The following is a 66636-nucleotide window of genomic DNA, read 5'->3' as shown; positions in this document are numbered from 1 at the left end:
AGACCAAACAAAGTAAAAATCTGCTTCACGTATACAAATGGCACATTAACATTACAATTACAATCATGGGCATAAGAAACCTAAAAGTCTTGTGGTCTCGCCCGCAAATGTGTTTAAGTCTAGTCTATCATCTGATTGTGGAAGGTCTTCTAGTAGACTACTTGGTCTCTCTGACGAAGATTTCGTCCAGAAATCTAAACAGTGCGAAGAATACATAGCCTATGTCCGGACAGTCCTAATGGTCTGCTTTGGATTATTGCAATTAATGTTGTTATGAATTTCCTGATATACTCGTATGGGATGTGTATTTCTTGAGGAGCAATAATTTTCTTCAAAATAATGATGTACTGTATTTATGAAACCAACGCAGTGCGATTTAAATTGCATGCATACATACATACATACATACATACATACATACATACATACATACAGTCGCCCTCGGTAGTGTAGTTGGTATAGCGCTGGCCTTTTATGCTCGAGGTTGCGGATTCGATCCCAGCCGAGGTCGATGGTATTTAGAACTCCTGCGGGACAAAATTCCGACACACCGGCGACGCTAATATAATCTCTGCAGTTGCAAGCTTCGTTAAATAAACATAATTTAAATTTCTTATATACATACATACATACACACATACGCACGCACGCACACACACAGACACACACACAGTGTTTCGAAAGTAATACGTAATTGAAATTAAAATTGGTTGGGAAATTTTGGACAAAAAACTCAGACTCATCAAACCTTACATTTAGAAAGGAATATTTTAATTGAAACAAAATAATTTTGAGACTATTACCGCAGTAACTACGAGTATAACCAAATACTCTCCAACGATAATACTGGAAAGTTCACGGTAAAAGTGGCAAATGACTCACCACTGCTATCTAGCGGCAGGGATTGTAAGCAGCGAAGATGACGTGACGATTATCGCGATGAACTGTGATATGAGTTTTGTTCCTCAACAAACACGTGATGTCATAAGGATTATTCTTATTATAGTTGCACACAATGTCAGTTAGATGTCGAATTGTTTCTTTTAGAAACTACGCTCAGCAAAAGCTGCTAGTTCTTTCATCAGATTTCCAAAAGATAGAGATAGGGATTAGTCATGTAAATACCAGCAGATTGTTACTTTTCTATTACAAGATTATTATTACTATTATTATTATTACTATCATTATTATTATTATTATTATTATTATTATTATTATTATTATTATTATTATTATTATTATTATTATTATTGCTTCTACTACTACAGTTAGCCTATTTGTTTTTGTTCTTTAGGTATGCCATGCCCATATAGGTAAATAAACGCAAAGGATAAGGCCTGAAGTCCTAGACGTTAGTTAGTGAGGTTTAATAGGGCGCGTAGCTACTATCGCTATTTGCGGCATTATCTAAAATTCTTTAAAAAACAAAACACAAGCAACATCATAAGCAAAATGCTAACACTAATTAAAAACATTGTCAACAGTTCTAGATGAAACGTTTAGATTAGAGGGACAGAATATTTGTACAAAAATCACAGAATATATTCAGATCACTTTAGATTATCGGACTTCAATAACTAATACTTTGGAACATCAGGGGTAAGTAAAAATAAAGTGTAATAAATTGGAAAATTATACTGAAGTTTCACATCAGTCGTTGGACTGTTAATTTTTAATATTTTGTTTTTAATAACAGAATGAAGGTAACAATAAAATTATTCCTTCACTAAATTTAACAAATCCATTTTCCGAAAATATGGATCAAAATCAAAACACAATGAAAAAACCGCGAAGATCCCAGAGAAACGTATTAGATCTTGCATGGAGGAGGCAGTGAGTTCTCTGATATCAGACAAAAACGACGGACGATATTTCTCTACCACGTAATTAGTTAGTACATTAGCAATTACATAATATTCTCTATGCTAACTGAATCTGTTATTAAACTGCATAAATCTACTTTACTTTCTTCATAGAATATACAATTTCTTTATAGTTTCTCCGTAATCAAAAATTGAAAGTCTTGACTTTTTTAACCAAATAGTGTGCGTTGGGATGCGTAACGTAAAAATGTGAATTGTTGATTTTGTGAATAAAGTGGACTCATGTTTTTTCATAATAAGTGATTCAGGTAGTTATTCGGAGAAAATAATTTACCTAGCCCTATGCTTATTAATATTTCATTAAATAAAGTTATTTTTTTACGATGCAAGAATTCCTAAAAGATGAAAATTTTCTCAAGTATAAATGACAGCTCCGAACACAGCAAATTCAAACGCCCATTTAATTAAAATTGTTTAAGATGGTGAATTCATTAGCCCCAAGTGCGCTTGAAAAGAAGGAAATGTGGAGGCGGTATTCCAGTTACGACAAAACGTTTGCCGCAACATTCCATTATTGCTCACCTCAAGGCTAAAGATTTTCAAGAAGAAAATTATGTTTATCAACAGATCTCTCCAAAATTGACTTCGTGAATTTGGTATAGGCCCCGGTATAAATCCCACCATTTTACAATTCATTATTAAAAATAAAATCGGATATTCTATCATTGAATGAATGATTCTAACTGTTATTGTTGTAGATGAAATGACTTTGAAGGAAAATATAACTTATAAAGCTAAAACAAGTACTTCGAGGGATTCATTGAATTAGGTATAAATAGACCTAATCAACAAACTTCAACCGACGTAAAAATTTTAGAAGTACCACTTGCAATGGTTTTCATTATTCGAGGAATGTGCAAATATTTAAAGCAAACCATAGGTTATTTTCTTCGAAAGGTACCATGCCTGCAGAGATTTTAAAATCACATCTGCTTGATGTAATAAATAACATACAAGATACATGCTTTATCCCTAAAGCAGCAACTGTGCCAGTATCTTCACTGACAAATATTTCAGTGGACTAATAAATTGTTACATCAAAAATAAAATGGTTAGCCATTGGCTAAGAAACGAAATAGGCGAAGTATGAAAGTTTCTAAAGACATGCACAACTAAATCGTAATTACATTTGAAGATTCGAGAATTGTGTCATTTCATTTCTATTCCAATAACTTTGTAACTTCTTATTAATTAAAAATGTTGTGAACATTGTGACTCTAAAGGTGGAATCACATTATTGCCACGGCATGTGTACTCCTGTGAGATCATATAAATTGGAAAGCACATGCTGTGCCGCGTTGTGTGCACATTATCGCCACGCCATGTCACTTAACACTTACAATCTGTTCAGTCGCTCTTTTATTCGATAGCCTTTCTGTAGTAGAGATGAAAGGTGAATGAATTAGTAGTTCAGCAGTTCTTCAGAGTTTGAAGAAGACATCGAAAATGCGGCTTCGGCTATTATCATTTAGGAAAAAAAGTGTTGGAAGTAGGTGCATGACAAACTTGAAACCGGAGGAATTTGGTGAATTTCACACCTTGTTTAAACATCTGGAACAATGTTTTTATATGCACTTTAGAATGAATAAAGAATTTGAATGTATTTACAATCTAATAAAAATAGAAAATATAGAAACAGAACACTCAATTTCGAACAGCAGTGAACACTGGAGAAAAAATTAGTCGTATGTTTAAACTGAATACATGCTACAAATTTAAATGATAATATGGTGACAGGATTTTTTCACGTTGCCAAACTTTCAGAACGGCCCCGAGGTTCACTCAGCCTACTATAAAATTGAGTACCGGGTCTTTCCCGGGGGTAAAAGGCGGTCAGAGCGTGATGCCGACCACACCACCTCATTCTAGTGCCGAGGTCATGGAAAGCATGGGGTTCTACCTCTATGTCCCCCAAGTGCCTTCATGGCATGTTACGGGGATACCTTTACCTTTTTATACTGTTTAATTACCTCTGATTGAGGTTCTGTCTGATATATACACCTATTATCAGGTGGTTACATCTCACTTGATATGTTTCAGAGGAAGAACAATTGTTTGTATGCATCTCAAGTCTGACTAGTGTAATATATAGCAAGTCGCCGATGTATGCAGTGGAGGGGGAAAGGAACTGGCCACCCTACCCCATTATCTCCTGGCCTAATTGCCTCATAAGTAGTGTCTTGTTGGTATCATTTGTGAGGTTCAGACCCGTCTTCGGACAGTTGACTAAACTAAACAACTCTTTATTATAATATTTCAATGAAGTTTCACACCTACGTGAAGTGGCTTCTTGAATAATATCCATTGTCATACAACTGAACGAACCCTGATAATGGACAGTTTAACGATAATAATCATTGTCCATTATTGGCTCACAATTTGTGAGCGTACCTGTACTTACGTCTTGTGCTGTTGATGGGGATGGTCCTGCATTTCGTAGAGCATCATCCTGTGGTGGAAATATATAGCAACTTGATGGCGCAGATAAAGGACGCGATAATTTTATTGCAACTGCTGCTGTGTTTTCATTGTCTTCTTCTTGCTCTGTCATTAAATGTTGTTCGTCGAAGTAGATCGCAGAATTAAGATACATGTTTTGTTGTAGTTAATATGTATGGTCACATCTACTCTGCTGTACCAATAATAATACTTACTTACTTACAAATGGCTTTTATGGAACCCGAAGGTTCATTGCCGTCCTCACATAAGCCCGCCATCGGTCCCTATCCTGTGCAAGATTAATCCAGTCTCTATCATCATACCCCACCTCCCTCAAATCCATTTTGATATTATCCTCCCATCTACGTCTCGGCCTCCCTAAAGGTCTTTTTCCCTCCGGTCTCCCAACTAACACTCTATATGCATTTCTGGATTCGCCCATACGTGCTACATGCCCTGCCCATCTCAAACGTCTGGATTTTAAGTTCCTAATTATGTTAGGTGAAGAATACAATGCGTGCAGTTCTGTGTTGTGTAACTTTCTCCATTCTCCTGTAACTTCATCCCGCTTAGCCCCAAATATTTTCCTAAGCACCTTATTCTCAAACACCCTTAACCTATGTTCCTCTCTCAAAGTGAGAGTCCAAGTTTCACAACCATACAGAACAACCGGTAATATAACTGTTTTATAAATTCTAACTTTCAGATTTTTGGACAGCAGACTGGATGATAAGAGCTTCTCAACCGAATAATAACACGCATTTCCCATATTTATTCTGCGTTTAATTTCCTCCCGAGTGTCATTTATATTTGTTACTGTTGCTCCAAGATATTTGAATTTTTCCACCTCTTCGAAGGATAAATCTCCAATTTTTATATTTCCATTTCGTACAATATTCTGGTCACGAGACATAATCATATACTTTGTCTTTTCGGGATTTAATAATAATAATAATAATAATAATAATAATAATAATAATAATAATAATAATAACAATAATAATAATAATGGAGATAAAAAGGTTAGTTCAGTCGATAGTCACCAATGCTGGATAAATTGACATAATTATAGTATTCATCGCTCATATTCAAATCTCCTCCTATTTCTTCACATCCTAAGTTTCTCATGTTCAAGTCTCTGTAATTAGAGCACATAAAATTCTACAAAAATTCATGTTGATTTACTTTTTCAGTCATTTATTACTCCATAATGAATCTGCACGTGCTCTCCACTATCCACCGATGTCCGGTGCAACGTGATGGCACGAGTGCTACACTGGAGAGGACGTGGCGTGGGAACAGTGTGATTCTAAGCAACGTAAATAAATGGAGAAAACGAATACCACACATTGAATGCAAAACGTGACAGCACAGGAAATCACATTCTGTGCCGTGCCGTGTCAATAATGTGTTTCTACCTTAAATAATGCTATTGCTTTACATTTTCTTATTGACATCAAATGCACACCACACCTCTCCACATTTCCTCATGTAACCCAGCACGCCGCACGGAGTGTATCAACAATCCCAGCCGCTATATAGTAGCACAGTCACTTTTCGCCGCCGCTTGCAATGCTAAACAAGGAAGCTTTCCAGTATTATTTTTAGAGAGTATTTGCTATAACCATAGTGCTTCTGCACAAATGAAGTTAAATGTTTAATAAAAAATACGTTATTTCAGATGATACAATAAAACTATACGGTGTCATTTAACAATCTTCTCGATGAAGTCATAACTCGTACAATAATACTTTCAAGAATATTTTGTTTGCTTAAAAATATTTATTTCTAAATATAAGGTTAGACGTGTCTGAACTTTTGTCCAAAATCCTCTAATTCAATTTTAATTGCAGTTATGAGTTACATTTGAAAAAACTGTATTTTTTATTTTTTTTTTCATTGTTCATTTGTACAGTTACTTATTTATTTAAACACAAAACTATACTTGTATACTGTATATTTTTGTTGAAAAATAACAAATACAACTGAAATAAATAAAAAGGAAAAATTTGTGGAAGATTGTCTTTACTAAAATTCTCCTTAGTAGAGAAATATGAAGCGTGTAATTGAGTTAAATAAGTAAACTTCTGTGTATTCATTTGTAAGCTTTTTGTTTTGATTTCGTTCGAGTATGATCATGTAAATGAATTCTGTTTTGTTGTTTTATTAATCTTTAATTAAATATATTTCACTACCAATATTTACTTTCTTAGAGCCTGAAAAATATAAATGGAACACTATTTTGGTGATATGGTACTCAAATATTTTTGGACGTACTTTTTTTTTTGCATGCTTATAGCTATGGAAACTACATTGAGAACTAGTGTATCTTAACTGCAAAATTGACTTTAATTCTCTGCCCTTGTTCTGTTTGAAATATCACGCCAGCTATTTTATAAAAGGGTGCGTCAGAAAGAACGGATGGATTTAAAACTATCGATACTCAGCGAGGGGAGGGATAGAGTGGACGGGACCGCGATTGTTAGGTCAGCAAGAGAATGCAGTTTCAGTTGAGAACATGGTGTGGACATGCGTATGACATGCGTTCATCCCAGAGACATTTTTTTTTTTTAATGAAGAGTCTGTGACCGCCACTCAGAACTCATTTCGAGATTGGACATCACGCTAGGATTTCAACTCGGAATACAATTTTGAAGTGAGCGCCTTCATTTCGTCCTACAAGTTCAACATTAAAGAATAAATCACCTGGACGACCACGGAGCGCGTGTACATCTGCAAATGTGGAGACAGACATTCGGTTGTCCGGACACCTCAACGATCAGCCAGCAAACATGCTATTGCACTGAGATTGTTCGATACTACGGTGAGACGCATTTTGCATTTAGACCTTAATTTTCACAGTTTTTAAAGATGACAACTGTGCAACAATTTAATGCAGGAGATTGGAAGAACCGTGTTGATTATTGTTGGCGTATTATCGCGAACGTGACTCTTATCACAGTTCTGTTGACTAGTGACGAAACCCATTTTCACCCGTCCTCTCCTTCTGTGTCAATAAACAGAATTTCCGTTATTGGGCAGGAACCAATCCTAATGAATTGCACGACAAATCTCTTCACAGTGAGAGACTTACGTTTTGGTGTGCTGCAGCAGAATTTAGTGTTTGGGGGCCTTACTTTTTAGGATGACGACGGCCGTACAGTAACCATTACAGGTGCTCGTTACATTAAAATTTTCCTGCAACCAAGTTTGAACAAGCTTACTGTTGATGCTAAGGATATTTGGTTTCAACAAGATGGGGCTACTCTTCTCACCTCGCGTCAAATAATAAATCTCCTACAAGAGCTCTTTCCGGGGCACATCTCGCATCGTGGCGACATTCCTTGGCCTGCACGTTCGCCAGATCTCGCGCCCTGGAGCCATTAGAAGGCGGAAGTTTTTAAACATCGACCACATACACTGGACGAATTAAAGACGGAGATTCCCAAAGAAATCGCGGCAATCCCACCAGCTATGACTGTGAAAGTGATGGCGAAATTCAGAAAACGCCTCGATGCCTGTATCGAAAGCCAAGGACATCATATGGATGATGTTGTATTTCATAAATTAACTGCATGTATTGGTGAGTCCGTTGATAACAATAAATTTTTGATTTCATGAATCCTTACAATTTTCTTGCCCTGTGAAATCCATCCGTTCTTTCTGTACAATACAGGCTATTATGACTTCACGCTTTGGAAAAATAGAGGTAAATGTCGACAGTGACTCTCAGCATGTGAGAAGTCTCTTCCCAGGCTCTCATTATAGATAATAGCACAGCTGGAAAGATTAGACATGTGGTTATAAAGTGTAGATTCCAGTCGAGTAATAACAGAGCTGTGTCATCTCTCATCTAACAACAAAGTGTGGATAAACAACTATGAATAAAGAACTGTGGATAAAAAACTATGGAACATATAGAGCATTACTTTGACATGTAGGTCTCTGCTGCCAAAGAAAATCACAATGAAAAGAATAGTTTTGCAATCATTGGATTGATGGATGGATGGATAGATTAAATCTCTGATCACATTATATATCAGAAAATGGCAACATACGTAAAAGAGAACAACCACCAGAGCCTCCACTGTCGAAGAACATTTTCTGGTAACGACCGCTAGATAAAGTAGGGCCTATAATTGCAAGCAATTGCACCGTGCAATTCCATAATGTGACTTATTTTGCAGTCACTAGATGGCAGCATAGTGAAATTGATAAAAGTGATTGCCTTGAAAGTCCATTAGCTAATGAATCTGTTATTGTGTGATCAGAGATTAAATTGAGGGGTTGGATGCAAGAAAGGCACTTCTCTCAAATGCAAGTTTTGAGAAAATAGATGTCGAAAATTCAAACCGTAATAATGTTACCTATGCAAGCCTTTACATTTTGGGTTCTCCTGACCTCTATGATCACAGTATTGAACTACAAGAAGGTGATCATATGCATAACAGATCAGAGAACACAATAAAGAGCGTTACTCAAAAAGGACATATCCTCTAAAATGCCCTTTTTGCACCCAGCCCCTCAATTAAGAGATAAATTGAATGGATAGATGGGGAACAGATTGAGTGACATAGTAATAGACGGGATATGTAGTTTGAATAGATTGATGATTTGGTGAACTGTTAGGTAGATACCGTACATTGTTTATTATAAACTGCTAGGCAGAGTAAGTAGGTAGGATGGATGGATGGATGGGTGTATTGGATGGTTAGATGGATGGATAGATTAATTTAATTGATTGATTTGGTCGCTTGATTAATTGATCAATTGATTGATTTGTTTATTGCGATATATCAGTACATGTCTATGGATAGACAGAGAGATAGACAGATGTAGACGTAGAGAGCTATAAAACATGTTAAAGAATTTGTTGCGCTTACTGAGCGCTTCATTGATCGACTCTGGACACCTGTTTTTGCGATTACGTCTCTTACTTTTCATCCACATTATTTATAAGTCATTGTTTCAAATAAGTTTCACTGATTCCCTTACAGCCACAAATTTCATATTTAATATTATCACCAACTTTGTATGATTTTAGATGGAAAGATAGCCATAGATACATATATGGGTAGTGTTAGACCTCAGTACTTTACCATCAATAGTCCACTGTGCCTTATCTATTGTCTAGTAGGAATTTATGAACGGACTTAATTAAATAGCCGTGACACATTTTAATCAATTTATGATAGCTTAATGTCTGATTAGGCATTTATAGCTGCACCTATGATGAAGGTCTTTATATTCTCAAGGAGTTTTATTCAGCCCATATTTTGATCTTTCTACAATAAAACATTCGGCCGGGTAACTCAGTTGGTAGGTCAACTGGCTACGGACTAGAATGTTTTGGATTTAATCCCAGGTGGTGGCAGGATTTTTCTCATTATAGAATTTCCAGATTGGCTTCGAGATCCACTCAGTCTCAGTAGGGGCGTGATGCCCACTACACTACTTCATTCCAGTGCCGAAGTCATGACAGGATAGTACTCTAATAGCTCCATGGGCCTACATTGCGTCTAAAGGAAACAATTTTAACATTTTAACTCACACTAGAATAATAAGCGATAGAACTTGTTTAATATCGTGTCAGCATGACATCGGTCTTCTCTTAAGACAACGTGAGGCGTTAATTTATTCACAACGGACACGCATGCACGTTGTAAACGGAATTCCAACCGAGATTCTGAACTCCGCATAACATTTAAGCTGCTCGTCTTAATCTTAGCATATGGTGTGGCTGGCATTTCAAGGTATTTACATGTAATAATAAATAATGGATCCGCCGTGACTCTCACGTTATTGACTTGAATCCGGTTTCTCTGCAGTGAAAACTGTGCCCGGGAGAAATTCGCAGAACTTGCTTTTTAGGCGACGACACTACTGCTTTGCGGTCCATAATCTGTTGTGAAGAAATGTTCAATTAGAACTCAAGCAGACTCGTGTAATGCGAATCAATATTTGTTAGTTATTACTTATATTATATGTTAGAGTAATTAATTCAGTTGCGAGTCTGACTGAAGTTAATACATTTGTAATATTACAATATAATATTTATTAGATATTGTGCTATTTATTTTCAAGAAGAGAGGATGGCTCGCTCCTTCTCTCTTCAGCCGCTATAGAGAATTGTATTTTAAAATCTTAAACATTATATTAAATATCAGCCGCCACTGTGGTCTAATGGCTAAAGCGTTGGACTTATAATCCTATGGACCCGAGTTCGAACTCCGGCGTACCCCTGATTTCAAACTTGTCTTGGGAAAACCCGTGGTCTAGATAACACAGGGATTTTCTCCGGGAGTTCCGGTCCCCTATGTCATCCCAAGAAATCTCAAAACTCAAATCTCATCTCATCTCATCTCATCTCATCTCATCTCATCTCATCTCATCTCATCTCATCTCATCTCATCTCATCTCATCTCATCTCATCTCATCTCATATCCCATATCTCATCTCCCATATCTCATCTCATCGCGGGTATAGCGTAGACAAGCCTCTTATGGCGCACTCTGGACAACGGCTCTGTCTATTAATTGGTCTACACAACAGGCTTTATATGGGTGAATCAAGAACAGTCAAGTAGACCTACCAACTATTAGTAAAAAAACAATGAGCTTGTTAGACGACTGAAGGAAATAACTAAAATAATTACAGATTAAGAATAATGTTGTGAACTATTCATTGAACACAGGGTTGTTTCCGATCTCTGATAACGAATTTGAATGACGTCATGTGCGTCAGGAATCACACCGACAGTTGAATTGCGGCGAGAGGTGACAGACCAGTAGTGAGTGATGTCATGATCAGAACGCACGGTGTATCACAGTAGTAATGTCCAAGAAAATCGAGACTTTTTGGGAGAGGTACATAATAAATCTTTTCGATGTCAAGTATAGTTACGTGAAAATCATAGGAGCCTGCAAAAAACGTGGTTTCGTTATTTCCAAGAAAGCCATCTTGTGTGTACGTAATAAGACTGACAAATCTCGGATGGGATTAATTCCAGAGTGGAAAAAGCAAGCAAATCCACCCCCGTCACAAGTCGCTGCACCCCACGAGATGATACAAATTAATTCCATTCGAACGTTACCAATCCTATTAAGTACATAGAAGATACATTTCTTGAAAATAACGAAACCTCGTTTATTGTAGGCTTCTTTTATTTTCACTTAACTGTACTTGACATCGGAAAGGGTTGTTATGTACCCCTTCCAGAAATGCTCGATTTTCTTGGGAATTTCTGCTGTGAGTCACCGTGCACTCTATGAGATCACCTCGCGCTACAGTTCAGCTGTCATGTGACTCCCGACGCACATGACGTCATTCAAATTCGTTATCAGAAATCGGAAACAACCCTATAATATATCAAAAAGTATTTTGTACAAAAAGTTCTATGTCGCGTAATGTTATGGATGTTGTCTCACAAAGAACAAATATTATCAAAGCTCAGAACTCTTCAACCGTTGTCAGTTGGAGTTCTTTTTAGGAGACCTTGAGAGAGAATAGGAAGACTTATCTTTCCATTGTGAATTTCGCTAGTTGAGTCAGGAGAAGATCTTCAACGTTTTCGAAGTTCTGGAGAGGTACTCTATTATTCAAGTCAGAACGTAGAGATAGGAAATGGAATTTTGATCTTGCCTTTCTGTTAGATTTAACAAATCATATATGTGTATTGTATATATTTTATCTTATAAGTAAACGATCAAGTAATTACACAATTACTTTCGGACTTAAGTTATTATAGTCTCAACTTGTGAGCTGGAATACTGAGATTGTCCGAAAATGATAGCTATGAACTCACATATTTTACAGACCAAATATTTTTCAGAATATGTAGAGATTTTTTTGAATTCTGCTTACTGAATCCAAATTAAAATTTCATGAATTGACTTGCCTTAAAACGGGTTTAAAGTGTTTCCTAAACCGTGTGTAATTCCGGTTGATGTACAAACGCGAACTGCAAATTAAATTTTTAGACTTCCAATGTGAAATGAAATTAAAGAATTCATGAACAAAGAAAGCTTGACAGAATTTTACGGAAGATTTCCCTGTTCACTTTTCTTATAAACATGTAGTGAGCATTAAAGTAACTTAGTCTAAATTTGGTTTAACATATCACGTGTGATCTACTGTTATTTTCGCTCATAAAAACGATTGAATTTGAATACAGAGAACACATCGAATTACTTTATTAAATATTCGCTAAGAATAAGGTTGGCCTGCTAATCTGGGACTGCACTTGGGCGTGGTTTCGATTCTCGCTTGGGCTGATTACCTGATTGGGTATTTTCCGAGATTTTCTCCACCAGTAAGATGAATGTCAGGTAATCTCATGACGAATTCACAGCCAAACAACGTTTCGCAATCACCAATTCTATCGAAGTTAAATGATCTATTTTTAATATAGTGTCATCCAGTAACAAACCAAATATAAAAACATTCCTCAAGGCATTACAGCTAAAATCGAGAAACTGGTGATAGAAAAATGTCAGAAAACAAAATAATCATCACAATAAACAAATATGAAGAGTCTTAGATATGTGCCAAGCGTATAGCATTAGACATAGAAAGTGACCTAGGCCTATCTTATGTAGCGAGAATTTGTGTAAGTCCATTTCGGGCAGCGCTTGGTTCACACGATTAAGGAAAGGATGTTTATTTTGCAAATGATTTAGGCCTACACATTGAATATATTTTCGTTATAGATCAGTTACAACATGTGATCTATAAACAGACGAAAAGAACAACAAACAAACAAAACAAAGGAAAAACAGAACGTAGTCGTGCAAAAGAAATTCGTTTACGAGTAAACCAAAACTCTCACGGAATCAAGCGAAGTCTTCCGAAGGTGGCTTGTCGTATGGCAGTCGATCATTTTTTGTCTAAGATTATACGTTGTACACTTATACTTTAATTGTATTATAGTTTCGTACTGATGTTTATACTTCTGGACTTACTGACAAAGAAATTGTCTTTGTAAAAATATTCCTAAAACTTATGGTTAAGATATGCTTGTTATAAGAAGTTAGGGGACAAATCTACATAATTTCTATTTTTCTTCTTTTCCACATATTGTATTTTTGCGAACAAATGCTTTTTACTTTTTGTTATTCTGTATAAAGAATTAGCACAAAAATCGGTTGGATATTGATTTAAAGAGAACAAAAGGAAATATTGAACCGAATGTAAAAGGGATTAAAAGGCGAATAAAAGACCTTATGTTTTCACGCATCACATTTAGGTTGAGCATCTGCTCGACATGTTATATTTCATTCACGTGCAATGGAAACTAGTAATTTTTTTTCTTTTTAAAAGTAACTTTGATTGCCGCTTTTTAAATCCCTTTTCTACAAATTATTAGGTTCTACTCCACATTTTAGCTAACTAAATTTTTGCATTGGTAACAAGCATAGACATTAAAAAATTTAAAAGTAGAGGGTGCATTACTTAGTTATTTTAAAAACGAGCTCTGCTGTCCTCCACTAATTGGGAATGGTATAGTAAATATGCTAAGTTATGGCTTAATGAGTCTGTTGATTACCAGATTTCTTGACGTATAAGTAGTGTGTTCTCTGTTGAAATGGACCCTTTGTAATATTATTATTGTTATTATTACTATTATTATAGGCCTATAATTATATTTGTGTACTTGGTTTAATTTCAATTTAAGGTGCCTGCTATTGCATAAAAAACATTAAATTGAAGTTAAGGTAGTTAAAATTAGAAATAAGAACTGTAAGAACAACCGTTTCGTAACAAAACTGTTATTTATTACAAAAATGACTTACAAACAGATCCACAAGTGGTTAAAAAGAACAAAATAGTAATGATTAGTTACACGTCATTGTGAATTGTATGATTGATGAGCATGTTTTTGTGCTCCTGACCCAGTCTGGAGTAGTCACTAGCCACAATGTTCCGAGGCTTCAAATGTTGTATCAGATCTTAGACTTTGTCCTAGGGAAAGTCAAAACATATTTCAGGCCTGGAGCTAAGCATCTTATGTAAGCTAAAATTCTGACCAGTTTGCATGTAGAACCGTTTCCATAATCACTTCTCATATGTGGTAAGACAGAACCCTCAGGATGACAAACGTTTGAGCATCCTAGTCATAAACAGATGAATGGTGCATGTGAATGACTAGCGCCATGCGCCACTGCTTGATCGTGCTGCTCAAGGATAGCCCTCAAAGCTGTCTCCATGATGATCATGATGATAGCTCTCCTCGTGATGATGTTCCTTGATATAAACGGGGATCTTCTTCTCGATGTAAACTGGTACCTTGACGGGGTAAGGCTTAGCCACAGGCACCTTGACTGGGTAGGGTTTGGGGATGTGCACTGTGTGGGGAACAGGCACAGGGACCTTTACTTCTACCTTGACTGGGTAAGGTACCTTCTTCTCGACAGGATAGGGTACTTTCTTCTCGATGTAGACTGGGTAGGGCTTGGGCACGTGAACTGGGTATGGTTTCTCCACCTTGACCTCCACTGGGACCTTCACAGGGTAGGGAACCTTCTTCTCTACGTGCACTGGGTATGGATGCGGCACCGGGATCTTGATCTCCTTGTGGATGGTGATGGATTTGATGTGTGCCTCGTGCTTTTCTTCGTGCTGTTCTGGTAGGCTCAGGTGTCCAAAGCTCTCCAGTCCTCCGCCGTAGCTCCCCAGTCCTCCGCCGTAGCTCCCTAGTCCTCCACCGTAGCTTCCCAGGGAGAAGCCGTGTCCTTGGTCGTGTTCCCAGCCGTGCCCGTAGCCGAAGTCGAATATTCCGCGCTTCTCCGTCTTGCTGTCTTTCTTCTCCTCCACTGGAGCCGCTTCTTTCTTTGTTTCTTCCTCCGTGGCCAGCGCTACTGTGGACACCATGATGACTAAAATAACCTGTAGGCAGAAAATCAGAAATTTAGAATGTTTTAATTGATTATTTAACATCATATGAATTGCGAGTACATCTAGTGTCGGTATCATAGGTGCTAACGAGATCACACCTAAAGAGTTTTTCATACTGCAAGATAAAAATTTAAGGATTTTGACGGATATACATGTTTTCAGCGTCTCTGCTACCGAAAGAAATTTTTTGGGCTTTCAGTCTAAGTATAGCAATTATTCTTGATTTGTTTGAACACATTTTTTAATAGATTTTCAGTATCAGCGAAAATGCATGAGAGAATGAACATGAAATATACATTGTTATATTACAGTATATATTATATTAACACAAAATTGTTAATTTAAGCTTACACAATTCACTTTCTTTATAAGTTTGTGAAAGATAGTACAGTTGTAGTTTTTTCCTCAAACTATCGTTTAAAAGTCACAGACAAATCATTTACTGCACACATAAAAAGAATGTACATTTCTTTATAATTCCGAAAGAAAGATATTTGATTAAATTAACAAATTGTACGCCTTAATGTGAGATCAGAGGCTTTACATTACCTGTAGTAAATTAACCATGTTAGAGTTCCTTTATCTCAGAAAGTATTATAGACATATCTATGAAAATTTTACTGCTGGTTCTTTATTATCTTAGAAGTGTTGAACTCTTGTTTACAAAGTGTACTTCGTGAAAATAGTAAGTTATTATTTTTTGTGACCGACTGACATTTTAAAAAATATTACATTAATATTCATACACAAAATAGTTCTTATTCAAATAACTTGAAAGTGGAATTCAGCAATCAATGTAATACCACAGTCTAGTACATACAGTCATGAAGCTTGTGGTGATTTTTTGCATTTCTAGCGACAAAATGATCCAAGCGGTTAGCAACTGAGAGTACTAGGAACAATAGACTGTGCGATAGTAGCTATCTTAATGCCAAGCAACTAAAGTTCAACTGTCATTGGATGCATATTCCCTATGTATTGAGCTTCGTGACTATGTGTACTAGACGGTGGTAATACTATAAATAAGTTGTAAAAATTTCATGCTTCCAGCTTCTTAGTTTCTGAGGAAAAGGTATAGGTATAATTATGTTGTGAAATTTTAACTTCCGACAAAATGAGCAAAAAAATAAGCATTAAAACTTGCATTATCAAGAACACGGAATATTAAAGTTGTTTTGAAAATTCGTAAGACGGTCGGCCATTAGAATCTTCAACAATACCGTTAATTTATTAAACAAATATTCAGCTACAAAACACGTAGAACCACATTTTTTTTTTGTTATGAAATGGCTTCAGAGAATGTATATTTTTATGCTTAGTGGGCGAAGAGAAAAGAAAAGTAGGCCATTGACACGTAACACCTACCGATATTACCTAATTAAAATAATATTTCAAACATCTCTAAAGTCTCATTATTATAAAATTCTGTGATTTCATAATATTATCGGGAATTAAATATTCCACATACAAAACTAAAACCACGAAGTAGCCTAATTGGTTAGTACAAGTACAAGATTTGAAAATATCTTATATTGATTTGATATTAGGTTACTACCACTGTTATTTACGTAGAAAATCATACATTTACTGCAGCAAAAGTAGTAGTTGCGATCTCATTTTGATAAGGACATTTCTTGTTTCCTTTTGTCTGTAAACATGTAGGCTTCTAAACATACCCATCACTCGCTACATAACGTTGTATCATAACTTTTCGCCATAATATTTAAGAAGTTGGATTATTTGTACTGTGCTATCACCACGCTTGTGATTTATTTGTTCCTCTTCACTTCACAGTTTAGGCCTATGCCTGTTCCGTTCGTCTTCATGTTTTGATTGGTCTGCCTACATCTTTCTCCCCTTTCGGATTATAACGGTTTGCTGTCTTTGGGAGCCTTATGTCACTCACTAGTTCTATATTTATTCAAACAAATTCTAAGATATTCTTCAGTTTTATTTGCTATTCCACTGCATTAAATTTAATTATATTTTATAGTTTCATTTCTAATTCGACCTTCATTGATAAATCCAATTGTTTTCAAGAATTTACTTTATGAGATTTGATTGTAGTTGCACATTTTTGCGTTGACACTCATCTCACTACTATAATACAGGAATTAGGAATGGGGAATTTTTTATAGAATTTTACTCTTAGTTCTTTATAGTTTCGTGTATGGTGTTTCAAACTTTGTTAATTTGTTTTTGTTTATATATTTATTATTTATGCTACTAGTATGTGAATTATGTATTAGCATTACATATTGTTAAGCTACGAAACTCATGGCCAGCATATCTAAAGCCTTGGTTTTTCTGAACCGACGCATGTGAGTTGCCGAGTTTACGAGAGATAGTGAGTGGTTTCTATAACTGCAAGGTGCGAGGTCTGCGTACCTCGCAGTTATAGAAGCCACTCACTATCTCTCGTGTAGTCCGGATTTGTGCAAGGCCCATCTTTCACCTCGCACCTCGCAACTCGCATGCGTCGGTTCAGAAAAACCAAGGCTTTATGGTCAAAGCTTAAAACAACACAGGACGAATACAAGAAGAAGACACAATTGTTAAAAAGGAGACAGAATTCTTTACTTTCCTTTCGGGAATCGACTCCTGATTCGGCGTATTTGCAACTAGAAACGATCCGATTTTGTGGTGCTAGATTTTTGGGTATTTGCACCGTGTCACACACATATACATATATAGACTTATTCAACTTTTCGAGCTACATACCGAACCCATTATTATCAAAAAGACGAGATCCTATCTATTGAATCTGAATCTACTATCTACTGAATCAGTGGATGTGTCTATATTTACAAGTATAAAAAATACGTGATTTTATATGTAGTAAGTTCTCTGTTTATTTGAATATCCATGTAGTAAAATATTGTATATAGAATTTCAATACATTTGGACCTTGAATAAGTATAAGTAATTGCGTAATGGAATTACCGGCAGTATTTGTTTGCAATTCAATGAGACAATTATGCCCCATAAGGAAATCTGATTAGTATTGAACAGCTGGGGATTTCAGTCATTAGCTCCAGTGCATTACTAGATTGATTTTATTCCGCAACTCACTTTCATAAGAATAGAAGTAATTATTCCTAATGAGGACATCGACTATCTGTTTGTAGACGTAATGCTAGACTGCACATGAAATTAACTTGCCATTCTGCACCGCTTAATATGTATAATATTTATTGGAAACTTGTCGTCACTATAATTTATTTATGTAAGAAATACTCTTCAATGTTTATGTTTAAAAACCATAGCCACGTATTGATGTAATCTGACATAACGAGTTGGTTTGGAGCATGTACGAAACGTGAAGTCATTCCAGCTCAAACCACTCTTACTAATTGCCGTACTGGAAGTGTAATACTTTTTCCTTAGAATTCATAGAACTAGTTTTTGTAAAAAATCTGGAAATAAATATAGCAAACCGAATGATCTGATGCTCGAGGCCATTTTATCATCTACAAATTACTATCACTGATGCTAAACAGGAAGTGCTCGCACTTGTAGGCTACTTCGTTGTGGAGTGTGTAAAATTAATTAAACAAGATTATGGAAGAGATTTCAATGTTAGATCAGGCATGAAATCGATGACAATTCAGAATACATAAATGCTAAAGACAAAGAAAAGATCTGTTGACTCTTATGTTTCTAGATATAATAATATTTCCAGATTTTTAAGGTGAGCAGAACATGTAGGATGTATGGGTGAAATGCATTTAGAGTGTTCGTTGGAAGGCCGGAGGGAAAAAGACCTTTGGAGATGCCGAGATATAGATGGGAGGATAACATTAAAATGGATTTGAGTAAGGTGGGATATAATGGTAGAGACTGGATTAATCTTGCTTAGGATACGGACCGATGGCGGGCTTTTGTGAGGGAGACAATGAAGTTTCTGGTTCTCTAAAATCCATTTGTAAGGTGATATTATTATTATTATTATTATTATTATTATTATTATTATTATTATTATTATTATTACTATTATTATTAATTACAATTTCGTAAAGATGTGCAATTAGGCCTATATTTTATGGTCAATAATTTCATAGTGTATGGCTACTTGGACTGTAACTTTAAGAAAGGAACAGAGGTTAAGAGTCTTCAAGAATAAGGTGCTTAGGAAAATATTTGGGGCTAGGAGGGATGAAGTTACAGGAGAATGGAGAAAGTTACGCAACGCATTGTATTATTTACATAACATGATTAGGACAATTAAATCCAAATATTTGAGATGGGAAGGGCATGTAGCACGTATGGGTGAATCCAAAAATGGGTATAGAGCATTAGTTGGGAGACCTGAGGGGGGAAAAAGACCTTTGGGAAGGCCAAGGTGTAGATGGGGGATAATATTAAATGGATTTGAGGGAGATGGGATATGATGCTAGGGAGTGTATTAATCTTACTGTGAATAGGGCCGATGGTGGACTTAGGTGAGAACTTCCGGGTTCTCTAGAGGCCCTTAGTAAGTAAGTTTGGTTATTTTTAACACAGTGCCAGCAGATCTACGTTTAAGTTAATCTCACTCAGCCACGATAAACTTCTGGAAATGTCCGCACAGTTGCTGTAAATAGCCATACGAACTGTTTTTTAATCAACCAAATCAACGGAGGAATTTCTATTGTACGTAATATAATAATTGTGCATATTGGAGAAAATTTTTCCACACTATCATGGATTTCCTTATAAGAAAAAACAGAGAAAAATCTTAAGGTGCGAAGTTCGGAGGTTATGGAGGACGTGGTACCATTGCGGAGCGTTGTAAAAGCTTCGGTTATAACTTTGCACATCTTCTCAAAATTAGGCATTTTAGCGTTGTTAACTTAAACCTAAGACATACTGAATTTAGCCATTACTCATATCACACACTTTCGCAAGTGGGCGTTGTTCAACTGCTGCTTGTCCACAAGAATAGGCCTAATTATTGCTTCTACTATGGGATAACGACATTCCATTTTCTCTAAAATAAGTAGTGGCTGAAACATGAGACTTTCGACACAGCCAGTGCTTTAATATTTAATTTTCAAGCTTCGTTCAAGGCTAAACATGCGTCAGAAATAAGCTGTAATATTTTTAATAGAAAAAGGAACATATCTGTGGACCTCTGGAGAAAAAACTAAGAGACTAGTGAAGTGCATTGTATGGGGCAGAAACACGGACATTGCGACGAATTAAAGAGAAACGACTATAGGAATTTGAAATGTGGATATGGAGAAGAATGGAACGTGTGAAGTGGACAGACAGAATAAGAAATGAAGCTGTGTTGGAAAAAGTGAGCGAAGAAAGAATGATGCTGTAACTGATCAGGAAGAGGAAAAGGAATTGGTTGAGTCACTGGCTGAGAAGAAACTGTCTGCTGAAGGATGCACTGGAAGGAATGGTGAACAGGAGAAGAGTTCGGGGCAGAAGAAGATATCAGATGATAGACGACATTATGATATATGGATCATATGAGGAGACAAAGAGGAAAGCAGAGGAAAGATTGGAGAAAGCTGGGTTTGCAGTGAAAGACCTGCCTTTGGGCAGAACATATAGATGGATGAATAGATGAATGAATGAATGAATAAATGGATGAATTAATTAATTAATGGAAAGGAGCCATATTTCACCCCGAAGTCAAACTCATTCTCTTTATAAATGCAAAATAATTTAATTTCTCTATGTCACGATATGGATTACTTTTATTATCATGTATTTTAAAGGACATTCTACTCAATTTTGTTCTCTAATAGATGAAACATATATATTTTGATAGATGTGCTAAGAGATATTTCGATGGCTGAGAACCAGACTGTTCTAAGTCCAACTTTTTATAAGGAAAAAATCTATGTTTATTGTGTTCCACGTCCTTGTCAGCATGTATGAATCGAACAAAATTGTAATATCTCTCTTAATAAGGTTACTATGAAGCTATTCCAAATTATTTCATGAAGCTTTGAATGTCAGGAGCTTAAAATAGCTCTCCTGAAAAAAAAAATAGTAAAATGGACTTGGAACAGTCTGGTTCTGAGCCATCGATTTACCAACAGGAGGCAAGTCTGTTAATGCTACTACAATAAAAAAAAACTCATATTTCCTTGATGAGAAACTGCAGTAACTCTGTTGATGCCACCTCCCAAGTAGGAAAGAAAGTTCTAGAAACAAATGTGAATCTAACAAATCCGTAGCCGTGAAACAGAACCGGTATCCAGGCAGGTTGTTTGTTTATGACGATGCTCACTTGTTCCGACCTGTGGAGAAACTACACAGACAGCCCACGCGACTATACCCTCGGGGCGCCATAAAGCAACTGTGTCTGCTTCTGGTGCCAATGTCAAGGAAAATGGAAGTAAATGAGCTTGTCCTACAACGGCAGATTAAAGTGAAATCATCGGCCATTGTTGTTGAGCTGGGGTCAAGTGCAGAATGGATGAGTTTGCTCTTTTCAAGAAAACATTACTTGTGCATGATTAATCCAGTCTCTACCATCATATCCCACTTCCCTCAAATCCATTTTAATGTTATCCACCCATCTACATCTCGACATTAAAAACCAATACTTAAGATATATTGTTTAGAATGTGTGTAATCAGTCCTATATAACAGGGTGTTTGATATTTTCTTTACAGCACTAAGTATACAAGTAAATCGGGATCCAAAATCCGCTGTCTGGTTATATGCGTTGTAATTAATAGAGGGACATCATTTTATTTTTACTTCAATTTTTATTGTACCAGAGTTTTGAAAGTACTTCACTCCCACCCCTTCTACTAATGAAGTTCAACTGTCCTCCACACAGAACCAAGGCCGCGTATGCAGTCATAGTAGCCTTACGGTCATAGTAAACAGTACGTTCCAGAAATATGTTCGCGTTTTCCGGTGACGAAAGAGCTTTCAATATTGAATCATTTTCGCACAGATACTGTCGTCCATTTACCTACGTCGTATCCCGGTTTCCCCCACTAGCTTCTATTCGCCCCTCTGTAAAGGCTAGAGGCTGGGATATCTTAGTTCTTTTCTGAGAACATTAATTTCTGTTAGGAATTAGACGTCTACGTAATGTTATACAATTGTTTAAAATAACTTAAATAAAAGGGCCTCGTTAAATAATTATCTGTCATGTGATTTTCCCCCCTTTCTACGACCCTGCGACATAACCACTTGGACGGACAGTAGATAGCATGTCTGAGTAATTTTATCTTTTCGGATAGGGTAGAAGTGAAGATTGAATTTACAGTACTTAAGGTACTCTTTTATAGAGTAGGTACAGAATTGTTTCAACGTGAGTTACTGATACGAAGTACGAACCTGGTAATTGGAATTACGTACAATAGTCTATAGTGCAATAATATGCACATTAGAACTGAAGCCTGTATCGAAATGAACGGCCACCATTTTCAAAAATGTGTTTAAATATCCATATTATGATTATTTTTAAATTTAACTTCTTTCTCAATAGTGTACACTAATGTGTTGTAGGCAGTATAATATACACTGCTTAATGAATATCTCCGCATGGACAGCTCAGTTCGTGATTAAAACACTTATTGTTAACACTGTACTGTATTTTGATTAAACAAAAACCTAATGAAAGTTATCAAACTCAAAAGCGTGATATTTCCTAGTTTACGTAAATGGATGAACTACTTTTCTTCCCTCCTATACCTAGTAAAGTGAATTGTTTGTAAATTACACCAGTATCATAGAAACTCCAGTCGTGGAAGGGGATAGCAAAGGGTGTTTCCGATTCTGAACTGTTGATCCAAAGGTATAGCCAGGTTAATATTAGAAATGTTAGTAAAAATAAAATGATGTCCCTGTACAAATTTCGCATGGTTTCAAAAGGACTTCCACGTGTTGCACAACTTGAATTCGACGATCGAGGCTTATTATAAATTTGTTTACTCCGTAGAACTATTTCTATAATTGTGTGTTCGAAAAAATTGAGGGATATCCGCGCAGACCTGTTATCTTTATTTTTCCGCTGAAGTGGTAGTTTTCTGCCCTGAAGCATGTCACAGCCACTTTCTTCGTATTACCATACCCGGCATAGGAATTCGACGATCTCAGTACACTAGTGATATAGAATCCAAATGTCACAAATTGTCACTTGGTGTTTTGTGAAAAGATTCCGTGCAGACACAAAATAGATTCAAACCAAGTTGAGTTGATAGAGATGAAAATGTTCTGATAATGTTCGATTTACTTGCACGCACAGTGCTGTAAAGAAAATACCAAACACCTTGTTATAGCCTATAGGACTGATTACACGCATGCTAAACAAGATATCTTAAGTATTGGTTTTTAATGTTGTGCAGTGTGAACTTAACTTCAATTACGGAAGTACAAGATAGTATTTGTAGGCTATAATTAGACTAATTCACAATTTTATGTGTGCTTTCAGTCGTAGTGACATTAAATTTGACATATTTACAATACATTTCTTCTCCTTTATTGTGAATTCTAAATATTTTAAAATAACTGTTTATAATTAACAGTAATTCATTTTCACAATTTTGAATAAATATTCTGTATCCACCATGCATTATTTTCTTTAATATTTTTTTTTAGAAATCTATTACTCTTTCACTTTAATTCTTACTTTAAAATGTTTGTAATAACTGTATAAACAACGTAAAGTAAATATTTTATTTATCCTTCTAAAATATTTTTATCTATTTATATTCAATGGTTGAGTTGTTTAGACTTTTTCCATTGCTAATTTCCGAAAACTGTAGCACAACGTTTCGAAGAGTGGATCTCTCTTCGTTGTCAGGTGAAAACCTACTGTGGGGATCATTACAAACAGCTAGCCTGTCTGACTGATCGACAAGTCGGTGCGAAATATAAAGACGGAACACACGATGTCATAAGCTGTTGTACCGTGAAATATAGAGGATGAAAAGAAGAATAAAAAGATTGTAACTAAACTAATATATGGAACAATAACTCAAACGACAAGTAATAATGGGCACTAATAATGAAGAGTGGAAATCTGGTGGAAATAGTGAAATGAAGAAACAACAGGAAATAAATAAATGAGCGGGGAAACAAAGTAATACTGTCATTTCTATCCCCAGGATAATTTTAACATTTTTATTACCGGTATCATTAAAATAATAAATATGAAATGGTACAGCTAAGATCGTAGATTATGTTCTTCAGTAGAAACAGTTCCATTAAAATATCTTAAAAACGCTTAGAGTTATCACAGAAAATATATGTAAATTTTAAAGTTTCGGAAAATGAGCAACAAGGATAAATTTAAGGCACATGTAAAGTGATAGCCTATGCAAATATTAAAGGACATATCTCGGACAGTATTAGATATATTTAAAGAAAGAGAAAAGTGTATTGAATAGAAAATAAGCAAATAAAAAAAAATATAATTTTTAGATTCATAGAGGTTGGAATGAATGTAGGATACGGTCTGTTCTTTTTTCCTTTGTGTCTATTTTGAGAACTTATGAGACTTTTTTTACATGTTCATTTATTTTAAAATTACAATTCAATTCACATTATAAAAAATAGGCACAATGTAGATGTTTCAGATTGTCTTCCTAAGTTCAAGTGAAGTCAAGGGATATGATTGCGCTTGCAGCAGAGCTCCCGGCTTTGCCAATATTAGAATTTATAAATTACGTATACAAGATCCAGATTACAACGAGAAAAATCATCATATCAGGGACAAAAGGAACTATCACTTCATAAATATTCAATGGTTATCTTCACTGTACACAAACAAGCGATGCGATTTCGAAAACGTGAGATTATTAAGACGAATGGTATCCATTGGTTATGATTAATACAAAGCATTAATCGACTAAAATTAAAACTTGAATAACTTTGACTCCCGTTACTTAACAATACGGAAGGGCGAGCTAGACAACTGTCTTGTCTTTTCCTCCATTGATTGATTGCGATTTGAACTCTTCTTAACTTCCGGTTAGTCTGTATTATTAATATGATAATGGAAAGTGTGAGTGTGACTCACACTTGGTGTTGAATGACTCTCACTTTCACCTTCTTCCGAGGACCAGGCGAATATCTCCTGTACTAAAGGTTTTTTTTTTCTCCTCCATATAAAATTATTTTCTCTTGTGTGCATATAAATTCATTATTCATCTAGTCACGCAAACTCTATCAAGTTGTTCTGCCCAGTCATGTTTTTTTACTGTTACGATTATATGGTTACAGGTCCTTCGAATTTAACGCTGTGCGTGTCAAGTTTCATTTTAGTAAAAGTGCTACATTCACACTGCAAAGAAACGTAAACATAGGTTTATGCTTTGGTGTAAGCAGTGCTACAAAATAAGTTGAGAATTCAGAATGAGAAACATATACATATTATTCTATCATGTACTTCTCTTGATGTGAATACGTCTATATGTTCGGTCCAGTATTAGGTTACAATCCCAGAATGTCGACGGACACATTTTCAGATCAGGTTTGTCGCGCCTATAATTATTTCTAGCCTACACGACATATTCCAATGAAGTAAACGTCGATCGACAAACAAAGGATCAATGTATCCAACGTGACCTTGAGTTAGAGAGGGTAACGTCATCTAGCATTACGAGATAAGGGGAAGTTGCGTGGCAGCCCAAGCAATGTAACGAGAGAATGAGAAGCGATAGAATGTTCGCAGTGCTTTCAAACGATTCGTAACGAACTAGATTACAATCTGAATTAGCAACAATTAGCAGTTGACGAATTAAGTTGCAAAAATTCGTAGTGTAATTGAGTGAAGAGAGAAAATTCGCAATATAGAGACATATGCAAAGCAAATGGGAGCGGACGTATAAACAACGGATATCTTACATTCAACATCCCATCCCAAGAGACGTATTCACATATAAAACTTGTGGCTGTGTCTCGAAACAGCTTACCCCGATTTTTTCCCTACGATTACAGGAGATAGTTACAGGTGCTCCAAATTTTATACAGTGTGTGTCAAGTTTCATTTTAGTAAAAGAGACATTCAAGCTACATTCACAGAGTAAGCAAACGTAAACATAATTTTATGTTCAGCACTGATAAAAGAAAGAAATCTGAACATTCAGAATGAGAAACTTATCTATAAGTAGACAGTGGATGAGGGATGACTTAGCGTTGAATGTAGGTGCACATTTACTATATGTTACATTTTTTTCATTCAGACCATTGGCTGAACAGGTTTTAAACGTAAACAGACGACGTCAACATGCTACTGTATCTCCGTACAGTCGGAAGGAAAAGAAAAATAACGTTCTGTAGTACTGTAGTACATACCTTGCAAGTTCAGTCCTCGATATCATTGATGCAATTACCAGCGTTGCAGTAAACGACGATATATTCTCGTAAGTTGTCGAAGCTGAATCATCTTCGCCTATCGCTTAAACAGTTTTTGTATCGAGAGAATTTCTGTATAAAACCTCTAAAATGGGGATCACTCAATTTCTTTAGAGGAATATTTGTACTGAGCATCATGTTGCACGTGTCGTTTAGACCCGCACAACTAAATTATGATGATGTAGATGATGATGATGATGATGATGATGATGATGATGATGATTGTTCCTCAGATTTCATTTCAGCGCATTTCCTGTGCGATGTACTGTTGCAATGTTTCTCAATAGCCTGAGTTGTTCTGGTTTTTATTTCTATTTTACATACATTACACACGATATTGTCTTCGTTGATACATGTCATAAAATGTCACTCTCACACTTCTTAATTGCATTTCGTATCTCTGAGAGAATTTAACGTTTTGACTTCGACATTATGAATGGATCAGCACTACTCTATTCAACTCGTACTAAATACTTGAGCAGGATAACACAACTGCACACATTGCGTTGCAATGTTACTATGAACGGATCGGGATTCCTTCGTTATGTACGCTGCTGTACTCTCCAGGTACACAAAAGACATACGACGCGGCACGTGCCATATGTTCCGATACGAAATAACTTCACTTTTCCTTAAGTCATCCCGCATACACTGTCTGTCCATAACAAATAATCAGTTCACTTAGTTCTCGAATGATATTGCTGACTAATGTCATCGATTGTGGGAATAAATGTATTTCTGTAATTGATGTTACGATTAATATTTCCTTATAGGTCAAGTGTTATGAATAATCTATAGCGAAGATATATTCAAGAAGTAAATTAGGTACAAAATAAACATCCTTTCCTTAGTCGTGTGAACCAGGCGCTGCCCGAAATGGACTTAGACAAATTCACGCTACAGCATAACGGTCATTTTTTTGTGTCTACGGCTGTGCATATTAGCCATAACCTCAATTAAAGCTAAATTTTAGATTGTATTTTGTAAATGTAGATTTAATGTGTCTATATTTACATTAGATTTAATGTGTCTTTATAAAACAGTTATATTACTGGTTGTTCTTTATGGTTGTGAAACTTGGACTCTCACTTTGAGAGAGGAACATTGGTTAAGGGTGTTTGAGAATAAGGTGCTTAGGAAAATATTTGGGGCTAAGAGGGATGAAGTTACAGGAGAATGGAGAAAGTTACACAACAGAGAAGTGCACGCATTATATTCTTCACCTGACATAATTAAGAACATTAAATCCAGATGTTTGAGATGGACAGGGCATGTAGCACGTATGGGCGAATCCAGAAATGCATATAGAGACTGGAGGGAAAAAGACCTTTGGGGAGGCCGAGATGTAGATGGGAAGATAATATTAAAATTTATTTGAGGGAGGTGGGATATGATGAAAGAGACTGGATTGGTCTTGCTGACGGTAGGGACTAATGGTGGGCTTATGTGAGGGCGGCAATGAACCTCCGGATTCCTTAAAAGCCAGTAAGTAAGTAAGATTTAATGTGTCTAGTTGTCGTCTTTAATATTTTGTAATGCTGAGGACAGATAAATCTTAAAAATTTCATGAAAGATCGACATGTTAAAGAGGAAATTCGTCCTACACAGCTTGCTAAAGCGAGTCAAGACATTAATTAAACAATGAACAAAAAATACCAAAATTAATAAGTTTATGTAAACTTCATCTTTACAATGTTGGATGACGTATATACGTCCGTTGATGTGACATATTAATGAATTTTTAAATACTTATGTAGTCGCAATCATGCCATGGTATGAAAGAAAAATTTCACAACCTCGAGCGGGATTCGAACCTGTGACTTCCTGTACTCAGTTGGTAGAGCGCCTAACCGGAGTACAGGAAGTCGCAGGTTTGAATCCCGCTCGAGGTTGTGAAATTTTTCTTTCATATCATGGCATGATTGTGACTATATAAGTATTTAAAAATTCATTAATAAGTTTATGTTTTATAATAGACAGTAGGCTTAGTTAATTCTTTCAGTGAAGTTAAAAATTAACAAAACCTGAAAATTTGGCAACATTTTTATGTGCGAGAATATAGTTCAATACGTCAGTTTAACTATCTCCTATGCGAACTCGAAACAATTGAGACGTTAAAAACCTGGCAGGTCTTGTAAACCGGTCGTCCCACGATTATATCAAGAAGATATGTTGTTGCGAATACGTATTTCAGGTTGAATATCTTGATTAGCTCCTATAATAAATCTATAGTTTTCTAACAAGTTTTAATAGCATAATGTATTTATTTTCAGGAGTGTACGAGCTCAGAACTACTTTATTCTCACCAGGACATTGGTATGTTTTAAAAATTGATATACATTAATATAGTGGTGCTCTCTTTTTCTCTGTGCATAATCATATTTTTATTTATTTATATCATGTTTTTTTTTTTTTAGAAGTTCAATTTATTTAACAATCAACCCAGTTTAACGTATAAATTTTAAGACGAGAAGTACTTTTCCCAGCACAGATTTAATGTTTTATGCATAAATATAATTCATTCATATATCAATAATCTTTATCGATTCCCTTCTTGAAAATCTACCAAATATAACAATTTCAGCATAAAAGTGCTTTGTCACTCTTCACATCGCCTACCTTCCCTCATTCTCTTTTACACTATTAATTTTCAGTAAAATTTCAATATATTAAGATAACAGTGGTTTATCAAAATATTTCATCCTCTTTATTTTATTGAAAGGATTTTTTTCTAATGGAATCATTCATGTTATTCTGGTAATTTAACTATGTAATATCTAGAGATGATACAATTCCTTCGTAAACACGAGACCAGAGTATATGTGACTCGAGTATTGTACATGACGTCAGAAGGAAGGGGGTAGAATTGTTTTCTGTACCGTCTGGTTACAGCAACAGTGCTGAACTGTGGTGCTACGTGTCCAGTGCGGTAGTAAGTGAGAGAGTCGATTTCTAACCTGTAGTGCAGTGTTACTGTCATTACTTCATATATTAAGTCATCCTAATATATGTAGGCTTTAGTTGAATTGTACACTACATAGAGGACTTCCAACAGTAACAACTTTGCAGTAGTTATATTCCACTCCAAATGTTTCAAACATAGTGCGCAACGTTTATGTTCCACCGAAGTATACTCTGTCTGTATGTCTGAAATCTGCTGTTGCTTACATCTGACCGCTGTGCGGAGTTCAGAAACACCCATACTGTATGGTTGAAGCGTAGTCAACCTCGTGTCCAAGGAAGGAGAGGTTTCATCATTAGTAATATCGCAAAAATTTAATTAAATGATTATGGAAGTGTACATTTTTTATTGTTTATCCATTTGTGTAATCCAGTTCTAGACTACAAGAGAACTCCATTTTCATAGGATAATAAAATTGCGCGAAACAAAAAAAAAAAAAAAAAACGCGTGACATGTTACGACGCAATTTCAAGACGCATAATTTTTCTCTTCCTTCATTGTGCTAAGCTTATATTAAGATTATGCATACAGCAGCTTACTCCGACTTCAAAGTTAGAAATTCAGCGCTTCCTGATTAATATCTTATGTGTATAAGTTATGCGTAGTTCTCTGTCTTCGCATCCTTGAACCAGAGGTTGGTAAGAAGTACGTATTTACTTATTCCACTTTCACATTGTACCTAACATTGTTTAAATATGTATCTGTCATAAATATTAGAAAGCATACTTCCTTTTCTGTTATGTCCATTCATGTTACATTATTTGCGTTAGAATCTTAGCCCTACATGGAGTAAATTAAATTTTCAAGTCGCAAATAACCGTTGTTCACAACTATTCTAGTCGTAAGACAATTAAAGCTACAAATATTGATATTTCTATTCCGTTCTATAATCGGACTCTTCCATATAATATACAGGGTGATTCAGGACCTATGCAATAACTCTGGCGATCGATATATCTCGCAATGAGGATCATTTTTCGTAAAACAATTCATGTTCTCCAATCCCTCGTGTAGGAGCTACGCTACATCGAAAAATAGACACATTTTAGTGACTTTTACGGTTAATTATGAAATGAATTAGTTATTTATTTCTTCAAGTACCCTTGCGAACAAGTTACAAATGTCCTGTCATTTTGCTTCCTCGTTTGAATGGTAGCGCTCTTTGGAACACGTTCCGCTGCTCATGGAGGTGAGGAGACATGTGATTCAACATAACGTCCCAACGCACTTCAACCTGTTGTACGAGCACATCTGAACAACATCTATGGGGAGCAATGGATAGCGAGAGCCGGATCTGTTGCGTGGCCAGCGTGATCACCTGACTTCACGTCCTTAATCTTTTTTTTTTTCTTTTGAGACATGTGAAGTAATACACCACTCGAATTGACACCAGAGAGGAACCGACTATGCGAGTATTAGCTCCTTTTGATCAAATTCTACACAGGCTGATAACCACTGATAACCATGACGGTGTAATGAATGTAATCAGGTTCAGGGTAGGCACTTTGAACACCAGTAACTTGTCAGCAAACATACTTGAAAAAATAATCCGTTTCATAAATTGTTAATATCACTAAAACCTGTCTGTAACTCCTAAACGAGGCATCGGGGAACATGTGTTGTTATACAAAAAATGATACTCATTGCGAGCTCTATCGGTCTCCAGAGTTTGTTGCAGAAATCCTGAATCATCCTATATAATATATATATATATATATATATATATATATATATATATATTATATAGGATGATATCAACTACATTTTTTGTGAAGTATTTATAGCTTTTTAGTAGGTTATTTTACGACGCTTTATCTACATCTAAGTTATTTAGCGTCTGAATAAGATGAAGGTGACAATGCCGGTGAAATGAGTCCCGGGGTCCAACACCGAAAGTTACCCACCATTTGCTCATATTGGGCTGAGGGAAACCCCCGAAAAAACCTCAACCAGGAAACTTTCCCCAACCGAGAATCGAACCCGGGCCACCTGGTTTCGCGGCCAGACGCTCTAGTCGACATTTATAGTCAAGTAGTTTATAAATTAATGAGGTTTTCAACTTACAACCATATCTAACGCCATGTACTTACATTCCACAATAATGGAATGACCACAGTACATATTTTCTGTTTCTTGGTTGTAACGAAATTATTTCATTGAAAAATAATATTTTAATTTCGACTCATATTATGATCTCAAAGTCCATAATTTTATTCCTGTAAGACAGCTGCCGAGTTTCACTTTGACCCTCTTGACCTCGGATGGCTAAATAACGATAATGACCTTCAAAGGGAAGAAAGGAGAGAATAATACGTAATGTCATCCCCTTGTGGCATTTGTCTCTTGGTTTATTGGTTGTGTTTATAGTAACATGTAGTGGTAAATTGTGGTACAGTAAATTTTACATACTACTATATAATTGTAGTATTTATTTATTTATTTATTTATTTATTTATTTATTTATTTATTTATTTATTTATTTATTTATTTATTTATTTATTTATTTATTTATTTATTTATTTATTTATTTAACCTGGTAGAGATAAAATTTTCAGGCCTTCTTTTCCCATTTACGTGGAGATTGGATGAATGAATGAATGAATGATTTGTCCCTGAAGGGCTAAGGCCTCCTCTTGCGAGGGATAGCTCGGTAAGACTCACACGGGGAGCCTACAACTTTAAGAATACAATTAAAATTACAATTAATAGTCTACGAAATTTGCAATTACAATCACAATAGAATTAAAGTAGGCCTACTGAAATATTATCTGATTAATGAAGACACGACGATTTACTATTAAAGAAAAACAAAGAATTAGTTACTGAAATAGACCTACCAATTAAACGTAGAATAATTATAACATAGGGATGAAATTACTGGAAATTGAAGTATTTTATGCTAGAATAAGAGAACTATTTACAAGAACCCATTATCTGAACTAAGCAAATCATAGTAAGTTTGCGTTTAAATTGAACTTTATTTCGACAGTCTCTCATGTTAGCAGGCAACGAATTCCAAAGTCTTTGCAGTAAAATTGTGAAAGAGGACGAGTACGAGGTGATGCGATGTGATCGTATTGCTAGTATTGTTTCGTGACGAGAACATGTGTTCATGTTATGATGGAAAGAAAGGTAAGTGAAGAGAGACGACAGATGCGAAGGAGTGTAGTATTTCAAGATTTCCAAGAGAAGAAGTGAATGTAAATTTCTTCTTTTACCTAATTTAAGACAACCTATTGATTTCAGGGTTGGAATAATATGATAATATTTGCAAACATTACATACAAAACATACGCACAAATTCTGAACAAGTTGAAGTTTTGTAAGGTTTATGTAGGCCTATAGTGTATCAAACAGTTTTTAACAACTGGGGAATACTCGACACTTCGTCATATGAAGCCAGTTGTGTAGACCAATTTACCGAGAGTCGTTGCCCACGGTGCGCCATAGGAGGCTGGTCTACGCTACACACGCGCTGAGATGAGATGGTGGAGATATGTTGAAATGTCACATGGGAACGGAGCTCCCGGAAAAAACCCCTGTGTTACCTGGATCCAACACAAGTTATAAATCGGGGGTACTCCTGGAATCGAACTCGGGACCAGAGGATTGTAAGTTCAGATTTCTAGCCACTTGACTATCGTGGAGGCTCTATATTAAACATTAAAAGTTATGGAATAAGAAAAACACGATAATAGGATAAACGAAATACAGTTTTTCGAAAATAGATTTTGATTTTTTTAGACGGATTTATTCACCAATTTTATACATACATAAATTTGCTCTTAAATCCAGTGCACGGGTCTTTTGACCGTACGTGCTTTACAAAATAAGTCCTAATTTTTAGGTTTCACCCCCTCACCTATGATTAAATGTAACCGCTCTAAAAAAATACACACACAGATTGATATAAAAATGGTACAAAGGGGGGAAAGGATCTGGCCACCCTACCCCATTATCTCCTGGCCTAGTAGCCTCATGAGGGATGTCTTATTGGTGTTACTTAAGAGGTTTAAACCTGTCTTCGGATAGTTGACTAAACAACATCAGTTATCCTAACCTAACATACAAACAGGCATAGAAGTATATACTAATTCAATAGTTATAATTCCCTTCTTCAGTTCACATCATAGGCTAAACTTCAACAGCTGATTTTCTAAGCTATCTCGCCTTCAAGAGGAACAATCCATTCTTTTGTTCGTATTCTCTATTCTCCATTAGGTCAAGACAGGAAAATCAGATCCTTAAACTGGGTAAAAATCTTCTATTAAACTTCCACCTAAAATCACCGTATGTCTCATTATCTCGATTGTGTTAAATTTTGAAAGGTATGATATCTCGCAAGCGGTACCTTACCTTATTATTGCTAAATTCCCTATACTTACAGTTTGCCGTAAGTTTAATGATTTTATATTATTCTTTCAGTTCCTGTTCTCAGTATTTTCGGGTCGATACCTTCTGTATAGCAAAACACGAAGCTTGAGGTGATGACAGTACTAGGAACAATAAACTGTGCCGGTAATATTTCCCATTATCTGTGATGAGGCGATAACAGCGATACTAGTGGTTAGCAACTATGTAGGGATGCTTATTCCCTACGTATTGAGCTTCATGACTGAAAAACCGCGTCAACTTCTGTACGGTTGCAATATTAGGTATTCGACAACGTCGTGAGCAGCCCTAGAGACGTTCCGATGTCCTTAAGTATCGATATTTCATGCGATACTGATATCCAATCCAAGTATCGATAAACCGATATTATCGATTCAAAATGTCAATATTTCTAGTTATCGAATGATATTTTAAATTACTTTCCTTTAATACAAACTGATATTTTTTCTTTAGTTTACTTACAGTACCCGATAAATTAGGCACTTACACATTATCTCTTAGAAATACATATCCATCCACTTTGGAATCTTCGAACAAGGCGGAATTTTACGATTTTTTCCTTAAAATATCTTAAAATAACTGCAAGCAAATATCATTCTTATAGGAAGAACATTGTTTGTATACATCTGAAGTCTGATTAATGTAATATGTAATATATGATGTGTGCAATGGAGGGGAAAGGAACTGGCCACCCTATCCTATTATGTCCTGGCCTAGTTGCCTATAAGTTATGCCATTTATTTATTTATTTATTTATTTATTTATTTATTTATTTATTTATTTATTTATTTATTTATTTATTTATTTAAATTTAAATATACAGAATAAAGAACATAATTATAAACAAACAAGAGAAATAGAAATAAAATAATACAAACAATATAAAAAAGGAGATACAGTAGTATTAACAAAATTTGAGACCGAATGAGCAGCGCTCGTGTTCGGTCGCAGTTCAGATATAATATTAATAGGCCTATAAGATAATATAAAATAAAATAAATTAGGAAATAGAATTTAAAATTACAGTTACAGAACTTATATAATACAATATTAATATAAGAGAAATATAGAAAATAAAAAAATAAAAAATAAATAACTAAAATAAAATAGGAATTAAAGTTTAAATTACAGCGGCAATGGAATTATATAATATAATATTAACATTAAAGAATAATAATATCGCACGTGGAAAGTAGGACTACATATTTCAAAATTATAGAATGCAAATATAATATAGTTGATTAATTCATACACATAGGCTATAAATTTATTTAATCAAATTGAAGATATTAACACGTTTCTAATTTTCTTGTTATATGCTAGTGGGTTACATGTTAGAAGTTCTGGGTGTAATTTAGTTAAAGCATTGCACAACCGAGGGCCAAAATTAATGCTGTGCTTTAGACCAGTAGGTGTGAGACATTTAGGTTCTACTAATGTTGAATTAATATTTCGTCTTGTGTCATAATTATGTGTCTGTAATACAAACTTATTACGATTTTTATGATAAAATTTTAACAACGTATACTTATAAATTTGTTCAATATTAAATACATTAAATTCAGAATAAATTAATTTAGTTGGATAATCGAAACGTTTCTTCAAACAAATTTTAATTATTCGTTTTTGTAGTAAATTTAACGGACTAAGATTAATTTTTGTAATTCCACCCCAAACAATTATACCATATTGAATGATAGACTGAATAATAGCCAAATAAACATTTCGTAGAACTCTAATGGGTAAGTAGCATCGAAGATTAACGAATTTATAAATTGTTTTACGAAGCCTCTTACAAAGTTAAGTAATGTGATGAGGCCATTTTAAATTCTGATCAATCATGATACCCAGATATTTGACATACGTGGCTTCTTTCAATGGTGGACATTTACAACTTTTGTGATCTAGACAATTTTCGCTGTGTATTATTAGTCTATATTCATCGCTAAATTTAAAATTTTGAACACTGGCAACTGTTAACGAAAAAGGAACTAAAGTTGATTTAGATATATTTAAAGAAAGGAAGTTGGAATTAAGCCATTTTTAACAATATTAGCACATACTGTATATTAGCATTTATATATGCTTCTTGCCAAGAAAAACCACTGAAAATAACTACTGCATCATCCGCATATGAATATATAGATACATTAAATTGTTCTAAATTTATATTTAGCAGATCATTAACATATATTAAAAATAAAAATAGATCCCAGAATTGTTCCTTGCGGTACACCTATATCAATATATTTGTATTCACTAAATTGATCTTCAATTTTGGTCATTTGCCTTCTGTTACTAAAATATGATTGAAATAATTTTAAAACTATACCTCTAACTCCAATAGTATGTAGTTTGTCCAAAAGTAAATTATGATTGATAGTGTCAAAAGCTTTCCGTAGATCCAAACATACTATAAAAAAGCAACCTTATAGAGAATTTTAGGGGAGAAATATTTTCTTAATGGTGCAATTTTACTGTCGCGCCAGATTTCGGGAACAGACGTTTTACATGGGTTTCCATTCTTTTCCACTGCACAAGAGTTTTTCAGCAACTCACTGAATTTGATAAAAAGTACACATAAATTTAAAAGCCATAATGGAAATCCGATAAGCTATTATATTATATTATATATATATAATATATACATGTATATTTAAACAGATGTACTTAGGTATTCATTGGCATAACTTCTGAATATGACTCAGTCGAGTAGATAAGTTAAATAGTTATTTAAAAATGTGTACAAATATCTTCTAGTTAATTGTTCCAAACAAATAAGCATAGACGGGCCTTATATTTAATTTAACTTAAAAAGTACACAGCTATTTTCTTACTTGAAAATTCTTGATTGTGCCAGTTATTTTGATGGTACAGGAAGTTATCATCTATGTATTTGATCGGGCTTTTGGTTATTATAAATACCGTAAGAAAATTATCGATTAACTTCAACTATCAAAAGAAAATATCGATATTCAGTTATCGAAAGCAAACTATCGATATTTACCAATATCTGTAATATCATAGGCCAGTTTGAATTTAACCATCAATTGTTAATAGACTAATATGCTTACGATGTTATAAGTTATTTTCATTGTAAGTTATATATATATGACTTATTAAAATTTTTGTTAATGGAGGAACAATATCTCAAATGACAAAATACGATGTTATATTTAAAAATCATTAGAGTAGAAATTAGTGTTTAAAAGGTAACTTGAATAATATCGTATTAATATAAAAGATATCTAAATACATACATGCAGGAGCAACCTAACCTCAGATCAATGTAATGTTATTGAATCTCTTATTGACTAATTACTTCGTGTTTATGTTACACCACTGTACATAATTTGATACAATTTTATGCTGACCGCATTGCAGATCTTAATTCATTTCATAATGAGGTATTGCGGTGTTATTCAAGAAATAAATTATTTTTTTATTATTAGAACCAAAGTGAAGAAATATAGGTGGTGATACTTATTAATTTTGTTTCTAGATGATTATTTAATTTCTACTAAGCTTTTTCAACCATAAAATATTTTAAGAAAAGAAACTTGAGAGATGTTGGAATTGTCATACTTCAATCTAATATCGTAAAGAAAATTTAATATTTCACTTTTATTTAATTCAGAGTATGGTCTAAATACCCAGAAAATGGAACGAGAAATATACTTCAACTACAAATTCTGATAAAATAGTATTACTATTATCCAGTAAACAACTTAATTTGGATGAAATTATGTCTGTAAAACAGAAGGAAATAATTTGACAGGTTGTTCTGTATTAAGGCAAGGAAATATAATTTTGTAGAATAAAGTTGTTACGAACATAACAATAGACTTTTGAAATAAAATATGCTACCCTGGTCTTAAATTTCTTGATAATAAAACAAAAATATTAAAAATCTGCATTTATATGTCCGACTTACTTACTTACAACTTACCTACTTACAAATGGCTTTTAAGGAACCCGGAGGTTCATTGCCGCCCTCACATAAGCCACCATCGGTCTCTATCCTGAGCAAGATCAATCTAATCTATTCCATCATATTCCACCTCCCTCAAATCCATTTTAATATTAACCTCCCATCTACGTCTCGGCCTCCCCAAGGGTTTCTTTTCCTCCGGCCTCCGAGCTAATACTCTATATGCATATGCCCATTCGTGCTACATGCCCTGCTCATCTCAAATGTCTGGATTTCATATTCCTAATTATGTCAGGTGAAGAATATAATGCTTGCAGTTCTATGTTGTGTAAATTTCTCCATTCTCCTGTAACATCATCCCTTTTAGCCCCAAATATTTTCCTAAGCACCTTATTCTCGAAGACTCTTAACCTCTGTTCCTCTCTTAAAGTGAGAGTCCAAGTTTCACAACCATATATAACATTCGGTAATATAACTGTTTTATTTATAGGTCCGACTGATGTTAAGCCTATAAATTACGGTCTGACTTCATAGGGCCTTTTGTTGTCTCTGTCTTTTTCCAAAGGATGGAGATTAAAATATACTGTTTTCAAAAAAGAAATGAAGACCCCAATATCACTTCAAAAACTTATAAGAACTATCCTATATTATGTCTAAGTTTAAGTGAACAGCTCAGTCTTTCTTTCTAGCTAACTGAAACGGTAAAAGGCCTTTGCACAAATAACCTAAAGCCTGCTGCATTGTATTGTAATGTATTGGTATTTATTAACATTCCATGATATTCATACATTGCTTTACAGCTAGAATATGGAACAAGTCAAAAAACTTAATACTATTATAAAATCTTAATTTATAGTCACAGTCTAGATGAAATATATACAGATGAGTTTTACAATATAGTCTACTAGTACAACACATAGTTTTAGTATCAATTTCATGAAATGTTATTGAATGTCATGAATTCACCTACAGAATATAAGGCGTGAGAAATTAGGTACTTCTTTAATTTGGCACTTTAATTTTGAGTTTCATTTTTTATATCGATAGGGAGGCTATTAAAAATTTTTATTGCCGTATAACGCACTCCTTTTTGATAGCACGACAGACTTGCCGATGGAATATGAAAGTCATTTTTGACGTGTATTTATGCTATGAACTGTTGAATTAGATACAAAGTTTTCACGATTACATAAGAGGAAAATTATTAATGTAAAGATATATTGACAAGCCATGGGTATTATTTGTAGTTTTTTAAAAGTAGTCCTACACGATTCCCTAGATTTGGTACCTACTATTATTCTAATTACTCTTTTTCGTAATAGAAATATACTGTTACTATATGTGGAATTTCCCCAGAATATTATTCCAAAACTCATTACCGAGTGGAAGTATGCAAAGTATATTGTTTTTAAGGTATTGTAATTTACTATCTTTTGCATGCAAAAGTTTAATGGTCTGTGGAATTATATAAACCTTAATACAATAAAATTAGTCTACGTTGAATTGAAAACAAAAAATTCACAATTTCACACGCGGTGTCCATAGGAAGGAAGCTAGGATTTAAATAAATGTCATCAATATACATAGAAACGTTCCAACATGCGTCTTCTTCCAACGTAACGAATACGATATCAAATCAATTTTTAAGAAACGGAAGGTAGACTAACAAAAACAATTCAGACTTTCGTTTTTAAAAATAAATTGTCGTTAAATAGTGGAGTAGTTACATTAAACCAGTAATTTACATGACTTTTTAAATATATTTTATTAGAAAAACGCAGTTTATGTAGTGGACTTGCTTTCAATACAGATAGATCATTTATACCTGGAATACTTCCTTGCATTTTTATGTAAAATATAATTATGTTTCTTTTCACTTTGTGGAAAACATGAAAACGAACTTTTAATATCATGCTTTAGCTAACAATTTGATGAAAAATCTGTTTTTGTAGGTAAAATTAATTTCCCAATAACAACGATAAGACAACAGTCTAGTAGTCTATATACAGTCACGAAGCTTAATACGTAGGGAATATGCATCCATAGATAGTTGCTAACCACTAGGATCGTTACTATCGTCTCGTCACAGACAATGCGAAATAGTACCGGCACAGTCTATTGTTCCTAGTACCCTCAACAACTCAAGCTTCGTGACTGTATATATTAGACCCTGATAAGACATTACTCTTGTACGCAAATATATTTATATGTCCACAAATATTTAACAATTTTGTAATTCATATTATTACGTAATTTCTTTAGAACTTTATTCTTAAGTAGTATTGCAACCGTTTTTAACGTGGATGACTCGTAGATAAAGTAAATCAATTTAATGTTTAGAAAATAATCAGTTTTACATTGAATATTTGATTTTATATCCTCAACATTTTGTAACTACGTACAAGTTCTACACTCTTAAGTCTGTTACGACCATCTGATTGCATTAGCCAGGGAATGGACCAAACACAAGACATGACCATTATGTTCTGGTATTAATACCCATATAATAGTAGTAATAATAATAATTATTTATTTTTCCATTACACATTATGGATATTAAAACTGAAATAGAAATATTTATCTAACATAATCATTAATATGATCCTTACATTAACTAGAAAACTGTAAGTAAATTCAAAACATTGGCGATATTAGTCCAAGTTCAGGACAGGAATTCAAAATATTTTCTTTTAAACAAAGAAAAGTTAAAATTCCAAAATCCGTGCTTGTCACATTTTAAGGTAAGCATTCCAATGTACTGTATATTAGGAGGACTGATACTAAATTTTTCTGTGTATGAGAAAAACATGATCTTACTTTCTTTATTTTCTTGCTAGATTACATTAATTCTCAAGAAATTGAACGGCTTCTTTCACATTTCAATTTTTAAATTCGATATCTCATGTAATTAATTTATGTTAGCCTCAAACAGACAATATAAGTGTTCCAGTAACATGTTTTGGCGTACAAAAACATTTTCGCTATATATAACATTTTAGTGACAAAAAATGTTAAATTATCGAAATTCTTACAGAATTTTCGCTTAAACTAAACAACAACGAAGAAAATAAATTCATTGTCGTGATATCTACTCTGAAAGAATAATTGTAGCAAATATTTCAGCAGCGCATCTACAGTATACATCCTTTCATATTTCAGTATGTGTTTGGAATGCATATCCGAACTTTCATTTATAACATAATAATTAAATGTTTTATATTTATAAATAAAACTAGGGGTTGAGAGTCGGTTAACGATGTAATTTTGAATAATTTTGATTAAATTTAAAAATACAAATTTTAATTAATGTAATTTCAAGGACAATGTAGTCTTAAATTTAAAAGCACCTGTAAAAATGTATCTTCTACATTTCACATTTCAAGTTTTAAATTTGATATCTGATGAACTTAATTTATGTTAGCCTCAAACATCCGACATAAGTGTTCCAGTAATGTCTTTTGGCATATAAAAAACATTTTCGCCATATAAAACATTCTTCAGTGACAAAAAATAAAAATGTTGAGTCATCGAAAATCTTACATAATTTTCGCCATAAATAAACATCAATAAAGAGACTAAGTTCACTGTCACGATATTTATTCCCGAAGAATAATTTTAGCAAATATTTCAACAGCCTGCGTGTACTTCCGTGCATATTTCAGTATGTGTTTGGAATGCATATCCGCATTTTCACTTATAAAATAATAACGAAATATTTTAAATTTATAAATAAAACTTGGGGTAGAGAGTTGGTTAACTTTGTTATCTTTAATAATTTTAAACTAAATTTTAAAATGTAAAAACTTTAACACTATTTCAAGGCCAATCCGATCAGATATTTAAAAACAAATGCCTTATAAAACTGACGTTCAATCACTGAAAACTTAGATTTCCTTTATATAGAAATTTCGAAAATGTCTTAATTGAAAAATCGAGTCTGTACCCCTGTGAGTTTGCAACCCTGATTACACTGTTACTCACGAGAAGCTTCATGGTTCCTGTGTACCCCTGGTCGGTGGCAGTCGAACGAGAAGCTGATGACAGTTGCGCATCGCCACGCGCTTTTATACACATCCTACCACAGTCTCGCTTTCGCCTTCTTCGTTTCCTTTCTGCCGGCTTTCTTTTTCCCTCCAACCAAAAGGTCCTCCTCATTCACCAAATCAACTTCATGCACGTATTCGAGCAACCCGATCCTTGGGCTACATTTCCTGCAAGAAAAAAAGAATGTTATGGTTCTTAACTTGTAGATCACACCCATAGATTAGAGATAAGTAGGAAGTGGTTTCCATAGTGACTGGAAGTCGAATCGCTCGACCAGTAGAGACAGATTGGATGCCAGCATCAACTGCGTGTTTATCCAGAACGATCTCTGGACACAGTCTCGGTTTAAGAGTAAGATTATTAAATTTCCACACTTATGGACAGACACAGGAAATTAAAAAATCTCACTTTATTCCTTTTCTCATACCCTGTTATTTCCGTAAAAACCTTATATGTATTTCCTCCATAAAACGTATTTGTTTGATTACTGATACGTAGTAGAAATTTGAAATCTGACAAATGAAATGATTCAATCGCAGGGATGGTCTCGGGATAACGATCATTACTCGTGCTCAGAGACTATGCGGGCTCAAATCTCACTTTTGCTGATTACCTGGTTGTTTTTTTATTCCGAAGTATTTTTAAATCAAATTATAAGGTGAATTACAGGAAATTCAGTGGCGAATTCTCGGATTATTCCCTCCAAAATATTAGACCCATATCACGCAAAGTTGGTAAGCGTCGTCAAATAACCAATTAAAATTAATAGCTAGGAATATCCTACCCTAAACTGCCGTCTTAGGCAGATTGTAGACATTTACAACGAAGTTGTGAATATCGATAGAGAAAACACTTATGTAACTAAGTATTACTTATAAATAGAGCCCGTATGTTAGGCAAAATTCCTTTTTTAAACTGTATATATGAAATACCTATTAGAGATAAACACGTTTTCACACATTTGGGGAAGATAGGCGCAATTTTTATTTTGCTCCCGTTGCCTATTTTAAGGTTAAATGCCTTTTTTTAGCCTTTTTACGTCGTTATTGCACATTTCTATATTTTTAATGCATTCAAAATAAACTGCACATAAATTATATCAAAAAACAAAAAGGAACTGTTGTACAAATTAAAAATATATATTACCTCACACAAATATTTGCTGAGAATCTTATTCTCCGGCAATACAAATGTTTCCAAGAAGTCGTAAACTTTTCTCCCCTACCGATTCCACCTTTTATGTCACTTAAGAAAGATGTTTGAACAGTATAACCCTCAGTGTTCAGGTCACTTCGGGGTTTACCAGCAAAAGAAATGGGATGAGGGAAGTATTAAAAGCAAATCTCCAGGTCCCGTTACTGTTGTCGTTTACACGCACAAGTCACGCGTACTTTGAACTCTCTAATCCCTTCTCACACCCCTCTTTTTGAGACAATACACAGTCGGTTTTTCCCGATCTCTGAAAGAAAGTAGAGACAGTCTTTCTGAAATAAGTTGTTTTAAGTTTGCTCCAATCATTTCAGTAGAAGTAGAAAGATCTTTTTCCACCAAGAAAAACGTTCTGACAGGCGGCTCACTGTGACAGTTGACAACTTAAAAAAGCATCTTGTTGTGTCATGTAACAATGGAAAGTGAGTACCATATGAGTTAGTTTATTAAGTATTTGTCTATTTTTTGTCTGTTTCCATGGTAATAAATGCTTATTTCACTGTCTATTTTTACTCTTTTAGTGCCTATATGCCTGCCTATTTTAACCAAAATACATGCCTAAACATCCGGGCTCTATTTATAAATATTTTAGTATTTAACTTTGAAGTGTCCTCATGCAATTTTTGAATAAGCTTCAGGAAAGGAGTGAAATTCAGTGTTTAGAAGACGACTCCGTGCTTACTGATCATATTGATAATCGATAAGAAGTGATGCTATCTCTCTCTCTCACACACACACACACACACACACACACACACTGTGGCGCTACAGTTCTTGTAGAACCTTGGCAGCCCTACATATGTTCTTTCAGGTACTTCTACCCTCTACTTGTCTTCTCCATTTTTTGCTCTCATCCTTACCACTGTTCACCCCATCAATCCATCTTGCATGCGGTCTTCCTGTAAATCTTCTTCCTCCTTGTTTTCCATTCAGTGCTTTTCTTGGCATTCTTTCATCAGGAATTCTGTAGCTTATACATGTTCCAACCACTTTAACCTCTGTACCTTGATTGATGTTACTAAGTCCATTTCGTTATAGAGTTCATAAATTTCTTTATTTGATCTCGACCTCCACTCCCCTCTGTCGTTTACTGGCCCAAAAATTCTTCTCAGCACTTCTTTCCCATGTATTTGTCTTTCATCCGTCTCTGTAAGCTTCCACGTTTCGCTTCTATACATCACACTAGGTCTTATTATAGTTTTGTATGCATTTATTTTAACTTTTACTTGTAATCCTTTATTCCCAGACAGTAGCCTTGCTTGTATTTCTATACGTGTAGGCCTATCATTTTTCTCTGTAGGCTAATTTGGAAACGTGAATTTTTAAACGTTTCTGTCTTCTCAAATTCATAATCGCTTAGTTGTATTTGAGTCTCTATGTTTTTAATTATGACAAATTTTGTTCTGCTTTCATTTATCTGTAAGCTAATATCTCTTACTGCTCCTTCAAAGAAATGATACCTTGTATTTAAAAACACAATGTTACCAAAATATGCTATTTCTAAAAGCGTTACTTCCAAAACATAATGATACTTCAAAGACATATGCTTCATTCAAAACATGTGATACAAAACATATATTTCCAAAACATATGTTAGATTCAAGTCATATCCAAAGAAATATATTTTCTAAACGTAAATTAATTAGTTTCAAAATATTTCCAAACTCATGTGCTACTTCTAAGACATCCAAAACATATGTTACATCCAAAACGTAAGTTACTTCCACGACACATTTCCAAGAACTTGCAAGTTGTATACCAAAATGTGTACCATTTCCAAGACGTATTCCAAAGGATGATATTGCCAAGATGTTCTGTACGCTATTTCCAGAGTATCTGCTATTTCCAAGATATATATTTCCAAAAGTATTGGGTTTCTGAAATATATGCCACTTCCAAAAGTTGTCTTACTTCTTCAACAAGTCCTGCTTTAAAAATATTTCATACTTCTAATGCATAAACTATTTAAAAAATTAAGGAAATTGTAATGTATTACATGCGTCTTAAAAGATACATTCTAATTCTTTGCCTTTATTCTTGTGAAAAATTATGAAGTGAGTAAATTTGTTTATGCCATATATTTCCTTTTAACGTTAGCAATCTTAACAATCTGAGCTAAGTTTTTATTGTGAAGCTTAAAGTCAAATGTGCAAAATGATACAGCGGGAACTTCAAAAGAAGTGAGAGCGTTGAACGGACGAGTAAAAGTTAATCGTTTTTAAAGGCTTGAAAAGTGTTTTTTGAAGTAAAGCGTGTGTCCTATTAAAATCCAATCTTAACCATTAACTTCATTGTTTTCGGATAATCAGTAAGCTTTTAACATTTATTGCTTTCTCCCGTTCTGAATGGAAGTCATTCAGTATCTGCAACATATTTCGAAGTTATTGGTAGGACAGTTCTGTTCTTTTCTAGCACAGTAGATTACGGCTTCCTTTCCAAAGGCTAGGAAGACAGTTATTTTTTTAAGTTTATATATATATATATGTATAATTTTGTGCGTGTTTATGTATATGTATATATATGTATATGTCAGATATGTATGTGTTTATGTGTATATATGTATATAATTTTTTTATTTTATTAGTCTGACCCACCATAGTGGGTTTGTCTTGCGACACAGAATAGCTCACAATAAGATTTGAATAAAAGTATAGTCAGGTTTCAAAGAAAGAAATTAAGATATATCGAAAAGGATACATAATATTATTTAAATTGAGTGTACATCATAAAGATTTTGACGAAATACCGCTGCGGAAAATTGTAGTATGGTTGTGATGATGGCTTCTTGAAATTCTCTCTTCAGCTTGTATTTTTCTCTCCACTTTACTTCATATCTTGAGACACATACGGTACTGTAATTCGTAGGTACTAAATTCACATTAAAGATAAAAATAAATAGATAAAGAAGTCTACGTATGGACTCGTATTTGCGATTCAAAAAAATGATATCATGAATCACTAACAATTTATAGCATTAGTTAATTTTTTTTGCACTCCCATGCACTTGTTTCTTGAATTGGAATTTCTAGGCTAATTTTACATTCTTCAACATGGAAGTACTATCACTAATTATAATTAATTTAGTAACATACTGTACGCAAGAATAAATTATGAACAGGCGTGTTATAGCTGATCTTGAATGCACTGAATTAAAGATGAAGAAATATGTAAGTTAATCGAATACAATTTAACTTGTATGGTATTTTGTATTATCGTACTGTGGATAATATCCAGCCCTATGTTGAGGTTCTCGCATCATGCATCCCTCGTTAAAATATCTGACAGGAATATCTGAGATGAAATTTTAACAAAATCACTGAATCATTTACGTACTAAATTTTAAAGTATTGGAAGTATTAAAGTTTGTGTATGGGAAATAAAACCTTTTTATCGTTTGTTTATGTCCGAAATCCATCTTGATCCACATAATCTAGTTATAATCTACACATAAGCATATGTATACAGTATACATATACTATGTAACACAGAAGTCAGTTGACAAATGGGAAACAATAATTTTAAAACGGAAATAATTATTGTACATGGTAACATAATAATGTGTTCCCTCCAAGATATTCGTAATGTAAGTGACGTTTTTCATTTGTACTGTTAGGTTGGCAGTACATATTGGCCTTTTGTACCGCTAGAATTCTCCACCTTTTGTCTTCTTATCAGTTTTCCTGAATTTGATTCTGTGGAATATATAAAATGAATACAGAACGTAAATAAATTGAAGTACGCCATGCTATGGTAAAGAACAATGCTACAGTTAGTTTGTGTTTTGTTTCGTTTATTTTCTGAAGAGTTATTATTTTGATCTGAGGAACAGTTAAATAAGATAATGTTATTGTTTATTGTTTTCAGTAGTGATATTGATATTCATTGAAAGTTGGAGAGATCATATTGAGTCCTGAACAGCGAGTAGAGTTAGTATCGTATTGTTCTGTGAGAACAATCACAGGAGAAGCTGCAAACGAGTTTCATCTTCGTCATCCTGGCATTCCAAAATTGCTATACCAAAACGTAACCAAATTATTGCATAAATTTAAAACAACTTTCAGTGTATTCGACAAGAAAGGAAATGGTCGTCCCAAATCTACTATTGATGTACAGCATTCAATAGACATGATTGCGAAGATGACAGTCAGCCCTAAAAGGTCAATGCCCTTTGTGGGTCGAGGATGTTGTATCATTAGAGAATCTGTTCGCAGAATACTGAAATCTGCACGTTTTCACCCCTACAAATTACAGCATTTACCCACAATCAGGGGCGGCTTTCGAAGGGGGGCTGGAGAGCTGTAGCATCCCCAGACATTTGTGGCTCTTGTATCGTTTTATGTTGTGAAATACATTTATTATACAGTCTCTATTTAGAGGCTCGAATTTTTTTTAATTTCATTCTCATTGACATGCACGCAATCGTTAGTGAAGTCACTCCCTCCCCTGGTGCTGCCAGCGCGAAGCCAGAGACAAGGACTATGGGTGAAGCCATCTCCCCTGGAGCTGCCAGTCTCGTCTCGGATGCTTTGCGCGTTAGTTTTACTCCTTCCCCTGCTACCCCCTTGCCATGAAACCAGAGTTTCCAGGCGCTGCAAATTTTGTAGCTGTTTGTCAGTAGCGCGCAGTTTTAAATACATTTTCTTTAATGTTGTGTGTATAACAATTGCAACAATGTTTAATTCTGTACATTATTTACAATGTATTCAGTTCAGTAACTTAACAATTCAAGAGAAATGTGAAATTAAGTGCCGTGTTAGATATAAAACAGTGTTCGACAAGCCGACAAAAACAATATACGAGAATGTTTCATAATTGTGATGTGTTCAAGAAGTTTGTGTGGTTGACAGGCTGTGATATTAAAAATGAACTATTCTGTTTTCCATGTCATTTGTTTGGTGGCGATTCTAGCTACACTCAGGCAGAACCGATCTTAGGAAACTAAATGAAAAGATTAATTAACATGCAAATTCGGCGAAACATATAAATAACACCTTCAACTTGGCTGTGTCGCGAAGAGTGAATATTCAGGAGAGTTTAAGTTCAGCTCATAAACAATCTGTTGAACATCACAAAACTGCTTGAGAAAAAAAAGAGAAATGTTGTCTAGAATTTTATTATTGACTGTATCAAGTTTTGTAAAACCAACAAGTTAGCATTACGAGGGCATAATTAAAAGATAGGATGAGATACCCAAGAAAGTTATGGGGAATACATTTGAAGGAAACAGGAGTGTAGGACGACCAAGACTGCGATGGATGGATGGATTGTTAGAGGATCTAAAGAAAGTGGGAATTAAAGGATGGTGGTTGGTTGCCAGGGACAGAGATGCATGGAAGAGAGTTCTAAGGGAGGCCGAGGCTCAAATTGGGCTGTAGCGTCGATGATGATGATGATGATGATGAATTAAAAGACCGGTCGATGTGGGTTCCTCCAAGTGGTGACCGGGGGGTGCAATGGTGGCTCTCGTGCTCTTCTTTTCGGCCATTTTTCGTCCCATCACCAACCACTCCTCTTCGTTCTCTCTTCTTTTTCATCACTATTTCTCTCCGCCGGCCGCCATTGCATGCGGAACGCCCACCACATCATCATAGCCATTTTCACCTCTCCATCCCCGCTGTTTTTGTTCTTGCCACGTCCGCCACCATGACGGGATTTGTTAACAATGCCTGATGAGGCTTTATTCTTCTTCCCCTTCTAATTCTTATATCTATTATTAGGTTAAGTTTCTTAGGTTTATAACTCCCGTCTCACCAGCGGGGATCTTTCCTATCTCCGTGGTCCTGTCCCACGGTTTCGAGCGCGACTTCCAACTTGTGTGGCCCGACAGGGCGCCCAGCAACGAAGCAATAGTGGACCCTTCATACTGCCCCTATATGTAAGTCTAGGTGCGGAGCCCGGACCAGTAGTCATGTACACTCACGTGGAGCCCCAATGGGGGCCCGGAGCGACTTAAACGTCCCGGTGACCGATTCTGCTCGCCGGGGCGGATATATCGCTCCGACGTGTTACCGCTGACGTATGGGAGTCGCAGTGTAATCAACCACAAGTCCCCTGAAGCTGCGTGCGGTCTCGGATTGCTCCGGCTTTGGGAGGGTCGGTCGGAGTTAGCCGCAGTAGTCTGGCACTTGTATTCAGTGTAGAGTGGGGAGCCACGGGCGGTTATTCCCGTGATAGGGGCATAAAACTGCGACACGCCTCTGGTGTAAGACTTGCCATTAGGTGTGTAATGACCAGTTTGAAGGGTAACTTGCGTGAAGTGGGTTGCTTGGGATCGGGCTGTGGGGGGGTCCCCACGGCCGGCACAGACCGAGAAGACTTTTTTGGTGTCTTTTTCTTCCGCCCCCCCGGTGGCAGGCTGACGCCGACGGTTCCGTAGGGGGGGGGCCAGTTTCAAAATGGCTTCTACGCGCTCTTCTTCTCCTTCTTCAGAAAAAAGTAATAAGAAACATAAGACAGGAGAAAGTACGACTGGTGGTCATATGACGAAAATTGCTATGGAATTGGACCCTGAGAAAGTTACTGTAAAAGTGCCGCCTCCAAAGTTTATCAGTATCACATTGGACGGAACGGAAAAAACTATGAAAGACATTAGTCCATTCTACGTGAGACGTGCGCTCGATGGACTCGTTGGAAAGGTCAAAAATGCAACTCGACTCCGCAACGGTAGTCTCCTCGTTGAGACTGCATCTGCAAAACAGAGTGAGACGCTGTTGAAAGCAAAGTTGCTGGGGTCATATCCCATCAGAGTTGAACGACACTCCTCGCTTAACACCACGCGAGGAGTTGTGCATACAGATTCTCTAGGTGGTCTATCAGATGAAGAGATCCAATTAGAGCTGGCGGAACAGTCCGTGTCCAAGGCTTACCGTTTAATACGGAAGCGGGACGGACGGACTGAACCCCTGAGCACAGTCTTTCTGACCTTTGAAACGTCTCTCTTGCCAGAATATATCTTTGTTGGGTATGACCGTGTCCCTGTGCGTGCGTATGTGCCGAACCCAATGCGGTGCTTTAGGTGCCAACGGTTCGGACATACGCAAAAACGTTGCACAAACAATATCATCTGTGCAAAGTGCGGCGGTGCAGACCATGGGGATTCCCCATGTACTGGCGCCGAGCACTGTGTGAATTGTTCTGGGGACCATGCTTCAAATTCTAAAAACTGCCCAAAGTATATGCTGGAAAAGACGATTCAAGAGCTTCGAGTCCGGGAAAATATTAGCTTCTTTGAGGCACGTAAGCGTATTTTAGATAAAGAAAAGAAGGCAACTGAAAAGTCCTATGCGTCTGTACTGCAGAGAGCAACAGAGGGAATCGATGCCACCACACAAACGCCACCTCTTACGAACATACCTGGGAAGCGAATTGAGATCGCAACCCAGACATATGTAGACGCCGCTACTCAGACTGCTGAGTCAGACGACACTTGTGGACTTGACATCAGGCCTTACGTCCCTAAGAAAATTATTGCTATGACAGCAGAGAAGGATTGTAGGCCTAGTAGAACACCAGAACGTCGCAATCCTAGTTCGGGTGGCAGGTCGAGATCACGTTCTCGATCACGTCCTCGATCAAGATCGCGATCAGGAGTGCGACGAACTGCAAGTGAGTCGCCGGAGTCGAAGACAAAGCAGTCGCAGGCAAAAGCATCTTCCCATAGAAAGGAAAAGAAGAGAAGATCCCCTGTTAAGCCACCAACATGATATAGCTCCTCTTGATGACTGATATTGTACAATGGAATGTGAACGGTGTACGCAGCAGATATACAGAACTACAGCAATTGATCTATCATGAAAACCCTGCTATTTTATGTCTCCAGGAGACACACCTTCGGCCCGAAAACTCCCTAAGTATCTCGGGATACTACGTTCACCGGTACGATCACCTTGCCGGTATTCGTGCCAACGGAGGTTGTGCTCTCCTATTCCGCCAAAGTATCTTTTCCTCTGTTATCAACATCAACAGCCCACATCAATGCATAGCCGCTCGAGTCACTCTACCTTCCATCCAGTTCTCAATAGTCTCTGTATATATACCCCCAGACACACCTTTCACAGTCCAAGACATTGAAGACATTTTCTCGCAGGTACCTGCTCCATATCTGGTAGTGGGGGATTTTAATGCATCCCACCACTCATGGGGCTCAAATTCCGATGATGACAGAGGAAATAAAATAGCAGAGGTATGTACCCGTCTAAATCTTGTTACCCTGAATTCAGGGGAAGCAACACATCTCTCCTTAGTTTACGGTACATACTCCATGATAGATATCTCCATTTGTAGCCCAGTTTTGTCCACGCATTTCGAATGGTCTGTGATTCACGACCTACATGGCAGTGACCACTATCCCATTCGAATGCGTATGTCCGCTTTACGTCCGGCGGAATCTCGATCTGCAAACTGGGTTCTTAAAAAGGCGGACTGGGTCGGATTTTCGGAGTCCATATCATTCGATGATAACGGACATGAAAATGTGGACTCCGTAGTAAACCATTTCTCAAATGTGGTTATAAAGTCAGCGGAATTATCTATCCCCCGGTCGTCCTGCAGGCCAAAACGCTTCTCTGTCCCCTGGTGGACGGATGCCTGCAGAGATGCAATCCGTGACCGCAAACGTGCTTTACGCCAATTTGAGCGCCATCCGACCCAAGAATATTTTGTCCAGTTTAAACGTCTTCGAGCCAAAGCTCGTCGCATTGTGTGCGATGCTAAGAAGACGTCCTGGACAAATTACGTCAGTTCATTGAAATACAACGTCCCAGCTAACACCATATGGGACAAAGTCCGTCGAATAATGGGGAAACGTAGTTCTGTAATTCCGGGCCTTCTAAACAATGGAGTAACGACCACCAGTCCAATAGACATTGCTGAAATATTTGCTACCACATTTTCACAAATAAGCAGCTCAAATAATTACGACCCGGAATTTCTGAAAATCAAAGATACTGCAGAAAAACGAAACCTAAATTTTCAATCTGACAACACTGAAGACTACAATGCACCGTCCGGTCGAGGTGGGTTCCTCCAAGTGGTGACCGGGGGGTGCAATGGTGGCTCTCGTGCTCTTCTTTTCGGCCATTTTTCGTCCTATCACCATCCACTCCTCTTCGTTCTCTCTTCTTTTTCATCACTATTTCTCTCTGCCGGCCGCCATTGCATGCGGAACGCCCACCACATCATCACAGCCATTTTCACCTCTCCATCCCCGCTGTTTTTGTTCTTGCCACGTCCGCCACCATGACGGGATTTGTTAACAATGCCTGATGAGGCTTTATTCTTCTTCCCCTTCTAGTTCTTATATCTATTATTAGGTTAAGTTTCTTAGGTTTATAACTCCCGTCTCACCAGCGGGGATCTTTCCTATCTCCGTGGTCCTGTCCCACGGTTTCGAGCGCGACGTCCAACTTGTGTGGCCCGACAGGGCGCCCAGCAACGAAGCAATAGTGGACCCTTCATACTGCCCCTATATGCAAGTCTAGGTGCGGAGCCCGGACCAGTAGTCATGTACACTCACGTAGAACCCCAATGGGGGTCCGGAGCGACTTAAACGTCCCGGTGACCGACTCTGCTCGCCGGGGCGGATATATCGCTCCGACGTGTTACCGCTGACGTATGGGTGTCGCAGTGTAATCAACCACAAGTCCCCTGAAGCTGCGTGCGGTCTCGGATTGCTCCGGCTTTGGGAGGGTCGGTCGGAGTTAGCCGCAGTAGTCTGGCACTTGTATTCGGTGTAGAGTGGGGAGCCACGGGCGGTTATTCCCGTGGTAGGGGTATAAAACTGCGACACGCCTCTGGTGTAAGACTTGCCATTAGGTGTGTAATGACCAGTTTGAAGGGTAACTTGCGTGAAGTGGGTTGCTTGGGATCGGGCTGTGGGGGGGTCCCCACGGCCGGCACAGACCGCGAAGAATTTTTAGGTGTCTTTTTCTTTCGCCCCCCCGGTGGCAGGCTGACGCCGACAGTTCCGTAGAGGGGGCCAGTTCAAAATGGCCTCTTCGCGCTCCTCTTCTCCTTCCTCAGAAAAAAATAATAAAAAACAGAAGACAGGAATTGATACGACTGGTGGTCAAATTTTGACGAAAATTGCTATGGACTTGGACCCTGAGAAAGTAACTGTCAAAGTGCCGCCTCCGAAGTTTATCAGTATCACCTTGGACGGAACAGAAAAGACAATGAAAAACATTAGTCCATTTTACGTGAGACGCGCACTCGACGGACTCGTTGGGAAGGTCAAAAATGCAACTCGCCTACGAAACGGTAGTCTCCTTGTCGAGACGGTATCTCCAAAACAGAGTGAGACGCTGTTGAAAGCGAAGTTGCTAGGGTCTTACCCTATTAAAGTCGAACGGCACTCCTCGCTGAACACCACGCGGGGAGTAGTGCATACGGATTCTCTGGACGGTATGTCTGATGAAGAGGTCCAACTAGAACTGGCGGAACAGTCTGTGTCCAAGGCTTACCGTTTATTACGTAAGCGGGACGGACAGACTATTCCGCTGAGCACCGTCTTTTTGACCTTCGAAAAGCCTGTCCTACCAGAGTACATCCTTGTCGGGTACGAGCGTGTCCCAGTTCGTGCGTATGTGCCGAACCCAATGCGGTGCTTTAGGTGCCAACGGTTCGGACATACGCAGAAACGTTGCACAAACAACATCGTATGTGCGAGGTGCGGCGGTTCTGACCGTGGGGAATCCCCGTGTGCCAGCGCCGAGCACTGTGTGAATTGTGCTGGGGACCACGCCTCCAATTCTAAAAATTGCCCGAAGTATATGGTAGAGAAGGATATCCAAGAACTGAGAGTCCGAGAAAATATTACGTTTTTCGAGGCGCGTAAGCGTATTTTAGATCAACAGAAAAAGGCGACGGAAAAGTCCTATGCAGCAGTTTTGCAAAAGGCAACACAAGCAATAGTTGTATTTACGCAAACGCCACCTCTCGTTAGTATACCTGGGAAGCGTATTGAAAGCGCAACCCAGACGTATGTAGACGTTGCCACTCAGACTGCTGAGTCAGACGACTCGTGTGGCCTTGACATAAGGCCTTATATTCCAAAAAAGATTATTACCGTGGCGACAGAGAAAGACTCTACGCCTGGTAGATCGCCGCGACGTCGCGCTCCCTGTTCTGGTGACGGGTCGAGATCACGGTCTCGATCAAGATCACGATCGGGCGTGCGGCGATCTGCGAGCGAATCCCCACGGTCGAAGACCAAGCAATCTCAGTCAACGGCACGAAATCCTAGAAAAGATAAGAAGAGAAAATCACCCGTCAAGCCACCATGATAATTTAGATCCACATAATGACTGATATCATACAATGGAATGTGAACGGTGTACGCAGCAGATATGCAGAACTACAGCAATTGATCTATCGTGAGAACCCTGCTATTTTATGTCTACAGGAGACACACCTCCGACCTGAACATTCCCTGAAAATCTCGGGATACAATGTTTACCGGTATGACCATCTTGCCGGTATTCGTGCTAACGGAGGTTGTGCCCTCCTTCTCCGCCAGAATATCTTTTCCTCTGTTCTAAACATTAACAGTCCTCATCAATGCATAGCTGCCAGAGTAACCTTACCTACCATACAGTTTTCAATAGTCTCCGTTTATATGCCCCCAGATACACCCTTTACAGTACTTGAAATTCAACATATTCTTTCACAGGTACCTGCACTATATCTCTTGGTGGGGGATTTCAATGCATCCCACCACTCTTGGGGCTCAAATTCCGATGACGACAGAGGAAATAAAATAGCAGAGGTATGTACCCGTCTAAATCTTGTTACCCTGAATTCAGGGGAAGCAACACACCTTTCCTTGGCTTATGGTACATACTCCATGATATATATCTCCATTTGTAGCCCAGTCTTGTCCACGCATTTCGAATGGTCTGTGATTCACGACCTACATGGTAGTGACCACTACCCCATCCGAATGCGTATGTCCGCTTTACGTCCTGCGGAATCTCGATCTCGAAACTGGGTTCTTAAAAAGGCGGACTGGGTCGGATTTTCGGAGTCCATATCATTCGAAGATAACGGACATGAAAGTGTGGACTCCGTAGTAGACCATTTCTCAAATATGGTTATCAAGTCAGCGGAATTATCTATCCCCCGGTCGTCCTGCAGGCCAAAACGCTTCTCTGTCCCCTGGTGGTCGGATGCCTGCAGAGATGCAATCCGAGACCGCCGATGTGCCTTACGCCAATTTGAGCGCCATCCGACCCAAGAAAATTTTGTCCAGTTTAAACGTCTTCGAGCAAAAGCTCGTCGCACTGTATGCGATGCTAAGAAGACGTCCTGGACAAACTACGTCAATTCAATGAAAAGGAATGTCCCATCTAACATCGTATGGGACAAAGTCCGCCGAATAATGGGGAACCGTAGTTCTGTAATTCCGGGAATAATAAGCAATGGATTAACGACCACCAGTCCAATAGAAATTGCAGAAATATTCGCTACCTCTTTCGCACAGATTAGCAGCTCAAATAATTATGACCCGGAATTTCTGAAAATCAAAGATACTGCGGAAAAACGAAACCTCAATTTTATATCAGATAATACAGAGTACTATAATACACCGTTCACATCCGAGGACCTGGAGGCGGCCCTAAGCACATCCCCTGACACCTCCCCTGGTCCTGATAACATCCATAACCAAATGCTTCGCCATCTTCCGCCTGATGGAAAATCCTTTCTTCTGGCAATGTATAACAGAATCTGGACTGAGGGAGTGTTCCCATCTGCTTGGCGTTCCGCCATTGTAATCCCCGTCCAGAAACCAGGAAAGGATCCTTCTTTGTCTGGAAGCTACAGACCAATTTCTCTCACCAGCTGCGTATGCAAGGTTATGGAAAGAATGATAAGCAAACGCCTGATGTGGGTACTCAAATCGGAAAACCGATTATCTAACATCCAATGTGGTTTTCGTAAGCACAGATCCGCCGTAGACCATCTTGTTCGGCTAGAGACCGCCATTAGAGATGCTTTCCTCAAGAAGGAACATCTTGTGGCGGTCTTCTTTGATCTAGAAAAGGCTTACGATACCACATGGCGGTATGGCATTCTGCAAACTCTGCATGACTGGGGACTTCGTGGTAGTCTACCAACGTTTATTGCGAAGTTCATGGCAGAGCGGTATTTCCGAGTTCGAGTAGGCACCACACTTTCTAACGAACACCTCCAAGAAAACGGCGTTCCGCAGGGTTCTGTATTAAGCGTTCTTCTTTTCTGCATTGCGATCAATGGAATTGCCCACTGTGTGGGTAACCGAGTATCTTCTCTGTTGTACGTTGTTGACTTCAGTTTATATTACAACTCCCGATATCTTCCGTCATTCGGTCGACATTTGCAGCTGGTCATCAACGTACTATCAGAATGGGCTGTTCGCAATGGCTTTAAATTCTCCACTCAGAAGACGCAGTGTGTCCACTTTTACAACCAACGTGGACTACATCCACATCCCGAATTGCGTCTGAATGGAGTGGAATTGCAATATACAGACACTGCGAGATTCTTGGGCCTTATCTTTGATTATAAGTTAACGTGGGAGGCGCATATACGTGATTTGAGAAGGCGTTGCGAGAAATCCTTAAACATCTTACGCCTTTTGTCAGGGGTCCGATGGGGTGCAGACCGTACAGTGCTTTTACGCCTTTACCGAGCTCTTATTCGATCAAAGCTGGATTATGGGTGTTTTATTTATGGCTCAGCAAATAACTCTAAATTACGTCTTTTAGATACTGTACATCACCATGGGATACGACTCGCTACAGGGGCCTTCCGAACCAGTCGGATAGCGAGCCTGTATTGTGAAGCAGGAGAACCATCACTGTATCGGCGACGTCATATTTTGTTGTGCTCATATGCTGTTAAGCTCCGCTCGCAGCCTGAGCACATCTCTTACGACTCTTTCCATCATTCGTCTCTTTACGGCCGATACAGTGAAAATCCACGGAGACCTCGTCCAGCAGGTGTGCGCTTTCGTGAACTGCTCTCTGAGCTGGATATACATCTACCATCAGTCCGCACACTGGAGTATACCACCACTCCACCGTGGATTATGCGACGTCCCATGTTTGATATAAGTCTGAGCCGCTGTTTTAAGAATTTTACACCAGCTTTTGTTTATAGACTTCGTTTTAGTGAACTTTTATCCCGATATCCAAATTATTCATTAATTTTTACTGACGGATCCCGGATAAATGATTGTGTTGGTTGTTCCTTCGTTACAAATGGAGAGATATTTAAATACAGACTAAGCCAATATACTAGTGTTTTTACTGCTGAACTCTATGCTTTTTACAGAGTTTTATTGTTTTTAATCAGGCAACCTCGGGGCAGATTCCTTATCTGTTCCGACTCTTTAAGTGCCATCCAGTCCTTGCAGTCTTTTAATTGTGATGATCCGCTTGTCTTAAGAACTCAACAGCTGTTCCATACTCTCCTTTGCTCTGATTATGAGATTGGAGTAGTGTGGATTCCTGGCCATGTAGGGATTGCAGGAAATGAGGCCGCGGATGCTGCAGCCAGGGCTGGCGCACTGGATGGCTCTCTGGTATATTGGCGCGAGAGGTGGCAGGACATTCGAAACTACTTGAAATCTAAAATTTGGTGGCAATGGGAAGGAGAATGGTCTGCACAAGAGGGAAACAGATTACGAAATATAAAGAATACTGTTAGAGTTTGGGATTCGTCTACAAGAGCGTCGCGACACGAGGAGGTTTTACTCACCCGGTTGAGGATTGGCCATTGTCATCTGACACACGGCCATCTCCTACGTGGCGAACCTCAGCCGGAGTGCGATATGTGCCATGTTCCACTTACGGTGGAACACGTTATATTGCGTTGCAGGAAATATGACCATGCACGGAGGCAATATGGAATTCGGCCGACATTACGTGACGCTCTTGGAAATGATTTTAATTGTGCAAATGCAGTTCTGAGATTTTTATCAAATACAGGTTTGGATAAGGTGATTTAGTTTTTTATTGATCCGTTTTTACTCATCTTCCGGACCCTTTACATCCGGAGGTTACATTTGTTGTTTTATATTTGATTTTACATTGTTGACACTTCGGACTTTATACATCCGAATATTTTATAAAATTTTATGGTTTTAAAATATGATTGACAAGTTATCCTCGGTGGCCTTAGTTTTATTGTTTTATTTGTTCGTGTTGAATACCACCTAGTGTGGTAGAATTGCTCACTTTTATGATTCTGTAGAAATCACCTTATGTATACTGCATTTGTGTGCCTCGTTTTATCGTGACAACGCTTTTTAGTTCTTTTAGCACTCTGATTATTATATTATTTATGTATTTGTTACATTAAGAATTTTAGATAAGGGCGCAAATAGCCATAGTAGCTGACGCGCCCTTCTTAAACCCTACTACTACTACAATGCACCGTTCACATCCGAGGAGCTGGAGGCGGCACTAGACACATCCCCTGACACCTCCCCTGGCCCTGATAACATCCATAACCGCATGCTTCGTCATCTTCCACCAGCTGGAAAATCCTTTCTTCTCTCTATGTACAATAGAATCTGGACTGAGGGTGTATTTCCATCTGCTTGGCGTTCTGCCATTGTAATTCCAGTCCAGAAACCGGGAAAGGACCCTTCTTTACCTGGCAATTACAGGCCAATCTGTCTCACCAGCTGTGTGTGCAAAATTATGGAAAAGATGATAAGCAAACGCCTGATGTGGGTACTCGAATCTGGAAACCGATTATCTAACATCCAATGTGGTTTTCGCAAGCGCAGATCCGCCGCAGACCATCTTGTTCGGCTGGAGACCGCCATTAGAGATGCTTTCCTCAAGAAGGAACATCTTGTGGCGGTCTTCTTTGATCTAGAAAAGGCTTACGATACCACGTGGCGTTTTGGAATTCTGCAAACCCTGTATGACTGGGGACTTCGTGGCAGTCTGCCAACGTTTATTGCGAAGTTCATGGCAGAGCGGTATTTCCGAGTTCGAGTAGGCACCACACTTTCTAACGAACATCTCCAAGAAAATGGCGTTCCGCAGGGGTCTGTATTAAGTGTTCTTCTTTTCTGCATTGCGATCAATGGCATTGCCCACTGTGTAGGTAACCGAGTATCTTCTCTCTTGTACGTTGATGACTTCAGTCTATATTACAGTTCCCGATACCTCCCATCTATTGGTCGACAGTTACAACTGGTCATCAATGTGCTATCAGAGTGGTCTCTTCGCAATGGCTTTAAATTCTCCACTCAAAAGACGCAGTGTGTCCACTTCTACAACCAACGTGGACTCCATCCACATCCTGAACTGCGTCTTAATGGAGTGGAGTTGCAATATACAGACACTGCGAGGTTTTTGGGCCTTATCTTTGATTATAAATTAACGTGGGAGGCGCATATCCGTGATTTGAGAAGGCGTTGTGAAAAATCTTTAAACATTTTACGCCTTTTGTCAGGGGTTCGCTGGGGTGCAGACCGCATACTGCTTTTACGTCTATATCGTTCTCTTATCCGTTCAAAGCTGGATTATGGCTGTTTTATCTATGGCTCAGCAAATAAATCTAAGCTACGTTTCTTAGACACTATCCATCATCATGGGATACGACTCGCTACAGGTGCCTTCCGAACGAGTCGGATAGCGAGCCTGTATTGTGAAGCGGGGGAACCATCACTGTATCGGCGACGTAATGTCCTGTTGTGCTCATATGCGGTTAAACTCCGCTCGCAGCCTGAGCACAATTCTTTCGACTCTTTCCATCATTCGTCTCTTTACGGCCGATACAGTGAAAATCCACGGAGACCTCGTCCAGCAGGTGTGCGATTCCGTGAACTGCTCTCTGAGCTCGACGTCGATCTACCATCCGTTCGCACACTAGAATACACCACCACTCCACCGTGGATTATGCGACGCCCCATGTTTGATGTAAGTCTGAGCCAAAGTTTTAAGAATTTTACACCAGCTTTTGTTTATAGACTTCGTTTTAGTGAACTTTTATCCCGATATCCAAATTATTCTTTAGTTTATACTGACGGATCCCGAGTAAATGATTGTGTTGGTTGCTCCTTCGTTGCAAATGGACAGATATTTAAATATAAACTGAGCGAATATACCAGTGTTTTTACTGCAGAATTATATGCTTTTTACAGAGTTTTATTGTTTTTAATTCGAGAACCTCGGGGCAGATACCTAATCTGCTCCGACTCTTTAAGTGCCATTCAGTCTTTGCAGTGTCTCTATTCAGAGGATCCCCTTGTGTTAAGAACTCAGCAGCTGTTCCACACACTCCTAAGCTCTGATTGCGAGATTGGAGTAGTGTGGATTCCTGGCCATGTCGGAATTCGTGGGAACGAGGCCGCAGATGCTGCAGCCAAAGATGGTGCCACGAATGGCACTCTGGTATATTGGCGCGAGAGGTGGCAAGACTTACAAAATTATTTGAAATGTAGAATATGGTGGCAATGGGAAGGAGAATGGTCTGCACAAGAGTAAAACAAATTACGAAGAATAAAGAATACTGTTCGAGTTTGGGATTCGTCCACAAGAGCGTCACGACACGAAGAAGTTTTACTCACCCGGTTGAGGATTGGCCACTGTTATCTGACACGTGGCCATCTGCTACGTGGCGAGCTTCAGCCGGAGTGTGATCTATGCCATGTTCCACTTACGGTGGAACATTTTTTATTACATTGTAGAAAATATGACCGTGTCCGTCGGCAATATGGAATTCGGCCGACTCTTCGTGACGCTCTTGGAAGTGATTTTAATTGTACAAATGCAGTCCTGAGATTTTTATCGAGTACTGGACTTGACAGGGTGATTTAGTTTTTGACCCGTTTTACTTATCCTCCGGACCCTTTACATCCGGAGGTTACACTTGTTATTTAGTATATAAGTTTTTTTAACAAACTTGACATTCGGACCTTTTGCATCCGAGTATTTTAGAAATACGCCAGATAATTTATTTATGGTAGCATTTGTATTGTTATTTTACCTCTTTTTAAATATTAGTTAAGGTCAGATTTTTATAATGTTTTATGCATCACCGTGTTGAAAATGCATTTGTGTACCTCGTTTTAATCGTGACAACGTTTTTTTTTTTTTAGTTCTTTAAGCATTCTGATTATTGTATAGTTTCTGTTGTGTAAAGAATTTTAGATAAGGGCGCAAATAGCCATAGATGCTGACGCGCCCTTTTTAAACCCTACTACTACTACTACTGAATTAAAAGATAGGGCCTGACAATCAAGGAATATTCCTCCATTTGATGAAAAAATACAAGTGAAATAGATTCGATGTTGAAGTCCCATTTGGAGAGTTCTTCGCCATTTAAAGGCCTATCAAAAAGTATTCAAATTGAGCTACTGGAATGTATATTGGTCGTATTCAGAGAGGAACTTTTAGCAGAGATTCAGGAAGCCGAATTTGTCTCTGTTTTTGCTGATGAGACCACAGATATACCTGAAAAATTGTGATTGCAATTCGGTATTGTAACAAAGAAGGAAAAGCCGTGGAGAGGTTCTGGAATTTTTTTTTAAACCAACCGGACAAAATGCAAATCCAATGTCAGAGTGCATACTTTCACAGCTAGAAACAATTTTAAAACAAAAGAAAGGTAAGCTTATTGGACAGAGCTACGGTGAAGCAGCTGTGATGAGTGTTGTATTAAATGCGGTACAAGCAAGAGTTAGAGATTGTTACAAATATGCATATTTTGTGCATAGCTATGCCCATCAGTTGAATCTCATAATGGAAAAAGGCGTTAAACAAAATACAAAGGCTCGCATAGTTTTTGCTAATTTATCCAGTATCCCTGCTTTCTTCTCTCGATCTCCACAAAATCTGTATTAGATCAATGTGTTTCAAAGACAATTCCATCAGCTGGGGCGACAAGATGGAGTTTTAAAGTAAGAACAGTACATGTTGTTCATGAGAAGAAGGAGTCATTGCTAGAATGTTTTCAAGCCATAATGGAATCTGAAATATCTAACAACATCACAATAAATGAAGCAAGCGCTCTGGTGCGTACTCTGGAAGATCCTGAATTCAATTTCTGGCTCAGTTTTTTTTTTTCATTTATTGATGTATCGTGTAGATATATTATACAACCAACTACAACATGGCCAGTAAGATATTTCCAAGGTTCAAATCTACATATAAACAATTTAAATTATGGTTTATTTAACGACACTCGCAACTGCAAGGGTTATATCAGCGTCGCCGATGTGCTGGAATTTTGTCCCGCAGGATTCTTTTAAATGCCAGTAAATCTACTGACATGAGCCTGTCTCATTTAAACACATTTAAATGCCATAAACCTGGGCTGGGATCGAACCCGCAACCGACTATGCTATCGAGGCCGACTGCATATCGAGTTTTGTTAATGCCATACAGACAATACGGAACAGTGTACAGTTGAGCAGCGAGATCTGTGAAAATAACCCTAAAAAGCGTCGTAAGATCGAAGCGATTCAGACAAGGGTTGCGGCAGCCAAGGAAGTGTGTTACCTCATTATCACACAAGCTAACACCCGATTCCAGTTCATAGATCATCTGATATTATCTTCTCTTCTGTGTCAAGAAAAAATTGAATGCTACAAAAGCTCATTTCCTGAAAATGATCTAAATGTATGTGTGAAGCTTTTCCAATATTCGATAAAGACAAACTGTGTTGTATCAGAGACAAGAATTCAGAAATATCAGTGACGCAGTCTAGCTATTGCAGTTTCTTCTATCTGAGAACTTGCAGGCCTCATTTTCAGAAGTTGTGAAACTACTAGGCATAGCTATCACCATACCAATGACAACTTCCGAACCAGAACGTTGCTTTTCGTGTTTGAATAGAGTAAAATCCTATCTTGGAAATACGTTGAGAGAAGAGAGACTGACCGCATTACCTATGTTTTCCATTGTAACGACTATGTTAAACGACATCGGATTTTAATAAGAAGATGATTCAAAAGTTTGCAGCTTACAAGACAAGGTGCATGGAACTAATCTTTAAATAATGTAAGTTGCATGGTTTATTTTTGTATGCAGCCCCCCTGAATTCAATACCCACGAGACGCCACTGCAAACAATCCAAGAAGAGGATCCTCTCAAGAGCGAATATTGCAACAAAATCATACAGAGTTTATGTACTCATTGATTCTTCCTTCGGAATGTTTTTTTTTTTTTTTTCAGTGACGAATGCTTATTATTTTTATGGGCACGCTCATACACAAAATGCACGATACTGGCCCAAAGAAAACCCAAGATGGATGCGTGAAGTAACAACCTGCTACTCCAAAAGTTATGGTGTGGTGTAGTGTGGAATAGTAGGTGATATGGTTGTGGGACCATATTTCTTTGATGGAAATGTAAACCATGGCACACATGGAAAATTGCTGGACATCACTGGAATGGATGGAGTTTCTGTATAATATGCCATTGAACAAACGGATAAGAATGTGGTTTCAACAAGATTGACTAGGTGGCCCGGGTTCGATTCCCGGTCGGGGCAAGTTACCTGGTTGAGGTTTTTTCCGGGGTTTTCCCTCAACCCAATATGAGCAAATGCTGGGTAGCTTTCGGTGCTGGACCCCGAACTCATTTCATCGTCATTATCACCTTCTTCTCATTCAGACGCTAAATAACCTAAGATGTTGATAAAGCGTCGTAAAATAACCTACTAAAATAAAAAATAAAATCAAGATGGGGCCACGGCACATTATGCTCTAAGAGTTCGCCAGGAACTAAATGAGGTGCTCGGCGTGCAATGGATCGGATGAGGTGGACCTCAGTCATGGACTCCACGTTCACCAGACTTCACACTCCTTCGTTTCTTTCTATGGGAATTTGTGAAACAGCACGTTTTTCAGACAGAGCCTACATCTAAAGATGACTTTAAACAAAGGATCACTTATATGAGCCAGCACATCTCACCTGCAACACTTTTAAGCGTGACAGAAGAATGTCAAGATCGAGTGAGACACTGTCTTCAAGTAAATGGAGCACATTTTGAACATATGCGACAGTGTACATACTGTATACAATTGTATTTTCAATTAGAGAAATGTTTTCCATTTCTCAACTGACTTCTGTGTCACACGGTATATTATGCATGCAAGCATGCATACATACATACATACATACATACATACATACATACATACATACATACATACATACATACATACATACATACATACATACATTACATTACATTACATACATACATAATACATACATACATACATAAATACATACATACATACATACAGTCGGCCTCGGTAGCGTAGTTGGTATAGCGCTGGCCTTCTATGCTCGAGGTTGCGGGTTCGATCCCGGGCTCAGATCGATGGCATTTAAGTGTGATTAAATGCGATAGGCTTATGTCAGTAGATTTACTGGCACATAAAAGAACTCCTACGGAACAAAATTCCGGCACACCGGCGACGCTGATATAACCTCTCTAGTTGCGAGCGTCGTTAAATAAACCATAATTAAAAATATATACATACCACACACACGCTCTCTCTCTCTATCTCTCTAAATGTAAATATATACAGATACGGAAGTAAAATTTGGAGGTTCCTTATTGCATGTTTTGCTTACAAAACATGCGCATGTGCAGTAAACAAGAATCCCTGTATCTATACTACTTGTGGAGAGTCATGCGAAATTGATTTTTATATACAGGTGGACTCCCATCAAGATTCCCTCAATATTTTAATTCCGTATCTGAACATAGATATTCATTCACAAAATGTTCCACATGTACAGACATTCAATGAGATTTAGATGCCAGAGAACAATAGCCAATTACTGGCGTGTGTAGTAGGATAGATTGCGTTCTGTGTTTACGACGTTATTCACCGGACTTTCATAACGAAATTTCTGCGAAATAATATCCTAAAGATTTCTCCTTTGAACGAACGAAATTTGTATTGAATAACTGTTGGAACCTTCTGCTTTCCAATTATTAACACTCATACTTTTAGCTTTGTGCGTGCGTAAACAGACCACATCTCTTTTTATTTTCAACCATGAAGTAGTTAATAGACCTATCTCACACTGTGGCGGTTTCGGCATGATACTAAATTTGGTCCTATGAAGATAGCCTAAAACCATGAAGTACTGACAATTGTAACACAGAGAATTCTATAAAATCCTTAGCATGGCTTTCTTCTCCAGGGAAATAGTACTAAAAGGTCTATGTCGTAGATTTACGGCTCGTAAAAGTACACTGTTCCTGGTAGAAGACTCCAAAAAAATTGTTAGCCCTTTATCGTTCACATGGGAATTTAGAAATAGTGTGCATTAGGTCTGCAACAGTGGCCTAAATGCGTGTCACCTTCTCTAACACTCCTATCGAAGTGCATACCACCATATTCTTTGTTTAACATTTTCCAATCATGGAAACTATGTTTCATCCTTTCTGCATATCCGTTCTGAATTTAAATGTTTCGGACTTCATTCCATAACTTATTTGTCCGATGTAGAAGCTTCACGTTATTTAACAACTCGGTTTACCTATAATTGGCTTGATTGTACTCATATCGAATTTGTTTTAGTTTTGACATAATTATTTTGGGCTTCCGACACGTAGGTAATATATTATTGCTCGTAATCGTCCTGTAAAATACTAGATTGTGCCTTTTCTCCAGATTCTGTTCCGATGTCTCAGAAAGCTTTTCCAGCACTCCACTCTCTCTCATATTTTTCCGTCGACTGCAATAGAAGATGAAAAATGGTTTAGGAAAAAAAGAGAGTTGCACTATCACAAGAATTAGCATAAAAACTCGATAATGATAAGAAGTACTGCAATCATAAGTGTGATTTTATAACTGCTTGGAATGTATCAAAGGTTGGTACCATTTTCAAGTACTGTCGTAATGCTAAAATATACGAAGTGGAACTATTTAATGAGGTGATACTTATCAGAAACTGAATCGAACAAGATTCGATAGAAAAGTTGTAATCTGAATTTGTTGATGAAGTGAGAGTTTGACTATTGTATAGTGTTGGAATACACAAAATTAAAAATTTAAGGACAATTATAAAGTTTTTATGTAGTATCCTTGGTACGAAAGCAGGCATTGAGTGATTATTTTCTGCGATGTATGTTTTATAGATTGGGAGGAAAATAGAGTAGATTTACCGATAGTGCAAGCAATGCTTATGTATAACTTATTGTTAGCCATGGACGTGCTTGTTAGCTCAGGAGACAGCCGCTTTTGCCTACTGAGAGCGTGGATTCGTTTCTCACTTAAGTTAATTACCTGGTTGGTTTTTTCCCCGAGATTTCCCTAACCGTAAAGCGAATGCCAGGAAATCTATGGCGAATCCTTGGTCTTATATATTGCCAAATATGTCGCTATCACGAAGTCCATCGATGCTATATAAGCTAGTAATTAATGCGCCATCGTTAAATAAACCACAATTATTGTAAGTAAAAATTATACGGGATTGTATAGTTTCAACTGTAGATTTCACATGACATTGAATTATATTCACTCATTTGAAAAGTATGTTAAGAAGAAAAATGATTAATCATGTTTGAATACTAGTAATTATTTATGTGAGAAATTC

General features: G+C 37.1%; 1 protein-coding gene across 1 annotated transcript; it reads right to left on the bottom strand.

The window, feature by feature from the left end:
- Positions 1-14073: 14073 nt before the first annotated feature.
- On the bottom strand, positions 14074-41936 carry LOC138697866 (uncharacterized). The gene is made up of 2 exons (XM_069823450.1): positions 41801-41936; positions 14074-15206 (listed from the first exon to the last, which is right to left on the bottom strand). Exons 1-2 carry the CDS (start codon positions 41891-41893, stop codon positions 14499-14501), a joined length of 801 nt encoding a protein of 266 aa, XP_069679551.1. The 5' UTR covers positions 41894-41936; the 3' UTR covers positions 14074-14498.
- Positions 41937-66636: the final 24700 nt, after the last annotated feature.

The sequence above is a fragment of the Periplaneta americana genome, chromosome 4 (genome assembly GCF_040183065.1).
Source record: "Periplaneta americana isolate PAMFEO1 chromosome 4, P.americana_PAMFEO1_priV1, whole genome shotgun sequence".
NCBI lineage: Eukaryota > Metazoa > Arthropoda > Insecta > Blattodea > Blattidae > Periplaneta > Periplaneta americana.
The sequence above is the reverse complement of the archived record's forward strand: the minus strand, read 5'-3'. Positions and strand labels throughout refer to the sequence as shown.

Excerpts from the sequence above, each read along its gene's own strand:
- LOC138697866 (XM_069823450.1), bottom strand. The coding sequence starts at position 41,893 with ATGTGTATAAAAGCGCGTGGCGATGCGCAACTGTCATCAGCTTCTCGT. Across the intron at positions 15,207-41,800 it reads CAGGAACCATGAAGCTTCTC|GTTATTTTAGTCATCATGGT; the intron begins GTGAGTAACAGT and ends TTCTGCCTACAG.